Source organism: Phyllobates terribilis, unplaced genomic scaffold (assembly GCF_046119375.1).
Source record: "Phyllobates terribilis strain yellow unplaced genomic scaffold, ASM4611937v1 Scaffold_98__1_contigs__length_5973952, whole genome shotgun sequence".
Taxonomy (NCBI): Eukaryota; Metazoa; Chordata; class Amphibia; order Anura; family Dendrobatidae; genus Phyllobates; species Phyllobates terribilis.
The window spans coordinates 2,884,456-2,956,544 of record NW_027362858.1 but is presented as its reverse complement, the minus strand read 5'-3'; the positions used below and the strand labels follow the sequence as shown (position 1 = coordinate 2,956,544).

The 72,089-nt window shown below is 45.2% G+C and overlaps 1 protein-coding gene across 1 annotated transcript; it reads left to right on the top strand.

Moving 5' to 3' along the window:
- The first annotated feature begins 28,827 nt into the window (after window positions 1–28,827).
- LOC141198616 (uncharacterized) lies at window positions 28,828–69,091 on the top strand. The gene is made up of 7 exons (XM_073663049.1): window positions 28,828–28,912; window positions 56,286–56,434; window positions 56,564–56,743; window positions 56,827–56,950; window positions 57,034–57,131; window positions 57,671–57,761; window positions 67,253–69,091. Exons 2-7 carry the CDS (start codon window positions 56,363–56,365, stop codon window positions 68,671–68,673), a joined length of 1,986 nt encoding a protein of 661 aa, XP_073519150.1. The 5' UTR covers window positions 28,828–28,912; window positions 56,286–56,362; the 3' UTR covers window positions 68,674–69,091.
- Window positions 69,092–72,089: the final 2,998 nt, after the last annotated feature.

The following is a 72,089-nucleotide window of genomic DNA, read 5'->3' as shown; positions in this document are numbered from 1 at the left end:
GTCCAAGGACGCTCCGGGATCTTCAAAGGTAAGAGGGCCCCAGACGGACGGGTATGTGAGGTCTTAGAGCGCGCACAAACCCCACAGGACGCGACAAAAGTTACCACCTCCTTATGTAAGTTAGGCCACCAAAACCGACGCGAGAGGAGATCCACAGTTGCTTTACTCCCCGGGTGTCCTGCAAAAACAGAGTTATGGTGTGCCTCGATCACCTTTTGTCGCAACTGATCTGGAACAAACAGTCTCCCTGGAGGTCCAACAGGGGCGTCCCCCTGAGCCTCCAATACCTCCTCCTCCAGCTCAGAGCATACTGCCGAAACCACCACCCCCTCCTGAAGGATAGGAATCGGGTCGTCCGTATTCCCGGCCCCCGGGAAACTACGAGATAAGGCATCCGCCTTTACATTTTTTGACCCAGGACGATATGTAACGACAAAATTAAACCTGGTAAAAAACAATGACCACCTAGCTTGTCTGGGATTCAGACGTTTCGCGGACTCCAGATATAGCAGGTTCTTGTGATCGGTGATGACGGTGACCGGATGAACTGCCCCCTCCAAAAAATGGCGCCACTCCTCAAAAGCTAACTTAATGGCCAAGAGTTCCCTATTGCCGACATCGTAATTCCTCTCAGCGGACGACAATTTTTTAGAGAAAAAGGCGCACGGATGCCACTTACCAGGGGACGAACCCTGTGACAATACTGCTCCCACCCCTACCTCGGAAGCGTCTACCTCTACAATGAATGGCTGAGACGCATCAGGTTGAATGAGTATGGGCGCCGAGGCAAAACATTTTTTCAAAGAGGAGAATGCTTGACAAGCCTTGTCAGACCACCTAGAAAAATCCGTCCCCTTTTTAGTCATGTCTGTGAGAGGCTTAACCATGGACGAGAAATTACGAATGAACTTCCGGTAATAATTAGCAAACCCCAGGAAACGTTGTAGTGCCTTAAGATTCTCTGGCCGATCCCACTCAAGAACTGCCCGCACTTTCCCAGGGTCCATACGAAAACCGGATGCTGAAACCAGGAAGCCTAAAAACTGGAGTTCCTGTACGGCGAACACACACTTTTCCCACTTGGCATACAGTTTATTATCCCGCAAGATCTGTAACACCTGCCTAACGTGCTCCTGATGAGACACCAGATCCGGCGAGTAAATTAAGATATCATCCAGATATATGACAACAAACAGTCCCACCAGGCGGCGAAAGATGTCATTAACAAAGTGTTGAAACACCGCCGGGGCATTAGTCAGACCGAATGGCATGACAAGGTTCTCATAATGCCCCTCCGGAGTGTTAAACGCCGTCTTCCACTCATCCCCCTCTTTCATCCTAATCAGATTGTACGCCCCCCTGAGATCCAACTTAGAGAACCATTTGGCGCCCACGATCTGATTAAAGAGATCGGGAATAAGTGGGAGCGGATACGGATCTCGGACCGTAATCCGATTAAGTTCACGGAAATCCAGGCAAGGGCGTAGGCCTCCATCTTTCTTCTTAACAAAGAAGAACCCCGCAGCCACCGGTGAAGATGAAGGTCTAATATGCCCCTTAGCCAGACTTTCTGAGATATAATCCTTCATGGCCTGCCTCTCAGGACCAGAAAGGTTATACAACCTAGCTTTAGGTAACTTGGCCTCAGGGAGCAGTTTTACAGAACAGTCATACACGCGATGAGGAGGTAGTTCCTGACACCCTTTCTCCGAGAATACATCCTCAAATTCCGCCAGAAATGGAGGTAAGACCCAAGGAGTAACCGCACCAATGACCGTGTTCATGCAGTTTTTATTACAGAATTTACTCCATTGGCTTATCTCCCTGGTTTGCCAATTAATAACCGGGTTATGCTTAGCTAACCAAGGAAGGCCCAACACAATAGGAGTGGGAAGACCCTCCAACACGTAGCAAGACAACAGTTCTTTATGTATTGCCCCCACTTGAAGTTTTACGTCATGCACAGCTTGCAAAAAACTTCCCTGACCGAGAGGCCTGGCATCGATCGAGAATATGGGGATGGGTTTAGCCAACTCACTCAACCGCATACCTTGGACCCGGGCAAACCGAGCATCAACCAGATTAGCCCCGACCCCACTATCCAGAAGAACAGATATCCTCTCAGTTCTCGTACCCACCACCACCTCCGCCGGTACGAGAAACTGAGACGAACCTAGGGACGAAATACCTACTCCCAGATTGCCGTCCACCACACAACCTGGGATTAACAGTTTTCCGACGACTCTTCACTCTGCAAGGGACGGGATGGACACCCCCCAATAAAATGTCCCTTTCTCCCGCAGAAGAAACACCTTCCTGCCTTATGGCGCACCACCGGTCCCCTCCCCCGAAATGATGTCCCTCCTAATTGCATAGGCTCCTCTGGACTGACCAGGGGAACCACCATATGAGGGGACCTTGTAGGAGGTGGAGTCATCACAGGGGGTAGAATTATCCCGCACCTCTCCCGAAGCCGTCTGTCCACGCGAATAGCAAGGGCCATAGCGGCTTCCAGTGACACGGGAGAGTCATACTGTGCCAACACATCCTGTAATTTGTCGGATAAACCATGACAAAACTGGCTCCTAAGAGCCGGGTCATTCCACTGGGTGTCCGTGGCCCACCTACGGAACTCCGAACAGAATTCCTCCGCCGGACGATCTCCCTGCTGGATCCTACGTAACTTAGACTCAGCAAGGGAGATCCGATCTGGGTCATCATATACGAGTCCCAGAGCAGCGAAAAACCTATCCACTGACTGGAGAGCCGGGGAACCCGGGGGAAGAGAGAACGCCCAGGATTGTGGGTCCCCTTGTAGGAGCGAGATGACAATTCCCACCCTTTGTTCTTCACTCCCCGATGACCGAGGCCGCAGCCGAAAGTACAATTTGCATGCCTCCCGGAAAACAAAAAACTTGTCCCGCCCCCCAGTGAACCTATCAGGGAGAGCTACTTTAGGTTCTGGTCCGGCTTGCTCCTGAGGATGCCAAACCTTGGACCTAACGTCCGCCAGCTCCATGGACAAACTCTGCAATTGCCGAGCTAGACCGGCTACTGGATCCATGGTAGCTGGAGAAAAACTAAGTTGGGTCGGTGAAAATGTCACGCTGTCTCCGTATACTGGAAGTAGGGGGCCTAAGCTGACCCTAAGCTGGGGCCCTGACTAATCCCTCAACCTGGAGGTACTGTTAAAGGTACAGAGGTCCAGGCCGCCAGCGTAACCCCTACCTCCTGAAGATCCCTGCACCACAGTAATCTAGTCCTGAGAAGGACCCCGATCACAACCAAAGGGAACAAGACATAATATGCCCAAACACAATACTTAGACGAACGAGACAGTACAAGGGAAAAACCAAAACCACCTTGCATACAAACAACTTCTCAACTACAACAGAGGGAAAACCAACGGGAAAGGAGATAAATGATAAAGCGAGGAAAGGGAAAAACACTTCCAAATACACTTATCTCAGCAACTCCAAACACCACGATCCGCTCTGTCAGTCTGAATGAAATGCTTTCACCGACACTTCCCAAACAGACCAGCAGGTATAAGAAGGAGTCTCACTACAGAAGTATAGATTGCAGCTGGGCGAGGCTGGACCTCATCTAGCCCAGAGAGAGAGAGAATTAACTCCCTCACTGCCGAGAGACACAAAGCACCAACAAGTCAGCTGCGAGAAGTCAGGCTGTGTACTCGTGACGATCTTCGTGGCAACACACCCGTGACAATTATGCAGTATATAACTGGGATATAGGGACTAGGATATAGAGAATTATGCAGTACATAACTGGGATATAGGGACTAGGATATAGGGAATTATGCAGTACATAACTGGGATATAGGGACTAGGATATAGGGAATTATGCTGTACATAACTGGGATATAGGGACTAGGATATAGAGAATTATGCTGTACATAACTGGGATATAGGGACTAGGATATAGGGAATTATGCAGTATATAACTAGGATATAGGGACTAGGATATAGGGAATTATGCAGTACATAACTGGGATATAGGGACTAGGATATAGGGAATTATGCTGTACATAACTGGGATATAGGGAATTATGCTGTATATAACTGGGATATAGGGACTAGGATATAGGGAATTATGCTGTACATAACTGGGATATAGGGACTAGGATATAGGGAATTATGCAGTACATGACTGGGATATAGGGACTATGATATAGGGAATTATGCTGTACATAACTGGGATATAGGGACTAGGATATAGGGAAGTATGCAGTACATAACTGGGATATAGGGAATTATGCTGTACATAACTGGGATATAGGGACTAGGATATAGGGGATTATGCAGTACATAACTGGGATATAGGGACTAGGATATAGGAAATTATGTAGTACATAACTAGGATATAGGGACTAGGATATAGGGAATTATGCTGTACATAACTGGGATATAGGGACTAGGATATAGGGAATTATGCTGTACATAACTAGGATATAGGGAATTATGCTGTACATAACTGGGATATAGGGACTAGGATATAGGGAATTATGCAGTACATAACTAGGATATAGGGACTAGGGAATTATGCAGTACATAACTGGGATATAGGGACTAGGATATAGGGAATTATGCTGTACATAACTAGGATATAGGGACTAGGGAATTATGCAGTACATAACTAGGATATAGGAACTAGGATATAGGGAATTATGCTGTACATAACTGGGATATAGGGACTAGGATATAGGGAATTATGCTGTACATAACTGGGATATAGGGACTAGGATATAGGGAATTATGCTGCACATAACTGGGATATAGGGACTAGGATATAGGGAATTATGCTGTACATAACTAGGATATAGGGACTAGGATATAGGGAATTATGCTGTACATAACTATGATATAGGGATTAGGATATAGGGAATTATGCTGTACATAACTGGGATATAGGGACTAGGATATAGGGAATTATGCTGTACATAACTATGATATAGGGACTAAGATATAGAGAATTATGCTGTACATAACTGGGATATAGGGACTAGGATATAGGGAATTATGCAGTATATAACTAGGATATAGGGACTAGGATATAGGGAATTATGCAGTACATAACTGGGATATAGGGACTAGGATATAGGGAATTATGCTGTACATAACTGGGATATAGGGAATTATGCTGTATATAACTGGGATATAGGGACTAGGATATAGGGAATTATGCTGTACATAACTGGGATATAGGGACTAGGATATAGGGAATTATGCAGTACATGACTGGGATATAGGGACTATGATATAGGGAATTATGCTGTACATAACTGGGATATAGGGACTAGGATATAGGGAAGTATGCAGTACATAACTGGGATATAGGGAATTATGCTGTACATAACTGGGATATAGGGACTAGGATATAGGGGATTATGCTGTACATAACTAGGATATAGGGACTAGGATATAGGGAATTATGCTGTACATAACTGGGATATAGGGACTAGGATATAGGGAATTATGCTGTACATAACTAGGATATAGGGAATTATGCTGTACATAACTGGGATATAGGGACTAGGATATAGGGAATTATGCAGTACATAACTAGGATATAGGGACTAGGGAATTATGCAGTACATAACTGGGATATAGGGACTAGGATATAGGGAATTATGCTGTACATAACTAGGATATAGGGACTAGGGAATTATGCAGTACATAACTAGGATATAGGAACTAGGATATAGGGAATTATGCTGTACATAACTGGGATATAGGGACTAGGATATAGGGAATTATGCTGTACATAACTGGGATATAGGGACTAGGATATAGGGAATTATGCTGTACATAACTGGGATATAGGGACTAGGATATAGGGAATTATGCTGCACATAACTGGGATATAGGGACTAGGATATAGGGAATTATGCTGTACATAACTAGGATATAGGGACTAGGATATAGGGAATTATGCTGTACATAACTATGATATAGGGATTAGGATATAGGGAATTATGCTGTACATAACTAGGATATAGGGAATTATGCTGTACATAACTAGGATATAGGGACTAGGATATAGGGAATTATGCTGTACATAACTGGGATATAGGGACTAGGATATAGGGAATTATGCTGTACATAACTGGGATATAGGGACTAGGATATAGGGAATTATGCTGTACATAACTAGGATATAGGGACTAGGATATAGGGATTAGAATATAGGGAATTATGCTGTACATAACTGGGATATAGGGACTAGGATATAGGGAATTATGCTGTACATAACTGGGATATAGGGACTAGGATATAGGGAATTATGCTGTACATAACTGGGATATAGGGACTAGGATATAGGGAATTATGCTGTACATAACTGGGATATAGGGAATTATGCTGTATATAACTGGGATATAGGGACTAGGATATAGGGAATTATGCTGTACATAACTGGGATATAGAGACTAGGATATAGGGAATTATGCTGTACATAACTGGGATATAGGGACTAGGATATAGGGAATTATGCAGTACATAACTAGGATATAGGGAATTATGCTGTACATAACTAGGATATAGGGACTAGGATATAGGGAATTATGCAGTATATAACTGGGATATAGGGAATTATGCTGTACATAACTGGGATATAGAGACTAGGATATAGGGAATTATGCTGTACATAACTGGGATATAGGGACTAGGATATAGGGAATTATGCAGTACATAACTGGGATATAGGGACTAGGATATAGAGAATTATGCAGTACATAACTGGGATATAGGGACTAGGATATAGGGAATTATGCTGTACATAACTGGGATATAGGGAATTATGCTGTACATAACTGGGATATAGGGACTAGGATATAGGGAATTATGCAGTACATAACTGGGATATAGGGAATTATGCTGTACATAACTGGGATATAGGGACTAGGATATAGGGATTAGAATATAGGGAATTATGCTGTACATAACTGGGATATAGGGACTAGGATATAGGGAATTATGCAGTATATAACTAGGATATAGGGACTAGGATATAGGGAATTATGCAGTACATAACTGGGATATAGGGACTAGGATATAGGGAATTATGCAGTACATAACTGGGATATAGGGACTAGGATATAGAGAATTATGCAGTACATAACTGGGATATAGGGACTAGGATATAGGGAATTATGCTGTACATAACTGGGATATAGGGACTAGGATATAGAGAATTATGCAGTACATAACTGGGATATAGGGACTAGGATATAGAGAATTATGCTGTACATAACTGGGATATAGGGACTAGGATATAGGGAATTATGCAGTATATAACTAGGATATAGGGACTAGGATATAGGGAATTATGCAGTACATAACTGGGATATAGGGACTAGGATATAGGGAATTATGCTGTACATAACTGTGATATAGGGACTAGGATATAGGGAATTATGCTGTACATAACTGGGATATAGGGACTAGGATATAGGGAATTATGCTGTACATAACTGGGATATAGGGAATTATGCTGTATATAACTGGGATATAGGGACTAGGATATAGGGAATTATGCTGTACATAACTGGGATATAGGGACTAGGATATAGGGAATTATGCAGTACATGACTGGGATATAGGGACTATGATATAGGGAATTATGCTGTACATAACTGGGATATAGGGACTAGGATATAGGGAATTATGCAGTACATAACTGGGATATAGGGACTAGGATATAGGGAATTATGCTGTACATAACTGGGATATAGGGACTAGGATATAGGGAATTATGCTGTACATAACTGGGATATAGGGACTAGGATATAGGGAATTATGCAGTACATAACTGGGATATAGGGAATTATGCTGTACATAACTAGGATGTAGGGACTAGGATATAGGGAATTATGCTGTACATAACTGGGATATAGGGACTAGGATATAGGGAATTATGCTGTACATAACTGGGATATAGGGACTAGGATATAGGGAATTATGCTGTACATAACTAGGATATAGGAACTAGGATATAGGGAATTATGCTGTACATAACTGGGATATAGGGACTAGGATATAGGGAATTATGCTGTACATAACTGGGATATAGGGACTAGGATATAGGGAATTATGCTGTACATAACTGGGATATAGGGACTAGGATATAGGGAATTATGCAGTACATAACTGGGATATAGGGACTAGGATATAGGGAATTATGCTGTACATAACTAGGATATAGGGACTAGGATATAGGGAATTATGCTGTACATAACTGGGATATAGGGACTAGGATATAGGGAATTATGCAGTACATAACTAGGATATAGGGACTAGGGAATTATGCAGTACATAACTGGGATATAGGGACTAGGATATAGGGAATTATGCTGTACATAACTAGGATATAGGGACTAGGGAATTATGCAGTACATAACTAGGATATAGGAACTAGGATATAGGGAATTATGCTGTACATAACTGGGATATAGGGACTAGGATATAGGGAATTATGCTGTACATAACTGGGATATAGGGACTAGGATATAGGGAATTATGCTGTACATAACTGGGATATAGGGACTAGGATATAGGGAATTATGCTGCACATAACTGGGATATAGGGACTAGGATATAGGGAATTATGCTGTACATAACTAGGATATAGGGACTAGGATATAGGGAATTATGCTGTACATAACTATGATATAGGGATTAGGATATAGGGAATTATGCTGTACATAACTAGGATATAGGGAATTATGCTGTACATAACTGGGATATAGGGACTAGGATATAGGGAATTATGCTGTACATAACTAGGATATAGGGACTAGGATATAGGGAATTATGCTGTACATAACTGGGATATAGGGACTAGGATATAGGGAATTATGCTGTACATAACTGGGATATAGGGACTAGGATATAGGGAATTATGCTGCACATAACTGGGATATAGGGACTAGGATATAGGGAATTATGCTGTACATAACTAGGATATAGGGACTAGGATATAGGGAATTATGCTGTACATAACTATGATATAGGGATTAGGATATAGGGAATTATGCTGTACATAACTAGGATATAGGGAATTATGCTGTACATAACTGGGATATAGGGACTAGGATATAGGGAATTATGCTGTACATAACTGGGATATAGGGACTAGGATATAGGGAATTATGCTGTACATAACTGGGATATAGGGACTAGGATATAGGGAATTATGCAATACATAACTAGGATATAGGGACTAGGATATAGAGAATTATGCTGTACATAACTGGGATATAGGGACTAGGATATAGGGAATTATGCTGTACATAACTAGGATATAGGGACTAGGATATAGGGAATTATGCTGTACATAACTAGGATATAGGGACTAGGATATAGGGAATTATGCTGTACATAACTAGGATATAGGGACTAGGATATAGGGAATTATGCTGTACATAACTGGGATATAGGGACTAGGATATAGGGAATTATGCAGTACATAACTGGGATATAGGGACTAGGATATAGGGAATTATGCTGTACATAACTGGGATATAGGGACTAGGATATAGGGAATTATGCTGTACATAACTAGGATATAGGGACTATGATATAGGGAATTATGCTGTACATAACTGGGATATAGGGACTAGGATACAGAGAATTATGCTGTACATAACTGGGATATAGGGACTATGATATAGGGAATTATGCTGTACATAACTAGGATATAGGGACTATGATATAGGGAATTATGCTGTACATAACTGGGATATAGGGACTAGGATATAGGGAATTATGCTGTACATAACTGGGATATAGGGACTAGGATATAGGGAATTATGCTGTACATAACTGGGATATAGGGACTAGGATATAGGGAATTATGCTGTACATAACTAGGATATAGGGACTAGGATATAGGGAATTATGCTGTACATAACTGGGATATAGGGACTAGGATGTAGGGAATTATGCTGTACATAACTGAGATATAGGGGCTAGGATAAAGGGAATTATGCTGTACATAACTAGGATATAGGGAATTATGCTGTACATAACTAGGATATAGGGACTAGGATGTAGGGAATTATGCAGTACATAATTAGTATATAGGGAATTATGCTGTACATAACTAGGATATAGGGACTAGGATATAGGGAATTATGCAGTACATAACTGGGATATAGGGACTAGGATATAGGGAATTATGCTGTACATAACTGGGATATAGGGACTAGGATATAGGGAATTATGCTGTACATAACTGGGATATAGGGACTAGGATATAGGGAATTATGCAGTACATAACTAGGATATATGGACTAGGATATAGAGAATTATGCTGTACATAACTGGGATATAGGGACTAGGATATAGGGAATTATGCAGTACATAACTGGGATATAGGGACTAGGATATAGGGAATTATGCTGTACATAACTAGGATATAGGGAATTATGCTGTACATAACTGGGATATAGGGACTAGGATATAGGGAATTATGCAGTACATAACTGGGATATAGGGACTAGGATATAGAGAATTATGCTGTACATAACTGGGATATAGGGACTAGGATATAGGGAATTATGCTGTACATAACTGGGATATAGGGACTAGGATATAGGGAATTATGCAGTACATAACTGGGATATAGGGACTAGGATATAGAGAATTATGCAGTACATAACTGGGATATAGGGACTAGGATATAGGGAATTATGCTGTACATAACTGGGATATAGGGACTAGGATATAGGGAATTATGCAGTCCATAACTGGGATATAGGGACTAGGATATAGAGAATTATGCTGTACATAACTGGGATATAGGGACTAGGATATAGGGAATTATGCTGTACATAACTAGGATATAGGGACTAGGATATAGGGAATTATGCTGTACATAACTGGGATATAGGGACTAGGATATAGGGAATTATGCAGTACATAACTGGGATATAGGGAATTATGCTGTACATAACTGGGATATAGGGACTAGGATATAGGGAATTATGCTGTACATAACTGGGATATAGGGACTAGGATATAGGGAATTATGCTGTACATAACTAGGATATAGGGACTAGGATATAGGGAATTATGCTGTACATAACTGGGATATAGGGACTAGGATATAGGGAATTATGCTGTACATAACTGGGATATAGGGATTAGGATATAGGGAATTATGCTGTACATAACTGGGATATAGGGACTAGGATATAGGGAATTATGTAGTACATAACTGGGATATAGGGACTAGGATATAGGGAATTATGTAGTACATAACTGGGATATAGGGACTAGGATATAGGGAATTATGCTGTACATAACTGGGATATAGGGACTAGGATATAGGGAATTATGCTGTACATAACTGGGATATAGGGACTAGGATATAGGGAATTATGCTGTACATAACTAGGATATAGGGACTAGGATATAGGGAATTATGCAGTACATAACTGGGATATAGGGACTAGGATATAGGGAATTATGCAGTACATAACTGGGATATAGGGACTAGGATATAGGGAATTATGTAGTACATAACTGGGATATAGGGACTAGGATATAGGGAATTATGCTGCACATAACTGGGATATAGGGACTAGGATATAGGGAATTATGCTGTACATAACTGGGATATAGGGACTAGGATATAGGAAATTATGTAGTACATAACTGGGATATAGGGACTAGGATATAGGGAATTATGCTGTACATAACTGGGATATAGGGACTAGGATATAGGGAATTATGCTGTACATAACTGGGATATAGGGACTAGGATATAGGGAATTATACTGTACATAACTGGGATATAGGGACTAGGATATAGGGAATTATGCTGTACATAACTGGGATATAGGGACTAGGATATAGGAAATTATGTAGTACATAACTGGGATATAGGGACTAGGATATAGGGAATTATGCTGTACATAACTGGGATATAGGGACTAGGATATAGGGAATTATGCTGTGCATAACTAGGATATAGGGACTAGGATATAGGGAATTATGCTGTACATAACTGGGATATAGGGACTAGGATATAGGGAATTATGCTGTACATAACTGTGATATAGGGACTAGGATATAAGGAATTATGCTGTACATAACTAGGATATAGGGACTAGCATATAGGGAATTATGCTGTACATAACTGGGATATAGGGACTAGGATATAAGGAATTATGCTGTACATAACTGGGATATAGGGACTAGGATATAGGGACTAGGATATAGGGAATTATGCTGTGCATAACTAGGATATAGGGACTAGGATATAGGGAATTATGCTGTGCATAACTAGGATATAGGGACTAGGATATAGGGACTAGGATATAGGGACTAGGATATAGGGAATTATGCTGTGCATAGCTAGGATATAGGGACTAGGATATAGGGAATTATGCTGTGCATAACTAGGATATAGGGACTAGCATATAGGGAATTATGCTGTACATAACTAGGATATAGGGACTAGGATATAGGGAATTATGCTGTACATAACTGGGATATAGGGACTAGGATATAGGGAATTATGCTGTACATAACTGGGATATAGGGACTAGGATATAGGGAATTATGCTGTGCATAACTAGGATATAGGGACTAGCATATAGGGAATTATGCTGTACATAACTGGGATATAGGGACTAGGATATAAGGAATTATGCTGTACATAACTGGGATATAGGGACTAGGATATAGGGACTAGGATATAGGGAATTATGCTGTGCATAACTAGGATATAGGGACCAGGATATAGGGACTAGGATATAGGGAATTATGCTGTGCATAACTAGGATATAGGGACTAGGATATAGGGACTAGGATATAGGGACTAAGATATAGGGAATTATGCTGTGCATAACTAGGATATAGGGACTAGGATATAGGGAATTATGCTGTGCATAACTAGGATATAGGGACTAGCATATAGGGAATTATGCTGTACATAACTGGGATATAGGGACTAGGATATAAGGAATTATGCTGTACATAACTGGGATATAGGGACTAGGATATAGGGACTAGGATATAGGGACTAGGATATAGGGAATTATGCTGTGCATAACTAGGATATAGGGACTAGGATATAGGGACTAGGATATAGGGAATTATGCTGTGCATAACTAGGGTATAGGGACTAGGATATAGGGACTAGGATATAGGGACTAGGATATAGGGAATTATGCTGTGCATAACTAGGATATAGGGACTAGGATATAGGGAATTATGCTGTGCATAACTATGATATAGGGACTAGCATATAGGGAATTATGCTGTACATAACTAGGATATATGGACTAGGATATAGGGAATTATGCTGTACATAACTAGGATATAGGGACTAGGATATAGGGAATTATGCTGTACATAACTGGGATATAGGGGCTAGGATATAGGGAATTATGCTGTACATAACTGGGATATAGGGACTAGGATATAGGGAATTATGCTGTACATAACTGGGATATAGGGACTAGGATATAGGGAATTATGCTGTACATAACTGGGATATAGGGACTAAGATATAGGGAATTATGCTGTACATAACTGGGATATAGGGACTAGGATATAGGGAATTATGCTGTACATAACTGGGATATAGGGACTAGGATATAGGGAATTATGCTGTACATAACTAGGATATATGGACTAGGATATAGGGAATTATGCTGTACATAACTAGGATATAGGGACTAGGATATAGGGAATTATGCTGTACATAACTGGGATATAGGGGCTAGGATATAGGGAATTATGCTGTACATAACTGGGATATAGGGATTAGGATATAGGGAATTATGCTGTACATAACTGGGATATAGGGACTAGGATATAGGGAATTATGCTGTACATAACTGGGATATAGGGACTAGGATATAGGGAATTATGCTGTAAATAACTGGGATATAGGGACTAGGATATAGGGAATTATGCTGTGCATAACTAGGATATAGGGACTAGGATATAGGGAATTATGCTGTACATAACTGGGATATAGGGACTAGGATATAGGGAATTATGCTGTACATAACTAGCATATTGGGACTAGGATATAGTTACATAGTTAATAAAGCCGAATAAAGACTTGCGTCCATCAAGTTCGACCTGTTAGTTCTGTAATTGCTAAAGTTGATCCAGAGGAGGGCAAAAACCCCAAATGATTTGGCCAATTTTCACCTGAGGAAAAATTCCCTCCCGACTCTGAAACCAGCAGTCAGAATAAATCCCTGTATCAACCTACTATTTTATTCTATTTTTAAGTATATGCAGAAATCTGCCTGGTATCTAGAAATGCATCCAGTCCCCGCTTGAACTGGTGTAGTGAATCCGACATTACCGTCTCCTCACTCAGTGAATTCCATATTCTCACTGCTCTTACCGTAAAGAACCCCTTCCTATGCTGGTGCTGGAACCTTTTCTCTTCCAGTCTTAGTGAATGCCCTTTTGTTACCGTAATATCCCTCCTTTTGAACAAATCCCAGGCAAGATCTCTATACTGTCCCCTAACATATTTGTACACATTTATTATGTCCCCCCTCAACCTTCTCTTTTCCAGGCTGAATAGTCCTAGTTTTGCCAACCTCTCTGGGTATTGCAGTCCCTCCATTCCCCTTATTAATTTTGTTGCCCTCCTTTGTACCTTTTCCAGCTCATTTATATCCTTTCTATATATTGGGGCCCATAACTGAGCACAGTATTCCAAGTGGGGTCTGACCAGTGCTTTGTACAGTGGAAGAACAATGTTCTCATCCTTTGCAGCTATACCTCTTCTGATACATCCCATTACCCTGTTTGCCCTTACAGCAGCGGCCTGACTTTGGGCACTCCAATTTAGTTTGCTATCAATCAAGATGCCCAAGTCCTTCTCCATCTCTGAATTCCCCAATGATTTCCCATTCAGTGAGTACTGGTGACTTCCATTTTTCCTTCCCATATGTATGACCTTACATTTCTCCTCGTTAAACCTCATTTGCCATTTAATGCTCCACCTACCCAGCTTATCCAAATCCCTCTGTAGGTCTTCACTATCCTCTTTTGTATTAATTGTTTTACATAACTTTGTGTCATCTGCAAATATTGATATTTTACTATTTATCCCGTTGACTATGTCGTTAATAGTGTTGAGCGATACCTTCCGATATCGGGAAATATCGGATCGGATTGGATCGGACCGATACCGAAAAAGTATTGGATATCGCTGATTCCGATACCGGAAACCAATACAAGTCAATGGGACAGAAATATCGGAATGAAAATAAACCCTTTCTTTCCTTGTAGGTTAATTCTACATGAAGGAAAACCACTAAGAATAATGTAGAATGTATTGGGGGAGGTGGGGGAGACAATAAAGGCATAGAGGTTTAGCCCAATCAAATGGAAGAGCAGGAATTAATATTTTTTTTAAGACGTTCTGAGTTACGGAAATATTGACTATGTTAAGTATTTTTAGATTTTGTCAGATATTTATGTTTCACTACTTCCATGCTCTTCACCTTCTTTTTTACTTCTCCCACACTTTCTCCTTCATCATCCTCAGCATCTTTTTCATCCTCTTCTTCTTCACCTTCTTCATCTTCTTCTTCTTCACCTTCTTTGTATTATTCTTTTTTTTTACATTCTTCATATTCTACTTCTTCATCTTCTTCATATTCTTCTTCTTCATCATATTCTTATTTGTGACAGGCATTCCTGTAGTTGTTATCTATAAAAGGTTGGACATTACACCTTTCGTTCTGCCCGTCACAAAAGATTTACAACAGGATTTGTCCGCGTTCAGTTTGGCCTGCAGCAGCAGGTCTTTTCCAGGGGCACCACGAGGAGGAACGGACTCACCCCCATACACTGCTTAGTCATCTTCTGCTTATAATTTAGATATTATCTTTTGCTCTGATTTTTAGTCTTATGCTTAATGTTTTTCCGCTTTTTGTTCTGCAGCTTCTTGTATTTCTGCTTCTTGGTTTTCTGTCTCTTGTTCTTCTGCATCTTGGTGCTTGTCTTCTCTTCTTTGTCCTCTTGGTCAACTTCTTCAGGGTCATCTTCTTGGTCTTCTTCGGGTTGGTCTTCTGGGTCCTCGTCTTCGGGGTCCTCGTCTTCTTCGGGGTGGTCTTCAGGGTCCTCGTCTTCTTCAGGGTGGTCTTCAGGGTCCTCGTCTTCTTCGGGGTGGTCTTCAGGGTCCTCATCTTCAGGGTCGTCGTCTTCGGGGTCCTCGTCTTCTTAGGGTTGGTCTTCAGGGTCCTCGTCTTCAGGGTCCTCGTCAGGGAGATCTAGAGTGATTACCAAGAACCATTTCAAAAAGCTTGAACTTGGAAATGTAGCAGAAGGTACAAGAAAGCTGAGGAACTACCGAGGACCAGCTGACGGTACTGGAACCCGGATGGGTAGCAGAAGGTACAAGAGCCAATGGAACTGCCGAAGACCAGCTGACGGTACTGGAACTCGGTTACTAAGCAGGAGGTACCTGTGCCAGAAAGCACTACCAAGGACCAGCAGACGTTGGTGGAACTTGGATACCGAGAAGGAGGCACCTAATCCAAAGGCACTGCCGAGAACCAGCTGACGGTACTGGAACCCGGATGGGTAGCAGAAGGTACCCATGTAAAAAAAAGTTCAAGGCCGCGAGCCGGCCGCAGTTACCAAAACCCACAGTCCTACAGGGGGTGCTTGTCCTATTGGCACTATGGAACCAGCCTTCATTGCCAGATCCCGCAGCCCACATAGGAGTCACCTAAACTGCAGGCACCATAGAGTCGGCTAACCCGACCGCAACACGACAGGACAACGCATTGGAGGCAAAGTGACGTTGACACTACCCGGAAACAACTGGCGTGCTGGAACCAGGCTGGGCAGGAGGGAGTACCCGTGCCAAAGTCACTGCCGAGAACCAGCTGACGGTACTGGAACCCGGATGGGCAGCAGAAGGTACAAGAGCCAATGGAACTGCCGAGAACCAGCTGGCGGTGCTGGAACCCAGGGTAAATACTAAAAACAGAGTGGAGCCAGAGGTGTAATTGGAGCAAGTTTTAAATCCATAGTACAGTGGATGTGGACAAAGCAGGAGAATTTGCCGGACACACAGCTGGGGATCAGCTGACGTTACTGAACCCCAATAACACTGGAGCAAGCGTTGACTGTGCACACGGCACTTCTGAGCAGCAACTAGTGGTATTGGAGCCCAGGGTAAATACTAAAAACGGAGGAGCCAGAGGTGTATTTGGAGGAGGTTTTAAATCCGTAGTACAGTGGATGTGGATAAAGCAGGAGAATTTGCCGGACACACAGCTGGGGATCAGCTGACGTTACTGAACCCCAATAACACTGGAGCAAGCGTTGACTGTGCAGACGGCACTTCTGAGCAGCAACTAGCGGTATTGGAGCCCAGGGTAAATACTGAAAACAGAGGAGCCAGAGATGTAATTGGAGAAACTTTCAAATCTGTAGTAGTGAGAATGTGGACAGAGCAGGAGAAATTGCCGTCCGCACAGCAGGGGAACAGCTGACGTTACTGAACCCCAATAACACGGCAGCAAGTGTTGACTGTGCAGACGGCACTTCCGAGCGCTAACTGGCGGTGTTGTAGCTCAGGGATAATACTGAAAACAGAGGAGCCAGAGGTGTAATTGGAGAAACTTTCAAATCTGTAGTAGTGAGAATGTGGACAGAGCAGGAGAAATTGCCGTCCGCACAGCAGGGGAACAGCTGACGTTACTGAACCCCAATAACACGGCAGCAAGTGTTGACTGTGCAGACGGCACTTCCGAGCGCCAACTGGCGGTGTTGGAGCTCAGGGATAATACTGAAAACAGAGGAGCCAGAGGTGTAATTGGAGAAACTTTCAAATCTGTAGTAGTGAGAATGTGGACAGAGCAGGAGAAATTGCCGTCCGCACAGCAGGGGAACAGCTGACGTTACTGAACCCCAATAACACGGCAGCAAGTGTTGACTGTGCAGACGGCACTTCCGAGCGCCAACTGGCGGTGTTGTAGCTCAGGGATAATACTGAAAACAGAGGAGCCAGAGGTGTAATTGGAGAAACTTTCAAATCTGTAGTAGTGAGAATGTGGACAGAGCAGGGGAAATTGCCGTCCGCACAGCAGGGGAACAGCTGACGTTACTGAACCCCAATAACACGGCAGCAAGTGTTGACTTTGCAGATGGCACTTCCGAGCGCCAACTGGCGGTGTTGTAGCTCAGGGATAATACTGAAAACAGAGGAGCCAGAGGTGTAATTGGAGAAACTTTCAAATCTGTAGTAGTGAGAATGTGGACAGAGCAGGAGAAATTACCGTCCGCACAGCAGGGGAACAGCTGACGTTACTGAACCCCAATAACACGGCAGCAAGTGTTGACTGTGCAGACGGCACTTCCGAGCTCCAACTGGCGGTGTTGTAGCTCAGGGATAATACTGAAAACAGAGGAGCCAGAGGTGTAATTGGAGAAACTTTCAAATCTGTAGTAGTGAGAATGTGGACAGAGCAGAAGAAATTGCCGTCCGCACAGCAGGGGAACAGCTGACGTTACTGAACCCCAATAACACGGCAGCAAGTGTTGACTGTGCAGAGGGCACTTCCGAGCGCCAACTGGCGGTGTTGTAGCTCAGGGATAATACTGAAAACAGAGGAGCCAGAGGTGTAATTTGGAGAAACTTTCAAATCTGAAGTAGTGAGAATGTGGACAGAGCAGGAGAAATTGCCGTCCGCACAGCAGGGGAACAGCTGACGTTACTGAACCCCAATAACACGGCAGCAAGTGTTGACTGTGCAGACGGCACTTCCGAGCGCCAACTGGCGGTGTTGTAGCTCAGGGATAATACTGAAAACAGAGGAGCCAGAGGTGTAATTGGAGAAACTTTCAAATCTGTAGTAGTGAGAATGTGGACAGAGCAGGAGAAATTGCCGTCCGCACAGCAGGGGAACAGCTGACGTTACTGAACCCCAATAACACGGCAGCAAGTGTTGACTGTGCAGACGGCACTTCCGAGCGCCAACTGGCGGTGTTGGAGCTCAGGGATTACAGTTCAGGTGGTAGAAACATGAACAGAACAGGAGACCTGGATACTGTTGCCAACCAATTATTTATTCTGGAAGAGGACTGGCAAATTCATGAGAGATCCAGGCCTTGTTCATTTTGAGAAAAGTAAGCCGGTCAACGTTATCGGAGGATAGTCGCATGCGACGGTCTGTTAGTACACCACCTGCGGCACTAAAGACGCGTTCCGATAATACACTAGCAGCAGGGCAAGCTAGCACCTCCAATGCATACTGACTAAGCTCTGGCCATGTATCCAGCTTACAGACCCAAAACTCGAAGGGAGAAGAGCCGTCTGGGAGTACACTAAGAGGGCAAGACATGTAGTCTGTCACCATCTGACGGAAACGTTGCCTCCTGCTGACTGGAGCCGTCTGTGATGGTGTAGACATTTGTGGCGGCGGGGACACAAAACTTTGCCACATTTCGGCCATACTGGTCTTGCCTTGTGCTGAGGCGCTGCTTCTGCTCCCTCTTTGTGCAGAGCTTCCTCCACTGCCTCGACACACTGAGCTGCTTTGTAAAGCACTAGCAGCACTGCTCTCGGTTGGAATGGAGAACATGATGGAATGCACCAGTGCGTCTTGGTACTCCCGCATTTTACGCTCCCGGTTCAACGGTGTTATGAGGCTTTGTAAGTTGTCCCGGTAGCGAGGATCTAGGAGGGTGGACACCCAATAATCAGCCGTGTTGAGAATGTGGGCGATGCGGCGGTCATTTCTCAGGCACTGCAGCATGAAATCAACCATGTGCTGCAGACTGCCAACTGGCCAAGAAACACTGTCCCCTGCTTGAGGCGTGATCTCTGCCTGCTCTGCATCACCCCACCCTCGCTCTAGATACTGACTACTAGAGCATTGTGTACCTCCCTCCTCTGGACAGATGTCTTCCTCATCCATTGACTCCTCCTCATCCTCCTCACAAAGTGTCCCCTGCCTAGGCCTTTGTGAGGAACCACGTTGCGCAGACTGTAGAGAAGCAGATGGCATTTGTGACTCCTCATCCTCCACCTCTTCCAAAACCTCGTTCCTTAGTGCTTGCAGTGTTTTTTCAAGCAGGCAGATAAGGGGGATAGTCATGCTGACTAGTGCATCATCTGCACTTGCCATCCGCGTGGAATAATCGAAGGCACGCAAAGCGTGGCAAATGTCCTTCATAGAGGCCCACTCAGTGGTGGTGAAGTGTGAACGGCGCGCACTGCGACTTGTTTGCGCCTGCTGCAGCTGGTACTCCATTACTGCTGCCTGCTGCTCACACAACCTCTCCAACATATGTAACGTTGAATTCCACCTGGTGGGTAGGTCACATATGATGTGATGTTCCGGAAGACGTAATCGGCGCTGCAGAGCTGCAATGCGTGATCTTGTATTGCTGGAACGCCGCAAGTGAGCGCACTCTATGCGGACCTTGTGAAGCAGTGCATCAAGATCCGGATAGTCCCTCAAAAAACTCTGCACGACCAAGTTGAGCACATGTGCCAGACATGGGATGTGATTGAGGTTGCCTAGGCCCAGAGCTGCCACCAGATTTCGGCCATTGTCACACACTACCATGCCTGGCTGGAGATTCGCTGGCACAAACCACACGTCGCTCTGCTGCTTGATGGCATTCCAGAGCTCCTGCGCTGTGTGGCTTCGATTCCCCAAAGAAATTAATTTTAATACGGCCTGTTGACGTTTGGCCACGGCTGTGCTCATATCGGTCATCATAACAGGTAACCGTTCACGGGTCGATGTGGAGGTAGACCGTGACGGCTCCTGCAGCGCTGATTCAGAGGAACTGGAGTATGAGGAGGAGTCAATGTGTACAGACTGGATTCCTGCAATCCTTGGAGTTGGCAGAACACGTACAGCGCCACTCTCAAGATTTGTACCCGGCTCCACAACATTTACCCAATGGGCAGTGAGGGAAAGGTATCGTCCCTGTCCATGCTTACTGGTCCACGCATCGGTGGTCAGGTGGACCTTGCTACTGACGGCGTTTTGTAGCGCATGTTTAATTTTTCCCTCCACATGATGTTGCAGGGCAGGGACGGCTTGCCTGCTGAAATAAAAGCGGCTGGGCACGTTGTATTGTGGGACTGCCAATGCCATAAAGTTACGGAATGTGTCAGTCTCCACCAGCCTGAATGATAGCATTTCAAGGGCCAGTAGTTTAGCAATGCCAGCATTCAGAGCCTGTGCTCGGGGGTGGTTTGCCGAGTATGGGCGCCTTTTCTACCATGCCTGTGCTAACGATGGCTGTAGACTGGCCTGGGAGTGTGAGGATGACTGGGAAAGTGGTGCTGTGGGTGGAATTACACTGTGTCTCTGTACAACAGTGCCAGAGATTCTTCCATGGCGATCCTGTGAGGAAGCCGAACCAGCTATGTGTGAGCTGGAGGAAGAGGCTACAACACGAGCTGAAGAGGTGGTAGGTGGCGCTGTAGGTTGGCCTAGGTCTTCAGTGTGTTTTTGTAACTCCACCACGTGCTTGGTCCGCACATGTTTCCACATATTTGTGGTATTGAGGTTGCTGACACTTTTCCCTCTTTTCACCTTCTGATTACACAGCTTGCATTTGACAAAGCAAATGTCATCTGCAACTGTGTCAAAAAAGGACCAGGCACTGCAAGTCTTGGGAGCGCCCGCTTTGGATTTTGGAAGAGCCATGCTCCTAATGGGTGCCGAAGTGGAGGCTACAGGCAACCAAGTCTGCCCCCTCCCTCTCCCTCCTTTTTGGGCCGTTCGGGGAATCTCTTCCTCAGAGCTGCTCCCACCACCTTCCTGTCCCTCACGCCATGATGGGTCAAGGACCTCATCATCTACACCACCCTCTTCAAACAACTGCTTCTCCTGGGTAGTCTCGACAGCACAGTACGCACCAGAAAGTGGCACCTGAGTCTCATCATCAGATGCGTACTGAGGTGTGCTGCTGACCATAGGCACTGGCCCACCCGCCTCTTCAGATTCAGAGAGACAAAACGGTTGCGCATCACTGCATACTACCTCTTCTTCAAATTCTAGAATTCTGCTTGGCTGGCCCCCTCTTTCCAAGCCAAGAGATTCAGAGAACAGAAGTAGAGATGGCTCCTGTCCAGGGCTCTCTGACTGCCTGGGCAATTTGGCAGGTGGTGAAAAGACAGATGGGTGCTCTTCAGTGCTCAGGACCTGAGAGGATCTGGAACTAATTGAAGTCGATGCGTTAGCTGCCATCCATCCGACAACGGCTTCAATTTGGTCCTCGCGCAGCAGTGGGGTACGACTAGCTCCTACAAAGCTGCGCATAAAGGACTGTTCCCTGGTAAAACTGTGGGATGCTGAGTCACTGGTGCCCGCAGCAGGCACAGAATCCCCACGTCCTCTCCCTGCAGGCACAGAATCCTCACGTCCTCTCCCTGCAGAAACTCCACGCCCACGCCCACAACCACATGCCTTACTCCCTGCCTTCTTCATTTTGGTAGACTGATAAAGATAGGCAGAAAAGTACTAAGGGCTTAGTGTGCTTATTCCTGAACAGCTGCTAACAGGTATAAGAAACACTAATTTTATAAAGTGTGGACTAGACTTTAATATGAGCTAATGTGGCCTACACAACTGTAAAGTGGAGTGTTTGGTGAACTTTATTTAGGTTTTTTTTGTCACAAAAAGACACTGGATGTGCCTAAAGATGTAATAACGATAGTATCACAAACTTTTTGTAGCTATTACAATGTAGGAAGGTAACCTACAATGCAATAGATGAGGCTGCAAAAAATAGGCTAATACTAATTTGGCTGGGGCTGCAGGGCCCAATGCTGCAGAAAGGCTCCTCTAACTACTCCTATATAGTGTGTTTGGAACCAATTTAGCTGAATACGGATGGAACCACCACACTAATAGGAGATATCAGGAAAAATTATGAATTGGCAATAAAGGACAATGTATGAGGCAGTGACACACACTGAGTGCACTACAACCAGACGGGGTTGAAGCACACACTACAGGGTGAGCTGCACTCACACACCAGACCTTGCAGACAGCGGTGAACAGTACAGATGCAGAGCACTGTGCACTAGTGCTGCAAGACCAAAAAAATTTCTCTATCTACTCCTATATAGTGTGTTTGGAACCAATTTAGCTGAATACGGATGGAACCACCACACTAATAGGAGATATCAGGAAAAAATATGAATTGGCAAAAAAGGACAATGTATGAGGCAGTGACACACACTGAGTGCACTACAACCAGACGTGGCTGAAGCACACACTACAGGGTGAGCTGCACTCACACACAGAGACCTTGCAGACAGCGGTGAACAGTACAGATGCAGAGCACTGTGCACTAGCGCTGCAAGACCAAAAAAATTTCTCTATCTACTCCTATATAGTGTGTTTGGAACCAATTTAGCTGAATACGGATGGAACCACCACACTAATAGGAGATATCAGGAAAAATTATGAATTGGCAAAAAAGAACAATGTATGAGGCAGTGACACACACTGAGTGCACTACAACCAGACGTGGCTGAAGCACACACTACAGGGTGAGCTGCACTCACACACACAGACCTTGCAGACAGCGGTGAACAGCACAGGGAACTCTGCACTAGCGCTGCAAGGCACAGTGATTTATAAAGTAGCTTGGGTAAAGCAGAATAGACCAAATAGGTAGCTAAAACTGTCCCTCAGAACAACAGCGTCCTATCCCTAACTGAATTCACAGCAGAGTGAGCTCAAAATGGCGGCGGCGGCTTTTATAGCGCATCATGACATCATTTCAGCAGCCAATCACAGCCATGCCATTAGTTAAGATGCCTACATGCCTAACAGGATGTGCCCACACGTCTTAGGATCCTCATTGGCTGAATAAAATGAAAATGGCTCATTGCATTATGGGAACTTCCGATTCCGGTATACGATATTGCAAAAGTATCGGAATTAAGTATCGGAATTCCGATACCGCGAATATCGGCCGATACCCGATATTTCCGTATCGGAATGCTCAACACTACTCCCGAGTCTTTGTTAACATGGACCAGAAACAAATTATTTTTGGGAAGTTTTTCAAATGGTCCAACAAATGTTATACATAGAAGTCAATATGGGAATGTGAGATGGTTGCATAAGAATTTTGATTTTTCTCTAGATAATCCATCTCCTAAGGATTCTAGACTTTACCAATGTTGCGTTTTAACTAAAAATAATTAAAAACAATGCAAAGATGTAAATGTAAATGTTTGGTCAGCAGTAGATAATGTATGTACACAGACAAGGTTTCAACCATCTACTCCTTTCCAAATCAATCAATTTCAATCTAAACCTCTATTAAGGGATGGAGTGTTGATGACTATAGTCTGGACTTTTGATATGTCTAACTTGAAAATCTCATCCAGATATCCCAAATGTCAATCACATCTCATCAACATGGAGATGGAAATAGAACAATGGTTTGGGAAAAGATCTTCAACACATGTTAGAAGTAAGAGGGGGATATTAGAAGGTATTTTGGGGGGGATTAGGAACAGTGGGAAGTTTAATTAACACTATGGACATTCATACACTTAAATCAGATTTGGAAAATATTGGGTATATTGGAGGTAAAGGGGTAAAAATTAAGAAAAGTTTGAATCAACTCCTTGAAAAGATGGTTTTGAACACTGCTGCTGTGCTGCGATCTTCAGTGTCACATCTACAAGATGCTACTTTAGCTCTAATAGAAAGTGAACAGGAATCCCAAGTGGCCAGAGCATGTCTAGAAATTCAGATTGAATATTCCACCAATCTGAAAATGATTGCACAAGCATTGCAAAGTGGAATTACACCTTAAGGCTATGTGCCCACGTTGCATTTATGAAGCAGAAAATTTCTGCTGCATAAATGCAAGTCCTCTCCCGGAAAAACGCATGCGGAATTCCGCACGCGTTTATCGCGCTTTTTTCGCGCGTTTATCACGCGTTTTCCACATGCGGAATTGCCTTGCGTTTTTTATGCATTGGACAAAGGCAATTCTGCTTGCGGAAACGCAAAATTAATTGACATGCTGCGGATTTTTGAACGCAGCATAAACGCTGCGGAAAAATCCGCAGCATGTGCATAGAACTTGCGGAATCCCATTGGGGACCATGGGGTGCGGGTTACCAAGCGTTTTACAAGCGTTTCCGCTGCGGAAATTCCGCATCAAAAACGCTTGAAAAACGCTACGTGGGCACACAGCCTTAGGAATAATGAGAAATTTGCCTACAGAATATAATTTTGCATTAAATCATACAGATTTGTGGGTAAATACGTGGTCAGGATGTGAACAGAACATTTGTATGGGAACATCACTAATCCCAATATCGGGAAGAGAAGAAACCATGGTTCCTATAACTGTTCTGGGCATTCCTGTTAGTAATACACAATTACTATATTATCTATTACAGTACACAGATTTTTCATTTGATGGTACAAACACTGAACAATTAGACATTTTTTCATGGTTATAGTGGGTACAGAAAGTATTCAGACCCCTTTATATTTTTCACTCTTTGTTTCATTGCAGCCATTTGGTAAATTCTAAAAAGTTCATTTTTTTCTCATTAAAGTCCACTCTGCACCCCATCTTGACTGAAAAAAAAACAGACATGTAGAAATTTTTGCAAATTTATTAGAGTTTGCTCAAAAACACATGAAGGACTCCCAGACTATGAGGAAAAAGATTCTCTGGTCTGATGAGATGAAGATAAAACTTTTTGGTGATAATTCTAAGCGGTATGTGTGGAGAAAACCAGGCACTGCTCATCACCTGCCTAATACAATCCCAACAGTGAAACATGGTGGTGACAGCATCATGCTATGGGGGTGTTTTTCAGCTGTAGGGACAGGATGACTGGTTGCAATTGAAGGAAACATGAATGCGGCCAAGTACAGAGATATCCTGGATGAAAATCTCTTCTAGAGTGCTCTGGAACTCAGACTTGGCCGAAGGTTCACCTTCCAACAAGACAATGACCCTAAGCACACAGCTAAAATAACAAAGGAGTGGCTTCAGAACAACTTTGTGACCATTCTTGACTGGCCCAGCCAGAGCCCTGACCTAAACCCAATTGAGCATCTTTGGAGAGACCTGAAAATGGCTGTCCACCAACGTTTACCATTCATCCTGATGGAACTGGAGAGGATCTGCAAGGAAAAATGGCAGAGGATCCCAAAATGCAGGTGTGAAAAACTTGTTGCATCTTTTCCAAGAAGACTCATGGCTGTACTAGCTGAAAAGGATGCTTCTACTCAATACTGAGCAAAGGGTCTGAATACTTATGAACATGTGATATTTCATTTTTTCTTTTTTAATAAATTTGCAAAACTGCCTGTATTTCTGTTTTTTTCAGTCAAGATGGGGTGCAGAGTGGACTTTAAAAAAATTAACTTTTTAGAATTCTCCAAATGGCTGCAATGAAACAAAGAATGAAAAATGTAAAAGGGTCTGAATACTTTCCGTACCCACTGTACATTTTGTTTCTAAGGTAATGTGTCTACCTGGACAGGATAAAGTCATTTATAACTCATGTTTCCATAATCATACCTCATGTCATGCCAGAGTTGAGAATGTACACACGATACATGACTTGGTGACCCCAATAAGCTTGAACAAAATTTGTTTCCAAGTTATATCAGAAAATGAAGTTGTTTCTGCATTCTTCTCCTCTTGTGTACATGCTGAAAATCTGACAATAGGTTTATATTGTATTCAGGGAAATGTGAAAAATATCTCCAAGTAGGTAGGAAGTATTAATATTACATCAATAGGGACAAGAAATCTGAAAATCCTTTCAATACAGTTCAATTTGTGCCAAATAAATAATTTTCCTTGGAATATGTGGACAAATGAGATAAATAAAGACAAAGGTTTGTTAACAAAACAACTAAAAGAAGCTGAAATTGTATTTGGACATGAACAAGGTCATTTAGATGATATTGAACATGAGTGGACAAGTATGTCAGGCTCATCTTGGTGGAAAAAGCTAGGAAGATCAGTAACTAGTTGGTCACAGTCTTCAGCAAAAATGGCTGCAGGAAGTGTATTAACAAATCCGATCATAATCATATTTATTTGGATCTTGCTGTGTATTGTTAATCAGATTTTTATCATGTGTAAAATTAAGAAAATATACAAAAAAATAAAGACAGAAATGAAAAAGGAAGATGATATTTTAAGAGAAATGTTAAAAAGAAAAAATATAACTTTTTGAGTGAATTTTTATTTTTAATTCAGAAGTTTTTGGGAACTCAGATGACATTCAATACAGGTGTCGATACAAGGTTTTCAGAATAAAGAATGAATGTGATACGAATGGTGAGAGAATGAGTTTAGGATTGATTATGATATTTTTTAAATCATAATCGGGGGGACTGTAAAATATTAATTTCTTATGATAGAAAAATATATATACATAAGCTTTAACATGCTTAGATTCAAATATAGAGAAAGAATGTGCAGTTATTCTGGGACCTTGGTAGAAACACCTGTTCAGTTTGTCAAACCTATAGGACTCTTGTCTATATGGGTTATTTGGGGATAACTAATGATCCTTAAAGGTCACTAGCCATATGTTTAAAATATACCAACATGAGGTGATGTGCAAGTAGCCAAAATGCATATGTCACAAGCTACTAGTTTTGTTCTAATATGGTAGAAGCTACTAATATATCAGCAAGTCGCCATATTGGGTTATGAAACTGTAAAAATATTCTCCAATGTATGTCTATGAGGCAAGATGGTATATAAGCAGAGCCAGACCTGAATGGGGGAGATCACTCATTCCTCGAGTATCTCCAGCACGGATCATGCTTCTATACTGGATACGTAAGAACCTATAATTGTTTCCTTTCTCTCTTCTAACCTGATTCTTCTTTTTGCGTGCTATGAACTATATTTCTTCATTTTTGTAACCACTTTTGAATGAACATTAAATAAGCTTTTGTTTTATCCACACAATTCAAGATTGTTTTCCTCTCTATTCTCACCGTACCCTTACCTAAAGTAAGGAAGTGTTAGTTTTCCTAACACCAACCAACAACCTTTTCACACTGCTCTGGCTTCAAGAGTGGTATTACGCGGACCCCTAGAAATTGGGACAGGAAGGTAGTTTGACTTGATTGGGTGCCTGTTGTGCTCCCTCAGCAGGCCCAGTTTCATGTTGCCCACGGCCTCGGCGTGCATGTCCACTTCCCCCTCCCTTGTCACGCGCCTTGCCCATTTTAAATGGAGTTTAATATTTGTCACGTTGCCAAAAATGTCTGTATTATTACCGCTGTAATATAGGATCACGTCTGACCTGGGAGTCAGAGATGCTTCCAGTGGTCTTCCCCATGCTGTTCCCAAGTCTTTTCAGCACTGTATGGATGTGTCTGATCATATCTCACACACCACATGGCCAGATAAGGTTGTAAAATGTTATTTACTGGTGAATGTATTTTTCACAGTTGAAAGCAATGCAAAAGTGCAAAAATGCATCAAAAACGCTGTGTGTGAACATAGCTGAAGGTGTGGAGGAGTATTTTTGTTTTTGGTTATTTATTTTGCCTTATATACAAGCCATTAACCTGGAAAGGATGTTCCTTAACATATTTCCCAGGAAAATCCATTTTGGTTTCATTTTTGTATGTTTTATTGTGAGTCCGTAAAAGTGGCGTAATACTCTGACAACGTTGTTGACAGCAGTGAGCGGCTCTGCTACATCCACACTGTAAACCCCTCCTGACCCCACACATAAATTTCAGCTCATCCAGCACTATGACAACCAGCACAGCAGAGTCCTGCATCCACTGAGGCCCCTGATCATGTGACCCCTGACTCCTCCCCTCCTGTGACCTCATCACAGGTCCTGTGCGCACAGAACAGCCATATATTTGGTGGCGGCTCTGCAGGTGGAGGTATGTGGAGATCCCCCATTACTGGGCGCAGGGGGCATTAACCCCTTCAGCACGGAGACTCTTTTGGGGTCTTGTGTTGCCCCTTTATAAGAATCATAAGGTTTTGTTCTGTTTCCTGTAATAGATACATACGACCCAACTATGGAGACAGGAAGGGAGGAAACATATTGTTCTCATAGTACAGGACCCCGTTACTGGCCCCACAGTGTAATGCCCCCATTATTCCCCTTATGCAGGATGTATGATGCCCCCCACAGTGTAATGCTCCCATTATGCCTCTTATGCAGTATGTATGATGCCCCCACACAGTGTAATGCCCCCATTATGCCCCTTATGCAGTATGTATGATGCCCCCACACAGTGTAATGCCCCCATTATGCCCCTTATGCAGGATGTATGATGCCCCCACACAGTGTAATGCCCCCATTATGCCCCTTATGCAGGATGTATGATGCCCCCACACAGTGTAATGCCCCCATTATGCCCCTTATGCAGGATGTATGATGCCCCCACACAGTGTAATGCCCCCATTATGCCCCTTATGCAGTATATATGATGCCCCCACATAGTATAATGTTCCCACAGTACCGCCTGAGGTAATGCAGTTGGAATAAGTCCTCTGGAATTTGTTTTCCCTCTGCCTGCTCCCCTCCATGTATACCCTCGAGCATGTATACATGCATGTAGGGGAGCAGGCTTTACTAGATATCGAGGCTTTGTACAGTAATATACCGCATGAGGATGATATCAGAGGAGTAAGACATTTCTTGAAATCGAGATCAATAGAGTGTAGCAGAAATAATGACTTCATGGAGAATCTTCTTAAATACACTCTTGTTCATAAGTTCTTTCTTTTTGACAGGAAGTTCTTCACCAGCTCAGGGGTACTGCGATGGGAAGCCCCTGTGCCCCATCATATGCTAATCTAGGTTTGAGCTGATGGGAGGAAACCACAATATTCAGGGATGATTATAAGTGGTGGCATCCATATATTGGGGTATGGTATAGATATATTCAGGACAATTTTATCTTCTGGTCAGAGACGAGTGAACAATTTCTTGAATTTGTCAGGGAAATCAACATCAATAGAGTGGGCCTTAGATTTACATCAGAGGTTAATTATAACCAGTTGCCTTTCCTGGATGTACTAATCAAGAAATAACGGGATGGGACCCTAGGGACACTCATCTACCCTAAACCTACAAGCACTAATAAACTATTGAAGTGGGATAGTCACCACCCCATCCCCCAAAAAAAGGAATACCCAAGGGACAATTTTTACAGTTGAGAAGGAACTGTTCTAATGTCACAGATTTTAATATACAGGCAATAGACATGAACACCAAATTCAAGGAAAAAGGTATCCACAATACATTTTGAATTTCACACAGTTGTTTGCAGAAAAACGGGAGAGACAGACACTCCTCCATACCTAACCAAGAGAGCAAGAAAAAGATGGGATAACACAAGTAATAGGAACTTGTGACAATCAGAGTGACCGTATCTTTAATATCCTCAGAAAACACTGGGATATACTTGTGGTGGACCCGGACCTGAGGGTGCTGTGTGATCTACTCTCACAATAACTTTCAGAAAGGGTCGTTCAATTAGGGACCGTTTAGTGCATAGTTTCTATAAAAAACCTGCACCCAAGGGGACTTGCTTAGATAGAAGAGTTTGCGGTTTCTTTATATGTGGAGAACGTTGTACATGTAATTGGATGAGACCATGCAAATCTTTCTCGAGTTCCTCCTTTTTCTAGAAGGACTATTCCAACTGTAAAACCTCAGGACTTGCATATATGGCCACTTGCACCTGCCCCCTAGATTATGTATGCACGACCAAGAGTTAGTTAGTTAGGAGGGTGGGGGAGAGGGGCATTTGCGCGATACACGCCATGGTCAGGACATCCCATTAGCGAGACTCATGAACAGTGTACATAGATGTGAAACCGGAGACATCTCCTTTTGTATCATTGAGATGGTTAATCCCAACGTGAGAGGAGGTGATCACAATAGATGTATCCTCAAAAAGGAAAGTGAGTGGATTTTTAGACATTATTCACTAGCCACTAAGTGACTCAATGAGCAAATTTCCTATGCCTGTTTTGTGTGAATACAGCCCCATTCTGGATTACATTTTTGGATTTTATACTCTACCCATTGCTACTCAGTTCCCTGTGAATGAGGTTCACATATTGTTTTACTTCATCGAGATATCTGAGCTTCTATATCAGAATTATTTCTTATCAGTTATATCCCATGTAACGGGTCTGGGAGGTGGAACCACAGAGCAACTATACAAAGGGGCAGTCCTTGTAAGGAAGCGGGTGACACCCAGGGAAGGCGGGCAGGTAGTCACGGCAAGTGACAGGGACAGTCTCTGGGTAGAAGGGCAGGTAGTCACGGCAAGTGACAGGGACAGTCTCTGGGTAGAAGGACAGCAGGCAGGTGGCTGGTGAGCGCTTCCAGGTGAGCGGGCGAGAGTCTCTGGACAGGCAGGTGGTCACGGCAAGTGACGGCAGAACCTCCAGGTAGACTAGCAGACAGGTAGCAGGTGGATGCTCCCAGGTGAGCGGGCAAGAGTCTCTGGACAGGCAGGTGGTCACGGCAAGTGACGGCAGAGCCTCCAGGTAGACTAGCAGACAGGTAGCAGGTGGACGCTCCCAGGTGAGCGGGCAAGAGTCTCTGGACAGGCAGGTGGTCACGGCAAGTGACGGCAGAACCTCCAGGTAGGCTAGCAGGCAGGTAGCAGGTGAGCGCTCCCAGGTGAGCGGGCAAGAGTCTCTGGACAGGCAGGTGGTCACGGCAAGTGACGGCAGAGCCTCCAGGTAGGCTAGCAGGCAGGTAGCAGGTGAGCGCTCCCAGGTGAGCGGGCAAGAGTCTCTGGACAGGCAGGTGGTCACGGCAAGTGACGGCGGAGCCTCCAGGTAGGCTAACAGGCAGGTAGCAGGTGAGCGCTCCCAGGTGAGCGGACAGGCTGGTCCATAGACAGACTGACAGGTGTCGGAACGCAGACCGTCGGACCGCAGGCTTGCAAGCAGGTAAGCGGATATCAGACAGGTATCAAGCAGGTATCTGGCAGGTGACTGGCAGGTAACAGGCAGGAATCTGGCAGGTGACTGGCAGGTAACAAGCAGGAATCTGGCAGGTGACTGGCAGGTAACTGGTAACGGGACCTGAGGGCTGAAGCAGAGTGAAGGCTTTGCAACAACATTGCTCGGGCACCTCCATCTTGGAGGAGGTGCCTTATATATGGAGAGGTCCTCCGGCCATTGGCCGGGGACTCCTTAGAGCGGCGCGCGCGGCCCCTTTAAGAGAGGGGGAGCGCGCACGCGCACCCTAAGCACAGTGACCAGGGGAGGAGCGCGCGCTGCCAGCAGAGCGGGAGGAAGACGCCGGGCACGGAGCAGAGAGGTGAGAGGAACAGCGTCCCTGCCTAGCAGAAGGCAGGGACGCCGACGCTACAGTACCCCCCCCTTTAGGCCCCCCCTTTTTTAGGCCAGACAGAAATTTACCAAGGATGAGAGGGGCATGTATGTTCTCCCGGGGCTCCCATGTTCTCTCCTCAGGACCAAACCCCTTCCAATCTACTAGAAAAAAGGTCTTTCCTCTTACCCTTTTGGTGGCCAGAATGTTCTCTACCTCAAACTCGTTTTCAGCGGAAACCGGAGCAGGAGGCGTACCTGTAGACTTGGAAAAAGAGTTAAGTACCACGGGTTTGAGGAGAGATACATGGAAGGAGTTAGGGATCCGCAAGTTGGCCGGGAGTTTCAATTTATAGGCCACCGGGTTGATCTGTTTGATAACCTCCAGTGGGCCGATGAACCGAGGCCCTAACTTGTAGGAAGGAATCTTGAGCCGGACATACTTGGACGAGAGCCAGACTTTATCTCAGGATGGAATTGTGGAGGATCCAGGCGTTTTTTGTCAGCGTGTTTTTTCATCCGCTCGGATGACTGAAGGAGTGCGGATCAGGTACTCTGCCAAATGGAGGAAAATTTGCTAACGAGAGATTCCGCAGCCGGATTGTCCACCGAGGTGGAGACGGGAAATGGGATCCGAGGATGCTGACCGAAGACTACAAAAAACGGGGATTTGGAGGAAGATTCGCTCTCGTGATTATTGTAAGAGAATTCGGCCCATGGTAGGAGATCCACCCAGTCTGAATGGTGGGCATTAACGAAGTGCCGGAGGTAACTGGTCAGGATCTGATTGATCCGCTCCACTTGACCATTGGACTGTGGGTGGTAAGCGGAGGAGAAGTCCAGGGTGACGTCTAGCAGCTTACATGTGGCTCTCCAGAAGCGTGAGGTGAACTGAACCCCACGATCCGACACGATGTGGAGGGGCAGGCCATGGAGACGGAAGATGTGGCGGATAAAGTCTTTAGCCAGCTCGGGTGCAGACGGGAAGCCTGGCAGGGGAATGAAATGAGCCATTTTGGAAAAGCGGTCAGCGACCACCCAAATGACCGTACAACCGGCAGAGACAGGGAGATCTGTTATGAAGTCCATAGCTATATGCTGCCAGGGGGCAGCAGTTACTGGAAGAGGAAGAAGGCGACCAGCTGGCAGGTGTCTCGGAACCTTGTTGCGGGCGCAGGACACACAGGCAGAAACAAAGTCTATTACGTCCTTGTGCAGGGTAGGCCACCAGTAGAGCCGGGTAATAAGCTGGAGGGTCTTTTTCTGACCGGCGTGGCCAGCTAGCTTAGACGAGTGACCCCAGTGTAGGATCTTCTCCCGATCAGGTACCGTTACGAACGTCTTACCGGGAGGGAGACGATTTAGACTCACGGGGGCCACCTGCATTACTCTGGCGGGATCGATGATGTGTTTAGGCTCCTCCTCAAGATCAGACACCAGGAAGGATCGGGACAAGACGTCAGCTTTGATGTTTTTGTCAGCCGGGCGAAAATGAAGAACGAAATCAAAGCGGGCAAAAAACAAGGACCACCGGGCTTGGCGCGGGTTAAGTCTCTGGGCGTTCTGGAGATAGGCCAAGTTCTTGTGGTCTGTGTAAATTATTACCGGGTGAAGAGCCCCCTCGAGCAGGTAATGCCACTCCTCCAGTGCCAGCTTAATGGCCAATAATTCTCGGTCTCCTATAGAATAATTGCGCTCAGAAGAGGAGAAGAGTTTGGAGAAAAAGCCGCAGGTTACCATTCTTACGGAAGATGATTTTTGGGTAAGTACCGCCCCGGCTCCGGAGGAGGAAGCGTCAACTTCTAGGAAGAATCGTTTGTTGCCGTCCGGATGATGCAGCACCGGGGCGGAGGAGAAAGCCTGTTTTAAGGAAAGAAAGGCTTCCTCTGCTTCGGGCGGCCATTCTCTGGGATTAGTACCCTTACGGGTGAGCGCAGAGATAGGGGCAGTCCGGGAAGAGTAGTGCGGTATGAAGAGGTGGTAATAGTTGGCGAAGCCCAGGAACCGCTGAATAGCCTTCAACCCCTCTGGTCGGGGCCACTTCTGGATGGCAGACAGTTTCTCAGGATCCATTTGTAGGCCGGTCTGAGAGATTATGTAGCCCAGAAATGGAAGAGAGGTCTGCTCAAAGATGCACTTCTCATATTTAGCGTAGAGGTGGTTCTGCCTGAGCCTGAGCAGGACCTGACGAACATCCCTCGGGTGAGTAGGAAGGTCCGGAGAGAAGACCAAGATGTCGTCCAGGTACACAACCACGCAGGAGTAGAGAAGGTCACGGAAGATGTCATTGACCAACTCTTGAAAGATGGCAGGAGCGTTACAGAGACCGAAGGGCATTACAAGGTACTCATAGTGGCCGTCCCGGGTGTTGAATGCCGTCTTCCACTCATCCCCCTGACGGATACGGACCAGGTTATACGCCCCACGGAGATCCAGTTTGGTGAAGATTCTAGCCCCCCTCAGACGGTCAAATAATTCAGCAATGAGCGGGAGGGGGTATTTATTCTTCACTGCAATCTGGTTAAGGCCTCTATAATCTATACATGGACGGAGTGAGCCGTCCTTCTTTTTGACGAAGAAGAAGCCTGCTCCCGCCAGGGAGGTAGATTTCCGAATAAATCCCCGGGCCAGATTCTCCTCAATATATTCTGACATGGACGGGGTCTCTGCAGCGGACAAAGGGTAGATACGCCCACGGGGAGGAGTAGAGCCGGGTATCAAGTCGATCGGGCAGTCGTATGGTCTATGAGGGGGTAATGTCTCTGCTTCTTTTTTATTGAAGACATCCGCATAAGACCAATAGGGAACCGGTAGACCGGGTAGATTGACTGGGGTAGGAGAAGGACGAGCAGGATGAACGGGAACTAGACAAGTCTTATGGCAGTCCTGTCCCCAGCGAAGGACTTCTCCGGTCTGCCATTCAAGCACGGGTGCATGTTTCTGGAGCCAAGGTAGGCCTAGCAAGAGTGCGTGAGAGAGTCCAGGCAGAACATGAAAGGAGATGCTCTCAGAATGCAGCATTCCCACCTGTAGAGTTAGAGATTCGGTGATGAGTTGGATGGGATGTGGTAAGAGGCCCCCATCCACGGCGGCCACAGATAAAGGTACGGCCAGAGGTTTGGTGGGAATACGGTATTTTTCTACCAGGGATTGAGAGATGAGATTTCCAGCAGCTCCTGAGTCAAGTTGAGCCAGTTCAAAATAGCGGTTCTCTCCGCAGATGATAGAGACTGACAGCATCAGGGATGGAGAGGGTTTACTTTTCTCTAGGGCGACCTCTCTGAGCGATCCTAGACACAGGCGTTTCCCGACCTCTCTGGGCAGGAACGGATCCGGTGCTCCTTACTGCCACAGTAGAAGCAGCTCCCCTCGGCACGGCGTAAGTCTTGACGGGTTTTGACCATCTTGGTCTGGTCGACCTGCATAGGTTCAGGTGAGTGTGCCTGGGGAGTAACGGAGGGAGTGACGGGTTTCTGGAAGGTAGGGGCTAGACGTGGAAACCTCCTCTCACGGGTGACCTCTTTGGCGCGCTCCTGGAACCGGATGTCAAGTGTTATTAAGTCGTCGAGAGTGGTAGGAATGTCCCGACCGGCGAGTTCATCTTTAATACGGCCGGACAGACCCTCCCAGAAGACAGACACCAGGGCGTCATTATCCCAGGCCAGCTCCGAAGCAAGGGTACGGAACCGTATGGCATATTGACCCACGGTGAGATTTCCTTGATGGAGGCGTAGCAGAGATGATGCGGATGAGGTCTTCCGTCCGGGTTCGTCGAAGACTTTCCGGAAAGCCGTGAGAAAGGCTGGCAGGTCGGACACCAGGGGTCTCCTCTCTCCCATAGAGGATTTAGCCAAGCCAGTGCCTCCCCCGTGAGATGGGACATAAAGAAGGCTACTTTGGCCCGGTCGGAGATAAACTGGTGGGACAGGAGTTCAAAGTGCAGGGTGCACTGGTTTATGAAGCCCCGAGCTTGAGCGGGATCGCCTCCAAAGCGAGGAGGTGCAGAAAGCCGGGGTCCGGGGCAGGATACCATGGTATTGGTGGGCAGCGGCGCTGCCGGGTTGCGAGTCATGACACTAGCGGTGGTTGCTGGTGGAGCAGTCAGAGTGTCCAGGCGAGAGTTGACATTCCGCAGGTGACTCAGGATGGACTCCTGTTGGGACCTCTGCTGGGACAGTTCATGACATAGGTCCGAGAGCGAGGGAGCTTGGGTGCCACCGGGTTCCATGGCCCGAGCAAACTGTAACGGGTCTGGGAGGTGGAACCACAGAGCAACTATACAAAGGGGCAGTCCTTGTAAGGAAGCGGGTGACACCCAGGGAAGGCGGGCAGGTAGTCACGGCAAGTGACAGGGACAGTCTCTGGGTAGAAGGGCAGGTAGTCACGGCAAGTGACAGGGACAGTCTCTGGGTAGAAGTACAGCAGGCAGGTGGCTGGTGAGCGCTCCCAGGTGAGCGGGCAGGAGTCTCTGGACAGGCAGGTAGTCACGGCAAGTGACGGCAGAACCTCCAGGTAGACTAGCAGACAGGTAGCAGGTGGATGCTCCCAGGTGAGTGGGCAAGAGTCTCTGGACAGGCAGGTGGTCACGGCAAGTGACGGCAGCGCCTCCAGGTAGACTAGCAGACAGGTAGCAGGTGGACGCTCCCAGGTGAGCGGGCAAGAGTCTCTAGACAGGCAGGTGGTCACGGCAAGTGACGGCAGAACCTCCAGGTAGGCTAGCAGGCAGGTAGCAGGTGGACGCTCCCAGGTGAGCGGGCAAGAGTCTCTGGACAGGCAGGTGGTCACTGCAAGTGACGGCAGAGCCTCCAGGTAGGCTAGCAGGCAAGTAGCAGGTGAGCGCTCCCAGGTGAGCGGGCAAGAGTCTCTGGACAGGCAGGTGGTCACGGCAAGTGACGGCAGAGCCTCCAGGTAGGCTAGTAGGCAGGTAGCAGGTGAGCGCTCCCAGGTGAGCGGACAGGCTGGTCCATAGACAGACTGACAGGTGTCGGAACGCAGACCGTCGGACCGCAGGCTTGCAAGCAGGTAAGCGGATATCAGGCAGGTATCAAGCAGGTATCTGGCAGGTGACTGGCAGGTAACAGGCAGGAATCTGGCAGGTGACTGGCAGGTAACAAGCAGGAATCTGGCAGGTAACTGGTAACGGGACCTGAGGGCTGAAGCAGAGTGAAGGCTTTGCAACAACATTGCTCGGGCACCTCCATCTTGGAGGAGGTGCCTTATATATGGAGAGGTCCTCCGGCCATTGGCCGGGGACTCCTTAGAGCGGCGTGCGCGGCCTCTTTAAGAGAGGGGGAGCGCGCGCGCGCCCTAAGCACGGTGACCGGGGAGGAGCGCGCGCTGCCAGCAGAGCGGGAGGAAGACACCGGGCACGGAGCGGAGAGGTGAGGGGAACAGCGTCCCTGCCTAGCAGGAGGCAGGGACGCCGACGCTACATCCCACTTATACTATTTAGTAACTAACAAGTGTGGTGTTCCTCGTGTATCTCTAATTATGCAATAGGGGTGAAATTTGGCCATTTAGGAATATTTTGTGGGCCACCATCCCATATTTTATGAAGTGATAAAGTAGATCTACATGCCTATTGCATGATGGGAGGATGTGAAATACTTGTTTTTAGTCTCCCTTGACGCTGATCTCAGATAGAGGACTTTTCTATATTGCTGGAACGCAACCCAAATTCATTATGTGCTCCGGAGTGGAACGCATGCACAGTCGTACATAGGAGACTGTAATGCTCTCCGGCATAGAATACACACATCCAGGTGTGCACAATCGCTGACAATGACCCTAGATGCGCTCTGGCATGGAGTGCATAACTACAGGCATGCGCAGTCACGGGTATGAGTGGCGCGGCGGCAATCAGTTTATCTGGCGTTTCAGTGTAAAGTGCGTCACTTCCAGACATGCACACTAGGGGATGGACATTATAGGACCTCTAGCTCATGAGAAGTAGCACAGACGCTGTACATTATTGTAGACAGACTCCATTCTATATGTCCTGTGACAATTCACCTCTAGGAATGGGAATGGGTCTCCTAGTCTAGGAGGGGTTTTGCATGAAGTGGGATATTTATACATGGACACCTGGCTATTAGGCACACTATGTTGAACATCATGAATTATCATCCCTGTATCAAGCCTCCTGATGAACCTGTTGGATAAACGCATTGAGGCAGATTATTGAAACATTCTCTGATGACTATCATACCCTTTCCTTTATATATACCTTGAGACATATCTGATCCTATTTAATGTATCAGTGTATTTTTTTGATATATATATCAGAGTTAACCAGGGAGTCTGACGGACAGCCATCAGTGAGCAGAGGTGCCATTGTTGTTCCTTAGAGTGCCAACCTGCGCGGTTAGGCAGTATCAGCTTTGTTTAGGTACAGGATAGGGTAAGGTAGTGACTGTATCAATTATTCAGCAGCATCATTGCTTACATCTGTTTATATAGATCCACAACAAGTCATTGGGCTCCCTCTCCTTCCCCATCATCACAGTTTCAGCGACATCCACATTCCCATGACGGTGATACCATTGAATAGAATAGTGAATCAGGAGTTGAAAGCTCCCTGATCCACCATTCAGCCTTCGCCTGTGAGTCTGAGACTCCGTGCACAGCAGGCACAAAGACGTCACTACATCACGGCTGTATTGTGGAGACTCAGTTTGACCAAGGTTTCTGACCTTAATTAGCCGCTGTGTTTTTGCTGCCAAGAGATGCAGAAACGTTGCCGAAATTTCTGCAGCAAATACTCAATGTGCGCACATACCTTAGGGTTATGGCTTGTTCACTATCATCATAAGGAAAGGCCAGGTGATGCAAATTTCCCAGATTTATAAAAACCTCCTCTAACCTTGTGCCATTAAAACGCAGCCTTGGGTTCTTCTAAGCAGCTGCCTAGCACTCTGAAAATGAAAATGGTGGAGGCCACAAAGCAGGAGAAGGCTATAAGAAGATAGCAAAGCGTTTTCAATTTACCCTTTGTTACAGGGCGGTATTCCGTATATTAATCATTAATGCCAGCCTTGACCATCAGTAACCAATATCCGGCTAATACCTCACATGTTACGTACTCTGATTCCCTTGCTATAAACTATACTGAACGGCGACTAACTGAGATGAAGCCGTGTATCAATGAAAGATATTTATTACACACAAGTCTTCAGTTATTATACTACTAATTACCGCACTAACACAGTACACAATAATAATATATAATTAGCCCCACAATAACCTAATTATACTTCCCACCCACTTACCTAAAAAAATACATACATTAATAAGAGTCCACCGCCCATCACTAACTATCCCTACGGAGAACAAGGGGTTAATAGCAGCGATATTTAGCAGAGTCCAGGTGCTGTGAGGCTGAAGATCCTGCTTGAGGGTGACCACAGTTGCTTGATGGTAGGAGAGGGGGTGCTGCAGCCATAAGGAACGCTGGGGTCGTGTGGGGTGAAGAGAGGCAGAAGATCAGGTCAGAAGGTGAGCAGCAGAGTGTGACAGGCTGCCCGCTGCGGAACATAGGGAGGACATGGAGAGCGGAGGAGGGGGCCATGGATGAAGGGGCTGCTGCAGAGTACAGTGCAGGACGGGAGCAGGGCTGAGGCTGGAGAGCAGAGGAGATGAAGGGACAGCGGGCAAAGGATGACACAGAGAGGAGGAGGGGGCAGGGCCGGCGTCAGCACCCGGCGTACCCGGGCAAGTGCCGGGGCCCTGGAAAATCAGAGGGGCCCACCGCCCACTCACTGTCGGGGCCCTGGCCGCTTCCTCGGCACCTGTTCAGGGACGCAGGCGCTGCTTGATTGCCGGCACTCCCCCCAGACACGGCCACGCGCTGTCCGGCTGTGTCTGCTAGTAATGACGCGGCAGGGTCGACGGCACTGCACCTTTAATTGTGCTTGTGTGTCGCCCCTGCCGCATCATTACTAGCAGACACAGCCGGACAGCGCGCGGCCATGTCGGGGGGAGTGCCAGCAATCAAACACCGTCGGAGCGGAGGTCCTGCACAGATGGGCGGGAGGGGCCCGGACCCGACCGCAAGTGGGCCCCTCTGATGTTCCAGGGCCATGAAGTCTGTGACACGCCGGGGGCCCTGCACTGCCCCATACCTGAGGAGCTGCTGGACAGGACACTGGACCGGGGACAGGTGAGTGAGGCTTCCCCAATCCCCATATTAAAAATATTTGCAATGGGTCTGTGTGAGTGCATGTATGTGAATGTCAGTGTGTATGACTGTGTATATATATTTGTCTGTTTTATATATGTCTTTAAGAATTTTTGTAAAAATGTGTGTATGTCTGTATGTGTACATATCTGTGTACCGTGTGTGTGTGCGTGCATGTGTCTGCGTACCGTGTGCGTGCATGTGTCTGCGTACCGTGTGTGCGTGCATGTGTCTGCGTACCGTGTGTGCGTGCATGTGTCTGCGTACCGTGTGTGCGTGCATATGTCTGCGTACCGTGTGTGCGTGCATATGTCTGCGTACCGTGTGTGCATGCATATGTCTGTGTACCGTGTGTGCGTGCATATGTCTGTGTACCGTGTGTGTGTGCATATGTCTGTGTACCGTGTGTGCGTGCATATGTCTGTGTACCGTGTGTGCGTGCATATGTCTGTGTACCGTGTGTGCGTGCATATGTCTGTGTACCGTGTGTGCGTGCATATGTCTGCGTACCGTGTGTGCGTGCATATGTCTGCGTACCGTGTGTGCGTGCATATGTCTGCGTACCGTTTGTGCGTGGATATGTCTGCGTACCGTGTGTGCGTGCATATGTCTGCGTACCGTGTGTGCGTGCATATGTCTGCGTACCGTGTGTGCGCGTGTCTGCATATGTGAAGGATGAGGGGGCAGGCTGGGCCCTGTGTACTATATATATATATATATATATTTCTCCGCCGTATCTCTGCATCATGAATCGTGGTATGTGTTAAAAGGGCCCACTGAGACTCTTTCGCCCGGGGCCCAGAAAAACCTGGAGCCGGCCCTGGGAGGGGGCCATGGATGAAGGGGCTGCTGCGGAGTACAATGCAGGACGGGAGCAGGGCTGAGGCTGGAGAGCAGAGGAGATGAAGGGACTGCGGGCAAAGGATGACACAGAGAGGAGGAGAGGGCCATGGATGAAGGGGCTGCTGCGGAGTACAATGCAGGATGGGAGCAGGGCTGAGGCTGGAGAGCAGAGGAAATGAAGGGACTGCGGGCAGAGGATGACACAGAGAGGAGGAGTGGGCCATGGATGAAGGGGCTGCTACTTAGTACAGTGCACGATGGGTGCAGGGCTGAGGCTGGAGAGCAGAGGAGATGAAGGGACTGCTGGCAGAGGATGACACAGAGAGGAGGAGGGGGCCATGGATGAAGGGGCTGCTGCGGAGTACAGTGCAGGACAGGAGCAGGGCTGAGGCTGGAGAGCAGAGGAGATGAAGGGACTGTGGGCAAAGGATGACACAGAGAGGAGGAGCGGAACATGGATGAAGGGGCTGCTGCGGAGTACAGTGCAGGACGGGAGCAGGGCTGAAGCTGGAGAGCAGAGGAGATGAAGGGACTGCGTGCAAAGGATGACACAGAGAGGAGGAGGAGGCCATGGATGAAGGGGCTGCTGCGGAGTACAGTGCAGGACGGGAGCAGGGCTGAGGCTGGAGAGCAGAGGAGATGAAGGGACTGCAGGCAGAGGATGACACAGAGAGGAGGAGCGGAACATGGATGAAGGGGCTGCTGCGGAGTACAGTGCAGGACGGGAGCAGGGCTGAGGCTGGAGAGCAGAGGAGATGAAGGGACTGCGGGCAAAGGATGACACGTGGAGCTAGAGAGGAACAGAAGCAGGTCAGGTGGAGGCCGGCAGGGAAGTAGAAGAGTAGAGCGTGCAAGCACTGCAGTTCTGCCATAACCTCTGCCCTCCTCCTGGCGTGCATGTGACGCGCCCCCTGGGCCAGTGCTGTAGGGGATACCCGGAGCCGGATCTCGATGGGGGTAGTAGTCCTTGTGGCGGTGACCCGGTCCGTGCCCAGGGTGTCAAACTAAGTGGCAGTCTATGGCAGTAGATGTTAGCTTGATTGTCGACTACGCCACCCGTTGAGTGCGGCTTTGAAGCCGCCGCTGCAGAGCAGTCCGCTGAGGCCGGTGGTATATGTGCAGCAGGGATGGTATAACCCCCAACGGGAGGGGTATGGCCTCAGGGCAGCAGGTGTAGATGGTGGGGGTTGTGACGGTGCAGTAAGAAGACTCAGAGTCGGGAGATGCAGTTCAGGGTTTTTACTTACTGGTGTTCTTTTAGTCACTCTGGCCTTGAGTGACCACCCGAGCCGTGCTGCGTCGACCAGGTCCTGGACTCGGCCAACCCCCAGGCAATTCCGGAGCGTGGTTCTGAGCTCCTTTCTGACTCTCCCTTCCTCTGGCCGTTCCCACCAGGGATCCACTTTTGGCCGGCTCCCTCGGGTCTCTTGGTGGTCAACCCTCCTCTGGGCTCCCTGACCCTATACTTGGTGTGCCTTTCTAGTGGATTTGGTGAGGGTCGTGGCAGATCCTGACCACGACCTCCGGTTCCTGGCTAAGGTTTGTTTTGGCCTCTGCCGGCTTGGGATCCGGTACCCTTGTCCGCCAACCCTTCACCCTTCTGTCCTTATTCTGGGATCTTGGGGTTCTCTTCTTGTTTCCTCTCTGGGTCCTTCCTACTCCTCTCTCTCTCTCTGCAGGCTCTGTTCTGGAGCTGGGCCCAGCCGGAGCCACGGCTCCCTGTCAGCCCTCCTGGCCGAGCTCCTCTGCTCTGCTCAGGCTCTCCTAGACTCTTCTTCTCCCAGACTCTTCTTCTCCCTGCAACTAGATGGTGCCCACCTTATATATTCCCTCTATGTGTGAGCTCAGGTGACCAGCACCCAATGAGCTCCTATCTTTACCCAGACTACTCCCCCTATCTGCCCCTACACTACTGGGATGTTCCACCCCCCTCCCACTCCAGCCAGGGACAGACGCTGTTGTACCTGCACATATACTGGTGGGAGTACCGTCGTTCTGTCCCCCGAAAATGGGATGTATGTAGTGCATGCAGCCTACTAGCTCAGTTCCACACTCCATCCTTACCCGGGAGTGGAATACCACACCTCTGGCTTGAGGTGTAATACCCCTGTAGCAGCCGAGTCCTCAGGGTGCTACATTCCCCCCTGGTAAACCACAGCACGTCCTCGGGCTGTAAAGGAATAAAAACATCCACAAACATACAAATTTTTTTTCAAAAACATCATAAACATACAAAACACTATATATATCATCAGCATAAAACTTTTCATATAAAACTTTTCATAGTAAACATTCTTGTTCCTCCGGCCACGGTGCAACTTGCGACCGGGTAAAGTGCAACAGTCTCTTCAAGAAAAACACAGCTTTCCTATAAAACCAGTAGGGGGCGCCTTAGAAAGCGCAACTATATACAAGGGGAGGTATGGCCGCTCTCAGTCCTCGACCAGTGGGATTAAGGAAGGAATGACCGCTCTCAGTCCTCGGTCAGTGGGAAGAAGGAACATACGGGTAACAGTTTAATTTGCTGGTCCCAACGGGGACTATAATGGTAACAGTTCCTGTACCCCGACGGGTAACTATGCACAGTTCTTTTTACCGTACTCTAGTAACGGCGTCCTCCTGATGCTTCCTCCCTGTACTCCTCAGACCCGTCCGGGTCCTCTTGCTCCTCCTGACACCTCAGCTCTTCCTCTGTCAAACGGTGTACATGAAGGGCATAGGGTCCTTTGGCACATTGGTGCCGGGTGAATGTGACCTCGTCACCCAGGTATAGGTCACGACCTCTGTGTCCCTCCGGTAGGTGGGACTCAACATCTCTTCTGGTCACGAAGACGTCGCCGGGGGTGTGATGATCTCTGATGAAGCCCCAACCGTGCTGCAACTGGAATTTAATTACAGTCCCGGTGGCACGGGGACCGTGGGCTGCACGGGGGTTCCTTCGGGTCCGGCTCTTTTGTTCTGCACTTTTTATTTGCAGCCGCTGCTCACGGACCCGCCTCTCTCTTCGTTCTCGGTCAAAGACGTCCAACTGCTGGCGGCAGCACTCCGCACGCTCAGCTGCGGCCGCCCGGGTCTCCTGAGTGAACCCGATGAGGTCTCCTCCTGCGGGGTCCCACTCGAACTGCGCCTCCTCTATCGAGAGCGGGGTCATCTTGACGGGCGCCGGAGCCGGGATCAGGGGCTCATCCAGGGGTCTTTCTTTCCGGAGTCGGGGCTGGTGGTACTCCGGTGGCCACACAAAGGGCTGCCCATCCGGGCAAGTGTGCTGGGCAAATAGGTCTTCACCCAGGTGTGGCGCTGTGGACGTTGAGAGCGCGGTGGTGGTGGCGGCGCCCGGGTTCACCAGGCCTTGCGACCAGGCTTGGGGCACCCTGAATGTAAAGGGCACCGTGAAGACGGCGGCGCCCGGGGTTACTTGGCCCAGCGACCAGGCCGGTGGCTCAGTGGGGGTGGAGGGCGCTGTTGGCACTGTGGCGCCCGGGGGCACTCGGCCTTGCGACCAGGCCGGTGGCGTCTCCTGCTTGGCCGCGCTCAGGGTTGAGGCGCGTGACGTCACAGGGGGCGTGGCCGCGGCTTCTGTTTGAGGCCTAGTCGGGAGCGGTGACGGTGCAACGACGGGCACGGCAGGGGAAATTTCGGGCTCTGCGACGGGGAGCTGGGGCAGGCTCACGGCTTCTCGGCTCGGGGTAGTGACGTCCCCTTTACCTGCCTCCGTTTCTTTAGCTCCTTCCTCGGCGTCGTCTCCGGCCTTGATTCCTCCTGCACCATCCTCAGAGGCGGTCTGACTCCTCATCTCGGGTGGCTTGCTCCGCTGGCGGGTTCCAGCCTGCAGGGCCATCTCTCTGCTCCACTCCGTCAGCGTTTCTCGCTGCACCTGGGCCATCCTCCGTGCGAGGCGCTCCAGCTCGGTCTGCGCACACTCCCGGTCTCGGGGGAGCTGTGCCAGGATCTCCACCAGGCCTAGTGGGGTTGTCGCTTGCAGCAGGCTCCTGACCACAGGGTCGGTGCTGCCTGACTCTCCCTCCATCTCCGGGTGCGACTTCTCCGGACTCCTCTCCAGACTCCTCCAGGCGGCTCCCATCTTCTCTGTTTTGTTCTGTATCCGCCCACATTGAGGGTGGTCCCGGGGCAACTTGGTGATTGTCAGTTCCAGGGGCAGTCCCCCCACGCTGATGGACATCTCTAACATCACAGTCTCTGCCGGTGGGGGCGGTTTCCGCTTTTGGCGCCATTCCTTGACCTGGCCCACGATGGGAGGTGGCCTCTTGCCACCCTCTGGCACGCCCATAATGGCGTCCGCTCTGCCAGGGCGGGAAATCTTCTGAAATGGCGGGAATCGTCTCCCAGTGGCGGGAAACTCCGTGGATGGCGGGAAAAAGCTGCAGATGGCGCCGGATGGCGGGAAAACTCCACCGATGGCAGGAAGGAAGTGGAAGATGGCGCCGGATGGCGGGAATCTTCACCACAGGTAAGTTTGAACAGTCTTTTTCAGGCACGCAGTACCCGGTGGTTGCGGGCACGATATCCTGCCGACTACGCCAAAAGTTGACGCGCCCCCTGGGCCAGTGCTGTAGGGGATACCCGGAGCCGGATCTCGATGGGGGTAGTAGTCCTTGTGGCGGTGACCCGGTCCGTGCCCAGGGTGTCAAACTAAGTGGCAGTCTATGGCAGTAGATGTTAACTTGATTGTCGACTACGCCACCCGTTGAGTGCGGCTTTGAAGCCGCCGCTGCAGAGCAGTCCGCTGAGGCCGGTGGTATATGTGCAGCAGGGATGGTATAACCCCCAACGGGAGGGGTATGGCCTCAGGGCAGCAGGTGTAGATGGTGGGGGTTGTGACAGTGCAGTAAGAAGACTCAGAGTCGGGAGATGCAGTTCAGGGTTTTTACTTACTGGTGTTCTTTTAGTCACTCTGGCCTTGAGTGACCACCCGAGCCGTGCTGCGTCGACCAGGTCCTGGACTCGGCCAACCCCCAGGCAATTCCGGAGCGTGGTTCTGAGCTCCTTTCTGACTCTCCCTTCCTCTGGCCGTTCCCACCAGGGATCCACTTTTGGCCGGCTCCCTCGGGTCTCTTGGTGGTCAACCCTCCTCTGGGCTCCCTGACGCTATACTTGGTGTGCCTTTCTAGTGGATTTGGTGAGGGTCGTGGCAGATCCTGACCACGACCTCCGGTTCCTGGCTAAGGTTTGTTTTGGCCTCTGCCAGCTTGGGATCCGGTACCCTTGTCCGCCAACCCTTCACCCTTCTGTCCTTATTCTGGGATCTTGGGGTTCTCTTCTTGTTTCCTCTCTGGGTCCTTCCTACTCCTCTCTCTCTCTCTGCAGGCTCTGTTCTGGAGCTGGGCCCAGCCGGAGCCACGGCTCCCTGTCAGCCCTCCTGGCCGAGCTCCTCTGCTCTGCTCAGGCTCTCCTAGACTCTTCTTCTCCCAGACTCTTCTTCTCCCTGCAACTAGATGGTGCCCACCTTATATATTCCCTCTATGTGTGAGCTCAGGTGACCAGCACCCAATGAGCTCCTATCTTTACCCAGACTACTCCCCCTATCTGCCCCTACACTACTGGGATGTTCCACCCCCCTCCCACTCCAGCCAGGGACAGACGCTGTCGTACCTGCACATATACTGGTGGGAGTACCGTCGTTCTGTCCCCCGGAAATGGGATGTATGTAGTGCATGCAGCCTACTAGCTCAGTTCCACACTCCATCCTTACCCGGGAGTGGAATACCACACCTCTGGCTTGAGGTGTAATACCCCTGTAGCAGCTGAGTCCTCAGGGTGCTACACATGCAGGACGCGAGTGCCAACATGGCGTTATAATGACACTGCATGCACAGGCATCCCTGTATGCACCTGTGCGCACCCAGTGGCAGGGTTCTTTGAAGTTCTGGGCGCCCACACTGATATGATTATATCAGTGCTGGCGTCTGGACCCCTGCAGGCACCGGCTATTGCCAGGACAAAGATCTCTTTGATCCTTTTGTCCTAGCAGTGTGACTCTCTACTAACATGGTAATTAACCATGTCAGCATATAGTCAAAGGCAATAGATGGACATCTGTCCATCTTCTTTTGACATGCCCAGACTTTTCTTGTCCTGGGCATATCTGAAAAGTAGGGGGATTATTATAAGGGGGCCAACTATATATGTGTGGAGGCACAATTATATTTATGTGCATGTGGACATATATATGTGTAGGGACACATGAGGACATAGGCACATAAGGCAATATATCCACATGCATATACAGGTACTTCTCACTAAATTAGAATATCATCAAAAAGTTAATTTATTTCAGTTCTTAAATACAAAAAGTGAAACTCGTATATAGAGTCATTACAAACAGAGGGATCTATTTCAAGTATTTATTTCTGTTAATGTTGATGATTATGGCTTACAGTCAATGAAAACACAAAAGTCATTATCTCAGTAAATTAGAATACTTTATAACAACAGCTTGAAAAATGTTTTTTATAATCCGAAATGTTATCCTACTGAAATGTCTGTTCAGTAAATGCACTCAGTACTTGGTCGGGCTCCTTTTGCATCAATTACTGCATCAATGCGGCAATGTGGCATGGAGGCGATCAGCCTGTGGCACTGCTGACGTGTTATGGAAGCCCAGGTGGCTTTGATAGCAGCCTTCAGCTCGTCTGTATTGTTGCGTCTGGGGTCTCTCGTCTTCCTCTTGACAATACCCCATAGATTCTCTATAATAGATTCTCTATGGGGTTAAGGTCAGGCAAGTTTGCTGCCAATCAAGCACAGTCTTACTGTTGTTTGTGAACCAGGTATTGGTACTTTTGGCAGTGTGGACAGGGGCCAAGTCCTGCTGGAGAATGAAATTTCCATCTCAAAAAAGCTTGTCGTCAGAGGGAAGCATGAAGGGCTCTAAAATGTCCTGGTAGACGGCTGCGCTGACTTTGGTCTTGATAAAACACAGTGGACCTACACCAGCAGATGACATGGCTCCCCAAACCATCACTGATGGTGGAAACTTCACCCTAGACCTCCAGCAGCTTGGATTGTGGCCTCTCCACTCTTCCTCCAGACTCTGGGACCTTGATTTCCAAATGAAATGCAAAATTTACTTTCATCTGAACACAACACCTTGGACCACTGAGCAAAAGTCCAGGTCTTTTTCTCCTTGGCCCAGGTAAGACGCTTCTGGCGTTGTCTATTGGTCATGAGTGGCTTGACACAAGGAATGCAACACTTGTAGCCCATGTCCTGGATACGTCTGTGTGTGGTGGCTCTTGTAACAATGACTCTAGCAGCAGTCCACTTCTTGTGAATCTCCCCCACATTTTTCAATGGCCTTTTCTTAACAATCCTTTCAAGGCTGCGGTTATCCCGGTTGCTTGTGCACCCTTTTCTACCACACTTTTTCCTTAAACTCAACTTTCCATTAATATGCTTGAATACAGCACTCTGTGAACAGCCAGCTTCTTTAGCCATGGCCTTTTGTGGCTTACCCTTCTTGTGGGGTGTGTCAATGACTGCCTTCTGGACATCTGTCAAGTCAGCAGTTTTCCCCATGATTGTGGAGCCTACTGAAACAGACTAAGGGACCTTTTTAAATGCTTAGGAAGCCTTTGCAGGTGTTTTTGTTAATTATTCTAATTTTCTGAGATAATGACTTTTTTGTGCTTTCATTGCCTTTAAGCCATAATCATCCACATTAACAGAAATAAACAATTGAAATAGATCACCCTGTTTGTAATGACTCTATATAATATGAGTTTCCTTTTTTTTATTGAAGAACTGAAATAAATTGACTTTTTGATGATATTCTAATTTAGTGAGATGCACCTGTGTATATATATATATGCATTCGCATACATGGTAGTATGAAAAAACATATATATATATATATATATATATATATATATATATACAGTACAGACCAAAAGTTTGGACACACCTTCTCATTTAAAGATTTTTCTGTATTTTCATGACTATGATGACTATGAAAACTGTACATTCACACTGAAGGCATCAAAACTATGAATTAACACATGTGGAATTATATACTTAACAAAAAAGTGTGAAACAACTGAAAATATGTCTTATATTCTAGGTTCTTCAAAGTAGCCACCTTTTGCTTTGATGACTGCTTTGCACACTCTTGGCATTCTCTTGATGAGCTTCAAGAGGTAGTCACCGGAAATGGTTTTCACTTCACAGGTGTGCCCTGTCAGGTTTAATAAGTGGGATTTCTTGCCTTATAAATGGGGATGGGACCATCAGTTGTGTTGTGCAGAACTCTGGTGGATACACAGCTGATAGTCCTCCTGAATAGACTGTTAGAATTTGTATTATGGCAAGAAAAAAGCAGCTAAGTAAAGAAAAACGTGTGGCCATCACTACTTTAAGAAATGAAGGTCAGTCAGTCCGAAAAATTGGGAAAACTTTGAAAGTGTCCCCAAGTGCAGTTGCAAAAAACATCAATCGCTACAAAGAAACTGGCTCACATGAGGAAAGCAAGACCAAGAGTCACCTCTGCTTCTGAGGATAAGTTTATCCAAGTCACCAGCCTCAGAAATCGCAGGTTAACAGCAGCTCAGATTAGAGACCAGGTCAATGCCACACAGAGTTCTAGCAGCAAACTCATCTCTTCAAAAACTATTAAAAGGAGACTTTGTGCAGCAGGCCTTCATGGTAAAATAGCTGTTAGGAAACCACGGCTAAGGACAGGCAACAAGCAGAAGAGACTTGTTTGGGCTAAAGAACACAAGAAATGGACATTAGACAAGTGGAAATCTGTGCTTTGGTCTGATGAGTCCAAATTTGAGATCTTTGGTTTCAACCACCGTGTCTTTGTGCGACGCAGAAAAGGTGAACGGATGGACTCTACATGCCTGGTTCCCACCATGAAGCATGGAGGAGGAGGTGTGATGGTGTGGGGTGCTTTGCTGGTGACACTGTTGGGGATTTATTCAAAATTGAAGGCATACTGAACCAGCATGGCTACCACAGCATCTTGCAGCGGCATGCTATTCCATCCGGTTTGCGTTTAGTTGGACCATCATTTATTTTTCAACAGGACAATGACCCCAAACACACCTCCAGGCTGTGTAAGGGCTATTTGACCAAGAGGGAGAGTGATGGGGTGCTACGCCAGATGACCTGGCCTCCACAGTCACCAGACCTGAACCCAATCGAGATGGTTTGGGGTGAGCTGGACCACAGAGTGAAGGCAAAAGACCAACAAGTGCTAAGCATCTCTGGGAACTCCTTCAAGATTGTTGGAAGACCATTTCCGGTGATTACCTCTTGAAGCTCATCAAGAGAATGCCAAGAGTGTACAAAGCAGTCATCAAAGCAAAAGGTGGCTACTTTGAAGAACCTAGAATATAAGACATATTTTCAGTTGTTTCACACTTTTTTGTTAAGTATATAATTCCACATGTGTTAATTCATAGTTTTGATGCCTTCAGTGTGAATGTACAATTTCCATAGTCAAGAAAATACAGAAAAATCTTTAAATGAGAAGGTGTGTCCAAACTTTTGGTCTGTACTGTATATGCATGCATATTTTAGGACACTTCCCTTTACACTCTTTCCTCAGTTCGAAATGTAATTAAGAAATGGCAGTCAGCAGCAAGGAAGACCAAGCTAAATTTCAGTGAGAGCTGCTCGTAGGATTGCTGGAGAGGCAAATCAGAAACCCCCCTTGACTGCAACAGACCTTCAGAAAGATTTAGAAGACTCTTTAGTTGTTGCACATTTTTCTACTGTTCGGAGACACCTGCACAAATATGGCCTTCATGAAAGAGTCATCAGAAGAAAACCTCTCCTGCGTCCTCACCATAAAATTTTGTGTCAGAAGTATGCAAAAGAACATCTAAACAAGCCTGATGCATTTTGGAAACATGTTCTGTGGACTGATGAGGTTAAAATAAAACTCTTTGGCCACAATGATCAAAGGTATGTGTGGAGAAAAAGGGGCACAGAATTTCAAGAAAAGAACATCTTGCAAACCATTAAGCATGGAGGTGGATCAATCATGCTTTAGGGTTGTTTTGCAGCCAATGGCACGGGATCATTTCACGGGTAGAGGGAAGAATGGATTCAATGAAGTTTCAACAAATTCTTGACGCAAATCTGTAAAAGTTGAAAAGAGGATGGCTTCTTCAAATGGATAATGGATCCTAAGCACACTTCAAAATCCACAATAGACAACCTTAAAGGCACAAGATGAAGGTTTTACAATGGCCCTCACAGTCCTCTGATCTGAACATCATTGAAAATCTGTGGCTAGACCTCAAAATAGCAGTGCATGCAAGACGACCCAGGAATCTCACAGAACTGGAAGAATTTTCCAAGGAAGAATGGATGAAAATCCCTCAAACAATAATTTAAAAACTCTTGTTTGGCTACAAAAAGCGTTTACAAGCTGTGATACTTGCAAAAGGTGGTGCTACTAGGTACTAACCATGCAGGGTGTCCAAACTTTTGCATCGGCCCATTTTCTGTTTTGTAATTTTGACCATGGGTGTTTAAACTTTTACATGCCACTGTGAGTAAAGGAAATTAAGTTAAGGAAGGATTCCTTATCTTAGACAAACAGGATTTAAACAAACAGTTGTCTATACTAGAGAGGAAGCTACAGTGTCGCATAACTGGGACATCCATTCTCCTAAGGAGAGCTGAAGATGCAGTGCCACAGCAATGAGTGTGTGGCCCTCATTGAATGGACTTTGAAAGTACTAGTGAGGAGTCGTACCGATGCACCTCAGCCAGTGAGGTCCTCACAAATCAACTTTGAGCACTGAGTTGCCCTGAGGGGCTGTAACGACACATCTCAACCTGTATGGTCCCCACAGGGATGATGGACCTTCCCATAATGGCTTGCTGGACTGTGATAACTTTTGTTAAAAGCTACATGTACCGCCACATGTAACCATAAAGTTCTTGACTCAGCATAATGCAGGAGAAACATTCATAAAGTGTTGTACCTGCTATCTGATATATATATACTTGTCATCAAGTTCTTGTTAAGTAAAGTAAAGTTTATTTTTGTACTTTGGTCTGCTTCATTTATCTCCATACCATCTGGACTGGGCTTGCCAAGTACAGTGGCAGCATACGGCCTTCAGAGTCGGGAAATATGACTCCGCCAAATTAACCCCTTAAGCCCCGGAGCATTTTTCGTTTTTGCATTTTCGTTTTTGCTCCCCTTGTTCCCAGAGCCATAGCGTTTTTATTTTTTGGTCAATATGGCCATGTGAGGGCTTATTTTTTGCGGGACGAGTTGTACTTTTCAACGCCATTACTAGTTTTATCATATCCTGTACGAGAAAACGGGAAAAAAATTCCAAGTGCGGTAAAATTGCAAAAAAAGTGCAATACCACAGTTGTTTTTTATTTATTTTTTTTACCATGTTCACTGAATGCTAAAACTGACCTGCCTTTCTTATTCTACAGGTCATTACGAGTTCATAGACACCAAACATGTATAGGTTCTTTTATATTTAAGTGGTGAAAAAAAATTCCAAAATTTGGTAAAAAAAAAAATAAAAAAATAGCGCCATTTTCTAAGACCCGTAGCGTCTCCATTTTTCGTGATGTGGGGCTGGTTGATGGCTTATTTTTTGCGTGCCAGGCTGACGTTTTTATTGATAACATTTGGGGTAGATCCGATGTTTTGATCGCCCGTTATCGCATTTTATTGCAATTTTGCGGCGACCAAAAAACGTAATTCTGGCGTTTAGAATTTTTTTCTCGCTACGCCGTTTACCGATCGGAATAATTTTCTTTTTATATTGATAGATCGGGCGATTCTGAACGCGGCGATACCAAATATGTGTATGTGGGTTTTTTTTATATATATTTTATTTTGAATGGGGCGAAAGGGGGGTGATTTAAACTTTTATATTTTTTTATTTTTTTTTATATTTTTAAAAACTTTTTTTTTTTACTTTTTGCATGCTTCTATTGTCTCCATAGGAGACTAGAAGCAGCAACTATCCGATCGCCTCTGCTACATACAGGGGACGAGCAGGTCCCCTGCATGCAGCAGAAATGGTCCTGTGCTATGAGCGCCGACCACTAGGTGGCGCTCATAGCGACAAGATCATGACAACCACAGGCGTCTGCTGCAGACCCTGGGTTGTCATGCACGCCCATTGGCGACCCGCGATCACGTGACGGGGTCGCCGGTGGGCGGGGCTTATGACGCGCTACCCGGAAGCGCGCGTTAAATGCTGCTGTCGGAGATTGACAGCAGCATTTAACTGGTTAACAGCCGCGGGTGGATCGCGATTCCACCCGCGGCTGTTGCGGGCACATGTCAGCTGTAAGAATCAGCTGACATGTGCTCCGTTCAGTGAGGGCTCAGCGCAGCAGCCCTCACTGAACGGAGGGTACGCAAATATGCGTACTAATACGTCCCCGGTAAGTAAGGGGTTAAAGTCTGTGATGCAACGTGGCATTGGTGGATGGAACAAGACATGATGTCCCAGATGTGCTCGATTGGATTCAGGTCTGGGGAATGGACAGGCCATTCCAAAGCATCAATGCCTTCATCATGCAGGAACTGCTGACACACTTCAGCCACATGAGGCCTAGCATTGTCATGTATCAGAAGGAACACAGGGCCCATTGCACCAGCATACGGTTTCACAATGGATCTGAGGATCTCATCCCAGTACCTAATAGCAGTCTGGGTACCTCTGGCTAGCACATGGGGGGCTGTGCGGCCCTCCAAATAAATGCCTCCCCACACCATTACTGACCCACTGCTAAACTGGTCATGCTGGAGGATGTTGCAGGCAGCAGAACGTTCTCCACGGCGTCTCCAGACTCTGTCCGTCTGTCACATGTGCTCAGTGTGAACCTGCTCTCATCCGTGAAGAACACAGGACTCCAATGTGGAATCTGCCAATCTTGGTGTTCTCTGGCAAATGCCAATGACCCTGCACTGTGTTGGGCTGTAAGCGCAACACCCACTTGTGGACGTCGAGCCTTCATACCACCCTCATGGAGTCTGTTTCTGACAGTTTGAGCTGAGAAATGGATGTTAGTGGCCTGTTAGAGGTTATTTTGCAGGGCTCTTGCACTGCTCTTCCTGTTCCTCCTTGCACAAAGGAAGAGGTAGCAGTCCTGCTGCTGGGTTGTTGCCCTCCTACGGCCCCCTCCACATCTCCTGGTGTACTGACCTGTCTCCTGGTAGAGTATATGCTCCATGCTTTGGACACTGTGCTGACACACAGTTACCCTTCTTGCCACAGCTCTCATTGATGTGCCATCCTGGATGAGCTGCACTACATGAGCAACTTCTGTGGGTTGTAGACACCGCCTCATGCTACTGTACCTCTAGGGGTGAGAGCAATGACAAAATGCAAGTGACCAAAACAGCCAAAAAGGATGAGAACAGAGAAATGTTCTGTGGTCACCACCTGCAAAACCACTCTTTTATAGGGGGTATCTTGCTAATTGACTATAATTTCTATCTGTCGTTTCTTCCATTTACACAACAGAAAGAGAAATTTATTCACAACAGTGTTACTTCATAACTGGACAGGTTGATTTCACAGAAGTGTGATTGACTTAGAGTTACATTGTGTTGTTTAAGTGTTCCCTTTATATTTTTGAGTAGTGTACTTAACAGTCCCATACACGAGATACATGTTGGCTGAACGGTCATTTGGCAGATGGCTATTTTTCCCGACTCCCCCATACACACAAATATTCCAGCTTTCTTGTGGTCTGTATGAGAGAGTCGCCTCCAGACTCCTCTAGTGGAGGATTATCTACAGAAAAAATAAATGGATTAGCCTCTAAAATTCAGGATGCCAGATCCTTCTCTGCCCTGACATCATCTGTCGGGAGGCCCCCAAATACATTTTATAGTCAGCCACCCCCCCCCCCCCAATTCATTACTTCCATGCAACTTTAGTCTAATGTGTATGGGGGCTTTAAAATGTAACTCATTGGACGCTGCCTCTGGCCCGGCCTAATAGACTTTCGTACATTGCAGGTCCAGACACCATTATTAGGTACTTAAGTATCATAGTAACTAGGCAGCCCCATACTATCGAGTACTTGTGGGAGGAGGGGCATTCAGCCGAACTCTGTCACACCTTCTGAGATGCCATGTTTGCTTTTGACAGCAGCAATTGGTTAAACTGCCAGGGTTTATGTAGCAGCCGCACCTGTGCCATCCCTGCCATGAACATCTATGTTTAACATGTTAGAAAATAACAAAATGTGTCTTATGCTGTTTGCATGTTTTTTTATTTTTATAAGAATTGTTGGTGCCAATTTTCTTTTGAAACATTTTAATTTCTGCTTTTTTTCTGGTGTTTTTCTTGTAATATAGTAAAGCCTAAGGCCAGAAATAAACCCCATAAAACACTGTACATGGAGACTTTGCTATCAAATAATTTCTGCCCGCAATATTTGTGCCAACAAAAAAGGTTTTATAAAAGCATCAAACTTCTGTGTGTGAATCAGACATGAGATCTAACGTGATGGAAGATTACAGTCCGGGGAAGACGGGAAACATTCATATAGACGACCGGTGATGATATAGTCAGTGACGGACTGTGGCCAAATATGTTTCTAGAGCCTAAGTAGAAGATGAAGATGTCGTCCTCATTATGAAGTAGTTATTTCTCATGTCACAGGTAATGAATATCTCCTGCAGTATTACTAATGCCGATTCCAGTGTCCGTAAATGAGATGACAACTAGCATCATGGAAGATGAGTCTATGAGAAAACATATTCAGCTGCAGACTGCGAGGAAGAAACTACTTGTTGGCTGTGTTCTAAAATATATTTGTTTTATTAGCAGATGTAAAGAAAAAAACTAAATAGTGTAAAATAATAAATCTCCTCATATTTTTCTCTAATTATCTCCAGTAATTGTATTATTACACAGGATTTTTATGATGTTACATCTACTTATTTTCTTCTCATTCAGGTCTCTACAGTATTCGATCCGCTCAGTAAAATCTTCTATATAAGAGAGTTTTCCTGATTTATCCATCACAACAGGATATGGACAAGGACAAGATGGCAGAGAAAATATTACACCTTACCCTAGAGATCCTCTTTCGACTTACTGGAGAGGTGAGAGATTCTGATGACGTCACATTACATCATTCTTATCTATAGGAATAACAGATGGACAGAACTGGAGAGGTGAGGACCCTGGAAATGTCTGTAGTGAGATTTATTAATGTGTCTCTCCATAACCAGGATTACACAGTAGTGAAGAAGACCTCTAGTGAGCGCTGTCAGGCCCCTGTGTCTGAGGGATGGGGAAGACCCCTGAGCCCAATCACTGGGCCTCCACCTCACCCCCTGATACATGAGGACATCAATAACCAGAAGATCCTAGAACTCACCTACAAGATGATTGAGCTGCTGACTGGAGAGGTGACACTGCTGGGAATGCTGGGACATTATACAGTAACACTATGAAGGGATCGGGGGGGTGACTGTATCATTATGTGTATCAGGTTCCTATAAGGTGTCAGGATGTCGCTGTCTATTTCTCCATGGAGGAGTGGGAGTATTTAGAGGAACACAAAGATCTGTACAAAGACGTCATGATGGAGGTTCCCCAGCCCCTCACATCACCAGGTAATAAACAGGACTAAATACACACGGCCTATAATTATCTGTATGTAAAGAATGAATTCAGTCCCTGTATGTGTTCCCTCCAGATCTATCCAGTAAGAGGACAACACCAGAGAGAAGTCCCCGTCCTCTTCTTCCACAGGACTGTAAACAAGAAGATCCCAATGTTCCTCAGGATCATCAGGTAGATGGAGAGAAGGTGTCATGAGATCTCTCCTGTGATGTGTAGACGGCTGTGAAGGTCTTGTGCTCAGCAAGGCTGTGGTGTCGGAGTTGGAGCCCATTTTGGTGGATTTGGAGTGGTATCAAATGGACCGACTCCTAAAATATATAATAAATTGGGTACAGTAGTTCAATGCAGTTTTTGGGGAATATTTTTTCATAAGAATTTGGGAAAGTTATGAAATGTCCTATAAATGTCTGTCCTATTCCTGATCTAAGGGTCTGGACTTTTAGCTGAGATGAATCTGTGCTACAGTAAATTTATCACTTAAACATGAGCCATGTATGAGGGAGTCGTGGAGTCGGTGTCATGGAAATTGAGGAGTCGGGAGTCGGAGGTTTGGCTTACCGACTCCACAGCCCTGGTGCTCAGTCTTGTTTTATCCACCAGTATTATATGTTTTATACTTGTGTAATGAGAATGGTGGAGATGGCAGGATTAGAGCTGATCATAGATGGGACTTCTCCATCTGTCTGTGACTTTTACAATATTTGTTTCAGGGTGAAGATCTGACCCATATTAATACTACAGAGACATATGTGAGGGGTGATGAGCGGTGTAAAGAGGAGATTCCTACATATGACTACCCAGGTGAGTAGTAACCACTAAATGCAGAGAAGTTACAGATTATTCTCAGTCACCGGCTGTGGCTGCTTTATCGGTGGTGTAGTCCGGCCATATCACAATCGTGTGATCACCATTCTCCTCTAGATCACAACATTCTCCCCTACACAAAACTGTTAACCCCTTTCTGACGTTGTAAGTAAAAATACATCCCTGTTCCCTGGACTGTATGGACTAGGTACATATTATTACGACATGGCGATCGCACCCGCACACAGGCTGTACTAGCGCAATCGCCGCCCAGGTCAGCTGATTCTGACATCTGACACCCGGCACGCAGTGCCCGCACCTCTCCCGGCAGCACTTAGTGAGTGCGCAGAGGGACAGCAGCGGGGTCCCGATCGTTGCCATGGTGACCCGATGTCGTCATGATAACATCCGGGTCACCAGCCCCAGCAAGTTAAGTTTGATCATGCGCAGTGCATGATCAAAGTAACTTGTGTCTGCAGAGCTGACAGTTTAAAAGTTATAGCAGTGATCCTGCTCTGCTATGTCTTATAACTGCGATCAGCCTGTTGTAAAAATATATTAAAAAATATATATTTTTACAAGATATATTAAAAATAATATATGGAAAAAAAATAAACAATAAAAGCACACATATATGGTATTGCCGTGTCCGGAACAACCTGACCTATAAAATAAAGCTGTCCCACTAGTTAACCCCTTTAGTGAACACAGTAAAAGAAAAAAAAACTAAGCAAATAACGGTGCTTAATCATCATATTTCCAAACAAAAAGTGGAATAAAACGCGATAAAAAAGATGAATGTAAATAAAAATGGTACCGCTGAAAACGTCATCTTGTCCCGCAAAAAAGAAGCCGCCATACAGCTCCATCACACGAAAAATAAAAAAGTTACAGCTCTCAGAATAAAGTGATGCAAAAAAAAATAGTTTTTATTGTGTAACAGCGCCAAAACCTAAAAAAACAATATAAATGTAGTACGGCTGTAATTGTACTGACCCGAATAATAAAGCGGCCTTATACATTTTTCCACACGCAGAACGGCATAAAAAGAATGCCAAAAAAACAATTCCTGAATTGTTGGTTTTTGTTTATTCCACCTCCCAAAAATCTGAGTAGAAAGCGATAAAAAAAAGTCACTTGCCCAAAATTAGTACCAATAAAAACGTCAACTTGTCCCGCAAAAAACAAGCCGTCACATGACTGTCGGCCGAACTATGGAAAAATTATAGCTCTCAAAATATGGCGATGCAAAAACTTTCTGTGCTGCTGAATGTCCTCATATGGTCCCTACAAGACCAGGTCCAATCTTTGTGGCCAAACTTCACTTTTATGATCGATAACATTAAATGTGCAGTCAGGGCCAAGTGTGAATTTCTGTACAATAACAACAGAGTTTCCCTTTATCCTGACTTTTCAATTTCTTTTAAAACCGACTAACTTCAAACCAGATTGTGATAAACTACATAAAATACATTACACCTGTGCCATGATATATCTCTAAGCTGTGCGTGGCTGATGGCTGTAATATACATTTATTCACGCCTGCAGGAGATGTGTTGGCTCGAGCCCTGGTTTCATGGATTCACTCCACGTCATAAATTCCATTATGTTTTCAATCCTAAGGAATTCAGATTACTGCACAATCTCTCCTGAAATGGGGGCGCTAATACTTTCTCTACTCTTCTGGTCAGGACTCATAGTAGCTCCAATGGTCCACCATAAATGAGTGCAACTCCAGTTTAGTGTTGGATTTCTCCCTTCATACATATATTGTTGTTGAGGATGTAACATAGAATAAAAAAATGTCTTTTTTTATAGCTTTATTTTGTATGATAGTTTGATTGTGGTCGGATCGGCCTGCCTCACTTATGTGAGTCTGTAACTCCCTGGTAGTCTTTAAAAAAAGATCTCCATTGCCTCTTCCAAATGCCCGAGATCTAAATTTAAGACACCTCAGCTCTGCACTATTATAAAAAGTTCTCTTTGAATGTCTAATATTTCTTCTTGAAACTCATCTGACAGAAAATATTGGCCCTTATGATAGTTTAGATTCCCAAGAGCCACCGAGCCCCATACTCCAATTACCACAGAGAGGTTTCACCACTAGTTACTCACTACTTACTGATGAAGACTGTTGAGTTTGATCATTTCAGTAGAGGTTATTGTCTGTAGTCAGTTTTTGACTACAGTAGTTACTGCCCAAATTTCTCTGATTTAACCCCTTCCTGCAGCCAGTTTTGTGATCCTAATCAGGCCCCATTTTTCAAATCTGATGTGTGTCACTTTATGTGGTGATAACTTTGAAATTCTTCTTAAAGGATAATAGGAAACAAATGGACCTTACAAATTATTTTCCTTGAATCCTACAATATCCTATATACGGTTGTACACTACTGTCTGGGCACATGGCAGGTTAAGAAGGGAAGGAGCGACATTTAGCTATTTGAATATAGATCTTGCTGAAATAGTTTGCAGACACAATGTCGCATGGTCACCTGCCAGCTCAAAAGATGACCACCACAAACAGGCTTGGTGCCATCTACTTCATTTTCCAGATCCCACGAATTGTCTTGTTCATCACCCTTTAACCCCTCTACATGGATCTGGACACAGAGACCCCCTAGGCTTGGGCCACGGTGTTACCTGCTGTTCTGTGGTGTGAGATGGCAAGAAGAATAATCAGGTAGTCGGGTCAGAACCAGGAGGGCAGAGAAAATACAAAATCAGAAGACACAGGAGTAGTCAGTAAACGGGCCGAGGTCACAACAGGAAACAAATCCACAAGCCGGGAGCTGAGCACAGAGGACTGACCCAGAGGAGAACAAGGCTGTATCTGGCGGCTTCCAGCAATATGCTTCCAGCTTTAGTAGGGTGCGGTGATTTCTAATTGGCTGAAGCAGGGAGCAGATTACTCCAGCTGGACAGAACACACACCCATACTGCCAGACTGGATGGTACTAAAGGTCCCTGGCACCCTAATCTTACTGGCTGGAAAGAGCCTGCGCCGCCCAGAGCTTCTGGTTCTGACGTCTCCTCCATCACCAGCGCCGCCTGCAGGATGAATAAGGCGGCTCCTGGTGACAGAAGCAGACGTCGCAGGAGCAGATCCCGGAGGAGATGGGACCCACCATTTACAGAAGTCCTAATGTGACCAAATTACAGAAAACCAGAGCAGTAGAAATCACCATAAATTGACTCCATTTTGGAAATTATAACCCTCAGTGAATGAATCTATAGAAGTAGGGAATATTTTGATTCCACATGCAAAAAAAGAAGAAAAGAGAGGCGCTCCTGTGTATACCCGGTGATCTTTGAGGGGAGGAAAATGGAAATAGAAATGTACTAACCTTGTGTGGTTGCGCACCGCTGCACAACCACGGATTAAGGCTCCGGTGTGAACTGCACACCGCACGGGTCTCAGGCTGACCGGCTGAGAGAATCACATGGGGTGTGACATCACCGCGGGTCCTTGTAAACGGTTAATAAGCTGATATCTGCAGCCCCAAACCACCCACCCAAGAGGGAATCAAGAATACAAAGTACAAAGTCGCTGCGGTTTTCAATGGGGTAAGGTGACAGCAGGCCGGGGTATTTGTTACTCCATCATTTTCTTTATTAATCACATGGCTTCACAACATGTTTCGGCTAATACCGCCATCATCAGGTGATGGCCAATATTACCACACAAGCACTTTATATAGAAGTTTAACCAATTAACCAGCAGGTGCCAACAATTAACCAGTTAACCCTCAAATCTCCATTACCATATATACAGGTTCCCATTCTAAGGGCCAACCTGACTTGGCCGATAACAGAGACAAAACATCAACACTAACATAAGACTACATGAAAAAACTATATATACATATAAAAGAAGAATATAAAAAGAGTAAAAGCTGCATATATTCATAATTACACTCATATTAAAAACCTAATAAAAATAAATATCCACTATATTTTTCAAATCCACATAAATTATATTACTTAGTTAATAATATTTTCAAGTGAGAGATTCAGACCTTCCGGGGATAAAGTTCCCAACTTATAGATCCAATAATTTTCCCGGTTTACCAACCTTTTCTATCTATCATGCACCGTGTCAGATATATGATCAATAATCGTAAGGTGCAGATATTTTGGATCTTTCTGATCTTCTAAGAAGAAGTGCTTTGGCAACTATGTAACAAATCTCCATTTCTAATATTCTGCCAATGTTTATTTAGCCTGGCGCGCATTGGTTGTATGGTGCGACCTACATACTGTAGACCACATGTACACTCCAACAGATATATCACATATGACGGCAGTCTGTCCGGCATCTAATCTGAAAAGTCTCCCCCGTGGTGAGCAAGCTAAAAGTTTTTGTTCCGTTATTAATGATCCCACAACAGAGACATTTTGATGTTCTACATGTAAAGCACCCATCCCCCCTTCCTTGGTTTATATTTTTATACTTTATATAACTCTTAGTCAATGATGTGGAGCTAGGCGCTAACACATTTTTCAGATTCTGACACCTCCTATATATAATCCTTGGTTTGGCCGGCAGTTGCTTGCCCAAAATGGGATCACTGGATAAAATGAACCAATACGTCTTCAATAGGTTATTAAGAGTAACTCTAGATTGGCTAAATGTTGTAATGAGACTATACTCGGCACTCAATGGGTTAATAGTGTAATTTTTTTTTACCACATTGGTAGGTCCGGCCAGATTCCCCTTATTGTTTATCATTTCCAAGCATTTTTCTTGGGATAAACATTTGGCTTTCTTATATGCATCACTTAATAATTTGTCAGGATATCCCTTTTCCCTGAATCTCATCTTTAAAATCCTAGATTCATTAATAAAATCCACATCTCTACTACAATTTTTCCTAATTCTCCAATACTGTCCATAGGGAATATTACGCACCCAGACTGGAAGATGGCTGCTATCATATGCTAGGTAACTATTCACATCCACCTCTTTGAAATGCGTGGAGGTGATTATCTTTCCTTCTGGGTTTTTTTTTAATCAGGAGGTCAAGGAATTGAATACTTAAACTGGATATATTAGATGAAAAACTAAGACCCCAGGTTTTATTATTTAATTCAGATACAAATATAGATGCTTCCTCATGGGTACCAGCCCTGACAAAGAAAAGATCATCTATAAATCTCCTATAGAGACATATATGTCTAGTATATAGATGGAACTGTACGATGAAGACAGACTCAAACCTCCCCATAAATAAATTAGCATAGCTAGGGGCGAATCTCGTCCCCATCGCACAACCTCTCATCTATGTCTAGTATATAGATGGGACTGTACGATGAAGACGGACTCAAACCTCCCCATAAATAAATTAGCATAGCTAGGGGCGAGTCTTGTCCCCATCGCACAACCACTCATCTGTTTATATGTGGTCTCTTCAAATAAATTTTTTTATTGTTTAAGATAAACTCAATACTTTCTAATAAGAACCTTTTCTGTTCCAAAAATATAGAGGTATCTGAACACAAATAATGATCAATAGCCTCTAAACCTAAAATATGTGTAATGTTGGAGTATAAGGAACTCACATCTAAGGTACAAAAAACATAATAATAATAATCTTTTTATTTATTTAGCGCCAACATATTCTGCAGCGCTTTACAATTCAGACAATTTACAGACATTATTGGCACTGTCCCCATTGGGGCTCACAATCTACATTCTCTATCAGTATGTCTTTGGAGTGTGGGAGGAAACTGGAGAACCCGGAGGAATCCCACACAAACACGGGAGAACATACAAACTCCTCGCAGATGTTGTCCTCGGTGGGATTTTAACCCAGGACCCCAGCGCTGCAAGGCTGCAGTGCTAACCACTGAGCCACCATGCCGCCCTCCTCCTAGGGAGGTAAATCCCTCATCAAGCTAATAAAATGTGAAGAATCTTTTAAATAACATTCAAGCCTAATCACATATTTTGTAAAAACAAATCGACATAATGTGATAAATTAGCTGTTATAGATTTTATCCCCGAAATGATGGGGCGACCAGGGGGATTGGTAGTACTTTTATGGATCTTGGGTCGGAAATAAAAATAAGGGGTCTGAAAAAATTATATATCCAAAAATCTTTTCTCTCTCACATCCAAGATCCCCTCCCTAAGGGCCCCCTTAGTTAAGCTTTTATATTCCATAAAGATGGTGACAGAATTATCACAATCTAATTTATTATAATAATCAGTATCGCCCAGTATCCGCAAACCTTCTCCAGTGTACCAACCCCGATTCATCACCACAATACCACCGCCTTATCAGCTTCCTTAATAATTATTCCTTTATTCTTCCGTAAACTAGAGATGGCTTGTCTTTCTGGAGCCGTCAGGTTATCCCTCTTTTTAATATGAGTAAAAGTGCGAATGTCTTTTAAAATCAGTTGCTGAAAAGTCTCGAGATGAGTTCCCTTATGGTGAGTAGGATAAAAATGAGATTTACCACCTAGTGGAACATGGTGGAAACCCATAGCGGGCACGTGATTTTCGACTCCATTATTAGCAAGGGGTATACTGGCGTTTATTGATTTACGTTTTTCTTCAATAATAAAGTGATGTTTTAACGTCAATTTCCTAAAGTACTCATTCAAATCTACATATAAATTGAAAACATTCAAACTTGAAACAGGTCAAAAAGAGAGTCCTCTACTCAATCGTGAGATCTTAGCCTCAGACAAGGTGTGGTCAGACAGGGTAAAAATGCCTACCATTTTCTGTTTCTCATCTTTTTCGCTTTCCTCAATATTTACCCTAATGGCTTTGTCTTTTTAATTAGCAAATCCTACAGGGCTGCTATTTTTTGGGATGGCTCTACCTCGCCCCCTACATCCCCGATATTTCTTTTTGGTTGGCGAACTTGGGCCGGCTGAAAAAACGGTGGGATTTTTGTATCATAAAGGAGCGGTGTGTTTTTTTACCATTGAGAGGCGGTGCAGTTTCATTAGTTAATATTACAGCTGGTGATAACAATTCTATTGAAGAAGTTATATTTTGTGGAGGTGGTAGCTTCACTGATTTATCAGTGGAACCTTCCTCTAATGATGTATGCCCTACACTTAATGACTGAGATATTATTGGTAAGGAATTTTGGGAATCAGGATGGATAGTTTAAATAGAAAAATCCAATGCACTAACACTCTGCGTTGAGGTTGCACCAATTAATTCATTTAACCCAAAATGAATTAGTGATGATTGCTCTGTATCATTGGAAACACCACTATCCTTATTCACCACTGGTAAGATAGAATTAATAGCTCCACCAGTGTTTGCTTGATTCTCCCCAATAGGAGAAGGACACAAAGTAACTATTGCACTGTTAGTTTCCATATCCATAGTTTGATTCGACAGGCACTTTCTGCACTGTGGATGTTGGAGAGTGAAAATTGCAAATATTCCATTTTATTACCCAACACATTGTCTCCTGGATCACAATCTGGGCACTCACATACCATAAATTAAGTGGGTTCTTCTCACTATAGTAATGCCAAGTACATGGATGATAAATGTGGTTTGGACACACTGCAAGGCTCAGAAGAGAGGAAGAGATATGACTTCGGGAGAGAGCGGATATTGCTGGATTGGTTTATGGAAGCCATGTTGCTTTTCTAGAACCTTTGAGCCACTAATAATGTGGAAACCTCTGTTATTACACTGACAGATGATGGACCTGAGTTGGGGACTTGTTTTTTGTGAGATGAGTAGCAGTTTTTATTGATATTCTTTTCACCTACAATGGTGAAAATAATATTTGATACACTGCTGATTTTTCAAGTTTTCCCACCTACAAAGAATGGAGAAATCTGTAATTTTTATCGTAGGTACACTTCACCTGTGAGAGACATAATCTAAAAAAAAATCCAGAAAATCACATTGCATGAATTTTTACTTAATATTTGGTACAGAAACCTTTGTTTGAAATTACAGAGGTCAGAAGTTTCCTGTAGTTCTTGGCCAGCTTTGCACACACTGCAGGAGGGATCTTGGCCCACTCCCCCATACAAATCTTTTCCAAATCTTTGAGGTTTTGGGGCTGTCGCTGGGCAACATGGAGTTTCAGCTCACTCCAAAGATTTTCTATTGGGTTCAGGTCTGGAGACTGGCTAGGCCACTTCGGGACATTGAAATGCTTCTTATGGAACCACTTCTTATTTGGCCGTGCTGTGTGTTTCGAGTCATTGTCATGCTGGAAGACCCAGCCACGACCCATGTTCAATGCTCTTACTGAGGGAAGAAGGTTGTTGGCCAAAATCTTGCGATACGTGACCCCATCCATCCTCCCTTCAATACGGTACAGTCGTCATGTTTGGGATGGTGTTCTTGGGTTTGTACTCATCCTTATTCTTCCTCCAAACACGGCGAGCGGAGTTGATACCAAAAAGTTCTATTTTGGCCTCATCTGACCACATGACCTTCTCCCATGCCTCCTCTGGATCACCCAGATGGTCATTGGAGAAGTTCAAACGGGCCTGGACATGTGCTTGTGTGAGCAGGGGGACCTTTAATGCCCTGCAGGATTTTAATCCATGACAGCGTAGTGTGTTACTAACGGTAATGTTTTAGACTGTTTTTCCAGCTCTCTTCAGGTCATTGTCCAGGACCTCCCGTGTAGTTCTGGGCTGATTCCTGACCTGTCTCAGAATCATTCTTACCCCACGAGGAGAGATCTTGCATGGAGCCCCAGACTGAGGAAGATTCAAAGTCATCTTGTGTTTCTTCCATTTCTTAATAATTGTGTCAATAGTTTTTCCATTCTTGCCAAGCTGCTTACCTATTGTCCCGTAGCCCATCCCAGCCTTGGGCAGATCTACAATTTTGTCCTTGGTTTCTTTAGACAGCTATTTGGTCTTGGCCATGGTGGAGGTTGGAGTGTCTTTGATTGAGTGTGTGGAAAGGTGTCTTTTATACAGGTAACAAGTTCTAACAGGTGCAATTAATACAGGTAATGAGTGCAGAGTAGGAGGGCTTCTTAAAGAAAAACTTAACATGTCTGTGAGAGCCAGAATTCTTGCTGGTTGGTAGGTGATCAAATACTTATTTCATACAATGAAATACAAATTAATTATTTTAAAATCATACAATGCGATTTTCTGTTTTTTATTTTTAGATTCTGTCTCTCACAGTTGAAGTGTACCGACGATAAAAATTACAGTCCTCTCCCTTCTTTGTAGATGGGAAAAATTGCAAAATCACTAGAGTATCAAATACTTATTTTCCCCACTGTACATAACATTGTTTGGCTTTTTATTCCATATTTTGGAGGCAGAATGAACAAACAGTTGAACACCACACTTTACTGGTTCACGCTATGAGGTTTTCTATTAGACTGTGAACTGTCATTGTCTTGGTGAATAATTCAATATTTTTACATAACTTGCCATTTTTACAGACAGTTTAAGTAGAAATGTTCAAAACTATAAAATTCAAGGATATTTAATTCAAAAATAATAATTGATTTTCTTCTTGGCAGATGACTGTACCAGAAGATCAGAGGGACAGCCGACATCTTCAATTTTTAAATCAGATGATCTTGAGATCCCTCAGGATACAATTGAAGTGAATTCCATTACTCCAGATCTACCATCATCCCTTCACAGCAAAGATTTATCATCTAGTCTTATGAAACAGGTCCTGTCTTCTGATTCATTACTGACTATTAAGGAAAATCAAAGTCCCAAAATAAGCATTAAAAAACGAGTTGCTCCTAAAGCAAAGAAGCCATTTTCACATTCTGAATATGGAAATAGTTTTCCTCTCAAAATGTCTCTTCTTAAACATCAAAAAATTCACACAGCAGAGAATATATTTTCTTGTTCCAAGTGTGGGAAATGTTTTAACCAGAAATCAAATCTTGTTAGTCACCAAAGAACTCACACAGGGGAGAAGCCATTTTCATGTTCAGATTGTGGGAAATGTTTTACAGAGAAATCGAGTCTTATGAAACATCAGAGAACTCACACAGGGGAGAAGCCATTTTCATGTTCAGAATGTGGGAAATGTTTTGCAGAGCAATCAAGTGTTATCAAACATCAGAGAACTCACACAGGGGAGAAGCCTTTTTCCTGTTCAGAATGTGGGAAATGTTTTAACCAGAAATCAAATCTTGTTAGTCACCAAAGAACTCACACAGGGGAGAAGCCTTTTTCATGTTCAGAATGTGGAAAATGTTTTACAATGAAATCAATTTTTGTTAAGCACCAAAGAACTCACACAGGGGTGAAGCCTTTTTCATGTTCAGAATGTGGGCAATGTTTTAGTCATAAATCCGATGTTGTTATACACCAGAGAACCCACACAGGGGAGAAGCCTTTATCATGTTCAGAATGTGGGAAATGTTTTACACAGAAATCACATCTTGTTAGTCACCAGAGAATTCACACAGGGGAGAAGCCATTTTCATGTTTAGAATGTGGGAAATGTTTTACACAGATATCAAGTCTGATCAGACATCAAAGAACCCACACAGGGGAGAAGCCTTTTTCATGTTCAGAATGTGGGAAATGTTTTAACCGGAAATCAGATGTTGTTATACACCAGAGAACCCACACAGGGGAGAAGCCTTTTTCATGTTCAGAATGTGGAAAATGTTTTAACCGGAAATCAGATGTTGTTATACACCAGAGAACTCACACAGGGATGAAGCCTTTTTCATGTTCAGAATGTGGAAAATGTTTTACACAGAAATCAAATTTTGTTATACACCAGAGAACTCACACAGGGGAGAAGCCTTTTTCATGTACAGAATGTGGGAAATGTTTTAACCGGAAAGCAGATGTTGTTATACACCAGAGAACCCACACAGGGAAGAAGCCTTATTTATGTTCAGAATGTGGGAAATGTTTTACCGAGAAATCAACTCTTGTTACACATCAGAGAACTCACACAGGATAGAAGCCATTTTAAAGGAAAATGTTTTGCGAATAAATCATCTCTTCTTAGTCACCAGAGCAGTCACAAGGAAGAAGCCTTTTTTTTTTCTTAATATGGGAAATGTTTAACTTGGAAAAACAAACTTATTAGCAAGAAAAAATCTTTCTAATAAGTGAGTGTGTCTTATAGACTTTAGGCAGCTTCCTGTTACTGAGGAAAACATTGAAACAGTGTCCTTCCTGATCAATCAGAAAATTGCTCTCTCCTCCACTCCACTTATCTAACTGATTGGTGCAAAGTAGGAGAAGAAACTACAGGAACCTGCACAGAGGCTGCATGTCCTGAATGAGCAGCTGAAGACTTCCTCAAGGACCTTTCAGATCATTTATGAAATGAGCCATTTTTAATGATTTTGACCATGTGAATTCAAATTGCACAATAAAATTTTTAGTTGCCTCTTGTTTCTGTGATATCAGAGTTTTCCTTTTACTGCTACATATAATTGATGAAAAAACACAGCAAAAAAGGGCAGCAGGGACCTGCCCAGATCTTCAGAACTAAATGCACTACCAGGGTGCAGCAAACCCACATAAAGATGGCGGCTACACAGGTGCAAAATACTGATGAGACAATCACTCACAACCTACCATTTCATGGAGGGGGTGACTGCACAAAATGGCTTGTATAGGGTGCTGTTCACACTAGGGTAGTGCACAGTATCCGGCTTACAGTCTACTAGTTAAGCCCATACTATTAGATTAGGCGGGCTGCCCAGTATTATCCAAGTGCACCCCATAGGAACAGACACCCCAGTTTACAATGCCGGAACTGATGGGCCTGGCTGCACCCTGGAATTAAAAAGTGCAAAAATACATATATATAATATATGAGATATTAGTTGATATGTTGGCCAAAATATGTAAGCTCGGAACCCGCGACAAGGGTTCTCATGCTTACGAGCCCTACTCTAAACACAAAAAGCAAAGCCACACCAAGAAGAATTAAAATTCCCCCTAGTGTGAACAGCACCCTATACAAGCCTTTTTGTGTGCAATTCAAATACTAAGCAGTCACCCCCTCCATGAAATGGTAGGTTAATTATTCTTGGTGTGTCTTTGCTTTTTGTGTGTACATATAATTGATGCATAAAAGTTTCAGTACTTTGAAACATTATTTTTGCAAATATAAAGATGCAAATATTTTGTTATGCCAATTTTCTGATATTTATTTAGAGGAAACTTAACAACAGTTCAAATAACTAAAACCTGTCTAAACACTATTGCGAAATATAAACAGTTACAGAAATTGCGATACAAAATTTGGTCCTCATTCAGGGACAACTCTTTTTTGCTTGCTTCTTGTACTCCTGCATTGAATCATTTCTTACAATTGTTCAATCATTATCTGCAAGCATTTTCATTGATATCTTTTCTCCATATCCGCAATATCTTGGTGAAATCTCTCAGCATGCTTGTTGCTCACAGCTCTGCTGTCACAGCTTCCCTGTCCCTAACGCTAGGGGTGCCCTAGCTGGCCCTGTTCCCTGGATTACTTCTGAAGGTGAAGATGCTGGGGCGATGTACCTTGTCTGAGCTCCTCAATCCACCTGCTCCCTTCCCCCACCCGGGGAAGAGAGGAGTAGTAGTGTATCGCAATACACCAACCAGACTAACACGGTAATACAAACAGGGATAAAGGAAATACCAATCATACAAATATATGCACACAAACAACAGAGGATAATACTGGGGAGTGGAAGAATGGGGTAAAACCAAAGTAGAAGAAGAGGATTATACACACAACCAAAACCATGCAACAGTCTTAGCTAAATCCACAAACGCCTTCTCAAACAACAGCTAGCTCTGGTAATGACTGCTAGCTAGAATCCAGTATATATAGGAACGGGGAGTGGCTAATAGTGAATAGCTGTGAACACTAAGGCAGGAAAGCTTCAAGGCGCTCTCAACTGAGCAGATTAACTCCTGTACTGTTAGAAGAAATCTGCACCATTTAATATGAAGGTGAAAGGCTTCTAATGAGTGCAGGATTAGGAGGAATCAGACTCTGCAGTGTTCTGGCTCCTCTCTGTCGCAGTAAACCCATGACAGTAACCCCTTCTACGAGGGACCTCTGGAACCTCATAGCTGGGTTTATCAGGGTGTACCGCATAAAAAGACCAGATCAACCTGGCTGCATGGACGTCAGATGCTGGTAACCACATCCTCTCCTCAGGACCATAACTCTTCCAGTGTACCAGTTACTGAAGTGACAGATGAACTAAGCAAGAATCAACGATCTTACCTATTTGGAATTCCAAATGTCCATCCACAATGACCAGAGATGGCAGTAGCGCTGATGATACAAAGGACGCAACGTATTTTTTGGGTAGAGACTAATGGAACATTATGGATCCTAAAGGTGGGCGGCAAATCAAGGTGGAATGCTACGGGATTGACGACGGCCACAATCTTATAAGAACCAGTGAACCTGGGACCCAGTTTCTAAGATGGAACCTTCAACTTAATGCTCCTTGAAGACAACCACACCAAGTCATCACACAGGTCCAGACCCACCACACGTCTCCAATCAGCCACACTCTTATATTTGGACCCCATCTTCCTCAAGCAATCAAGAACCCTTTGCCACACAGACGTAATTGAAGATGGAAAACGTTCTTCAGGTATTCCTGTTAAATGGGGACTTACCAGTGGATTCATGACAATGATTATTCACTACAAATTCAGCAAGAGGTAAGTCAGTAACCCCATCCTCCTGATTCTCAGACATAAAACACCTAAGATAAGTCTCAAGATTCTGGTTAACATGTTCAGTTTGCCCTTTAGACTGCGGAAGACTGCTGAAGAGAACAACAGATGGATCCTCAAAAGATTGCAAGATGCCCATCAAAATTTGGAAATAAACTACATCCCCCAATCAGAAAAAATATCAGTAGGGTTCCCATGTAATTTTACCATCTCTCTGATGAAAATCTGCATCAAAGTCTTGGTGTTAGGTAATGCGGGTTGCACAATGAAATGTGACATCTTACTGAATCTGTCCACCACCACCAAAATTACAGTATTACCTACCGACACGGGTAGATTAGTATTAGTGATAAAATCGAACGATAAATGAATCCACAGTCTACTGGGAATCGCCAATGGATGGAGAGACCAAGATGAACAAGTATGAGAGATCTTAGAACATGCTCAGACACGGCAGGCGGCTACATACTCGTGAACATCCTGATGAACTCCTGACCACCAAAAACGCAGAGTAAGGAGATCTGTAGTGTCTTTATAACAGGGATGTCTGTCCAAGACCCAATCATGATGTTCACTGAGAACTCTAAGATGGAGATTCACATGTACAAACAGTTTACCTAATAAACAGGCAGCAGGTGCGTCCCCCTGAGCCTCAACAACCTCCTTCTCAAG

Excerpts from the sequence above, each read along its gene's own strand:
- LOC141198616 (XM_073663049.1), top strand. The coding sequence starts at position 56,363 with ATGGACAAGGACAAGATGGCAGAGAAAATATTACACCTTACCCTAGAG. Across the intron at positions 56,744-56,826 it reads TTGAGCTGCTGACTGGAGAG|GTTCCTATAAGGTGTCAGGA; the intron begins GTGACACTGCTG and ends TATGTGTATCAG. Across the intron at positions 56,951-57,033 it reads CCAGCCCCTCACATCACCAG|ATCTATCCAGTAAGAGGACA; the intron begins GTAATAAACAGG and ends TGTTCCCTCCAG.